The sequence below is a fragment of the Simochromis diagramma genome, unplaced genomic scaffold, assembly GCF_900408965.1.
Source record: "Simochromis diagramma unplaced genomic scaffold, fSimDia1.1 OVJJ01000463.1, whole genome shotgun sequence".
Classification (NCBI taxonomy): Eukaryota; Metazoa; Chordata; class Actinopteri; order Cichliformes; family Cichlidae; genus Simochromis; species Simochromis diagramma.
In genome coordinates this window covers 1,110,169-1,171,895 of record NW_024386941.1, presented here as the reverse complement: position 1 = coordinate 1,171,895, position 61,727 = coordinate 1,110,169, and the positions used below count along the sequence as shown (strand labels likewise).

At 40.5% G+C, this 61,727-nt stretch overlaps 3 protein-coding genes across 4 annotated transcripts; 2 read left to right on the top strand and 1 right to left on the bottom strand.

Moving 5' to 3' along the window:
• Positions 1 to 12,690: 12,690 nt before the first annotated feature.
• Positions 12,691 to 15,981, bottom strand: polr1g (RNA polymerase I subunit G). The gene is made up of 3 exons (XM_040037554.1): positions 15,825 to 15,981; positions 15,424 to 15,565; positions 12,691 to 14,300 (listed from the first exon to the last, which is right to left on the bottom strand). The coding sequence occupies exons 1-3, from the start codon at positions 15,904 to 15,906 to the stop codon at positions 13,487 to 13,489; spliced, it is 1,038 nt and encodes a 345-aa protein (XP_039893488.1). The 5' UTR covers positions 15,907 to 15,981; the 3' UTR covers positions 12,691 to 13,486.
• Positions 15,982 to 16,390: 409 nt separating this feature from the next.
• Positions 16,391 to 21,524, top strand: irf2bp1 (interferon regulatory factor 2 binding protein 1). 2 transcript variants are annotated; one of them, XR_005696670.1, is made up of 3 exons: positions 16,391 to 17,451; positions 17,655 to 18,046; positions 18,282 to 21,524. XR_005696670.1 is itself a non-coding variant. In XM_040037553.1 (3 exons), exons 1-2 carry the CDS (start codon positions 16,415 to 16,417, stop codon positions 17,992 to 17,994), a joined length of 1,377 nt encoding a protein of 458 aa, XP_039893487.1. In that variant the 5' UTR covers positions 16,391 to 16,414; the 3' UTR covers positions 17,995 to 18,034; positions 18,282 to 21,524. The 2 variants fall into 2 exon arrangements, 1 of the variants encoding a protein (XP_039893487.1); XM_040037553.1 differs by having other exon boundaries at positions 17,655 to 18,034.
• Positions 21,525 to 24,568: 3,044 nt separating this feature from the next.
• Positions 24,569 to 29,163, top strand: foxa3 (forkhead box A3). Its single transcript, XM_040037552.1, has 2 exons — positions 24,569 to 24,995; positions 26,350 to 29,163. Exons 1-2 carry the CDS (start codon positions 24,933 to 24,935, stop codon positions 27,685 to 27,687), a joined length of 1,401 nt encoding a protein of 466 aa, XP_039893486.1. The 5' UTR covers positions 24,569 to 24,932; the 3' UTR covers positions 27,688 to 29,163.
• Positions 29,164 to 61,727: the final 32,564 nt, after the last annotated feature.

The following is a 61,727-nucleotide window of genomic DNA, read 5'->3' as shown; positions in this document are numbered from 1 at the left end:
GAAAGACTTTATTTTGAGCTATAATAAATTCTACAACTACATGTGAAATGAAATCACTGAAAAAATAATTTAAAATATGTTTTAGGAAAAGCATATACTTTTTATTTTTATTTTTCCCACTAAAGCTAATTCTGAATACAAACGGAAAAATGTTTAAAAACGTAGATCCCAAACTTTTATAACTCTGGTATTGTGAAAAATAAACTCAATCCTGTCATGGGAGTTTTATTTTGAAATGTGGCAAACGTCCTGTATGTAGTTTTGTAGTGAAAAGGAAAAAGGGGGATCTTAAAATGTCACGAGCATGTGCCTCATGAATGAAGTCCTTGTTACAAGTATTGGATTTCAAATTCTGTGAAATTTTCTTTCTGATATTTATATATATATATATATATATATATATATATATATATATATATATATATATATATATATATATATATATATATATATCCAGTTATTTGAGATACACTTTGTTGAAAGCTGTTGCTACATCTCTGTTGTTTTTCTGGATTCACTGTTGTGTGTTGATGATTGTTTGCAAGATAAGTTTGCAAGTTTGAAAGATAAGCAGTAGGAAAATGGTAGGAGACTGGAGAGAATTTCTCTTTAAAAAGAGTTAATGTGTTTTGTCTTGTTAATTAGTCAGAGCAAGAAAGATCTGCAGTCATATTATTGCAGCGTCAGCGATAGTGAGGCTGCTGTATTGGATTCCTGACCAAAGCCTGAAGGCAAATCCATTCATTTAGCGGTCGATCTGTATCTAAACCTCACCTGTAGTCCTGGTCTTTGGGAAAAAGCAGAAAGAATGAGGTCACAAAACCTTTGGTCTCTGTCTGGTTGATGAGGAGCTACCCATGACGCAATACTGACAATAATCGTTTACTTCAAGAAGTTAGACACGGTAATTGATTTGCACTGTTGATATAAATTACTTTCCAGCAGTTTTTCTTTAAGGTAATTCTATTTTTAATATATTTGATTCTATATTAAATCTTCTTTTGGGAGCTGCCTGTTTGGAAAAGCGACGTCTGTGAAGAAGAGCGTCACCGATTCACGACAGAAATAATTGAATTTGCTTTGCACAAACCGCCCAAAGCAACATTTTTTATCGTTAACAAGCTGTTCACATGGAAACATCAAATGGGAGTATTTATTATAGTTTTATTAATAGAAAGTTCAGTAATTATTCAAGCTCAGCGCCACGATGACATTAACCACACTCAAATGTAAAGGCAGAGCAGCTTATAATGCATAAAGCATCAGCAGAGTTTTATGCATCTCTAATCTAATCTGAATCATAAGGGAAACATTTTCATGGTAGAGTTTAATATGATTAAATTTTGAGATTAAAAGCGCTCCTCTGACAATAACTTTTTAAAATATTTCATATCTGTGATTCTCAACCTGAGCACACCTCGGCTTTGTTAACAGAGAGCAGTCCATGTCTGCGTGTCCCGTGAAGGTCAAGCAGAGGACGTCTTCTTTTATCGGTGCTTCTGACTGAAGATGACCCTGCTCACAGTCTCACACACACACTTACAGGCAGCCACAACCACAAATACTTCCGCATTTACACAAAACTACACACATAATTTTTTTACAAATATTCACACATGCATACTAACAAAACCAACCCTTACTGTTGGGCTTCCAGGTTTTATTATACCAGGACTCTGAAAAAGCTTTCAGGATATCGAGCGGTCCAAACAATGGGGGGAAATGGCATTGGGGTTTCCATGGCAACTGCTGCAAGCTGCTAAGAGGGCTGCTTTGAAAACATATGTCAGACTTGACTGGTTTGTTCACAGTGAGCCTAGCAACAGATTCTGTGTGCAGCCTATCACGCTGTCTTGCAGAGCGTTCACTGTTCTAACATTTGACTTTGCTGTCAGAGGTCTGAGATGATTAAGTCAGAAGAAAACTACCCCCATTAGAAGAGGCAGAGATTGTTTGTGCAAAAACATCATGTTGTCTTTTTTTTTAATCTCAGTTTGTTCTTTTAAAGGTTTTCACAGCAGCGAAAGAGAAAGAAAGAAAAGGCAATGGAGCTTCAAATCCTAAAATCCATAACAGCTAATCTCTCCCTCAGAAAAGCAAACGTTCAACATTCACTGAGCACCAAAATATGATCGCCAATGTCCTCATACTGAGGAACAAGCTTCTTAGTTCTCACAAGGCTTAACAACCCTTCCCTTTGCTGTCTTCGCTCTTTCTTTAACTACAGAAGATTAAACGGCTCAGAGCGAGCGATGCTTTCACCATCAGCATCACTTTTAATTGTTCAGTCAATTTTCCTGACTGCCAAACACTGACCTGATGTGAAGATTTGCAGCCTCTCTCTCTGTTTTACACTGCGTCACTGTAAATATCTGCAACATTAACGTGTTAGATTGCTGAAACCTGAAACTGTTAGAGAAGACACCCTGGGTTGTGGGAGCACAGCATAGGGACTCTTTACTGTTTTATGGCTGAAAGACTCAACTGAAATGTAAACTAATGATGAATTATGAAAATAATTGTTAGCTCCAGCCCTGGTAAAGGTTCTGCCTGTAAAATGCATACTGCTGCTGTGTTCAGCGCCTTTATATCTTTATGTCCCATCTGGTTGAATTCCTATATTTCATTGCAGAGGTGGTGGGTGGGTTGTACCAGCAGCAGCTCAGTGCCATATCACTGCCACACAATGTGAAGAGCAGGAGGGTTGGAAGAAAGAAGGAAGGGAAGAAAGAAAGAGGGAGACGTATGAAAATAATTGAGATGAGGAGGGGGAGAGCTGCCTGGAAGTGGAAAACAGGGAGAGAAGTTGATTAGGAGGGAGGAAGAGAAAGAGAGATGCGTCATACCAAAACATTAGTATGCAATCAAGTTGTTGGTGCGGTGAGGACTGTCGTCTGTCGACGGCTGCCGCAGCCTTTTCAAAGCTGCACCGCAGTGTCACACAAACGCGCAGTACACACTACACAATCAACCGGCACAACAACTCCCACCATTGTCTGTGAGAAAATAGAGGTACAAGAAAAGGATTGCCATTTCCATGTCAGTTTGTGCAGAAGAGCTTCATATATCCAGTTATTGATCCATGTCACCCTTTCAGTTTCAGCAGAGGGGCTTATTAGAGGGTTGGAGCTGGAAATGAGCCAGAGCTGCACGCACACATGCACGTAAGCGCACACACAAACGGCAGAAAACAGAAATAGTAGAAAAGTGGATAGTTAAAAAAAAAAAAACAACTCAGTATTCTCTTACTGTAGATTGTATTCTTTATTTTTTAATTAAAAAAATATGGGAAGAAAATGAAACCAGTGAAGTCATGTAAAGGAATGAAAGATAGATAGATAGATAGATAGATAGATAGATAGATAGATAGATAGATAGATAGATAGATAGATAGATGAAAATTGAAAACCGTGTTTCAGTTTCCCTGCCACAGATTTCCTTTGTGATATTTGTGCTTTCAGCAGCATGCCTGAAGAGTGTGTGTGTGCCTCTCTTTGTGTGTGAGTGTGTGTTTGTGTGCGCATGTTTGGGTGGGGGAGGGACGGGGGACTCTAAGACATTGACGAGCTGCACCCCTCCTTTCTCGCTCTCCCTCTCTCTCTCTCCATCGCCATGGTCCTTGGCAGGTCCTCGTTACCATGGCAACGCTCACATTGCCGCAGGCTGGCTCAAGCGAGGCGCGCTGGTTGAAAAAGAAAGCATGAGAGGAGCGGGAGCGAGAGGGAGAGAGAGATCACTGCAGAGGGAGGGGAGAGCAGGCGAGAATTGGTCCTCCAATTCATTACCTCCCCCCCCCCAAAAGAAAAAAAAAAAACCTCAACCCAACCCCCCCAACAATCTTATCATTGGCATCGCCACGGCTGGGCAGTAGAAAGGCCTCTACTCTGCTCAGTAGTCTGAACACGTTGGATCCAAACTTCAGACTGCATTTATTATTCATCCTCCTCCTCCTCCATCGCAGACAGCACCGCAGCCTAACACCCAGCTACACACTCACACACACACACACACACACACACACCTCAGGACCTGTACTGAGCTCAGACAGCGGGAACACACAATTAGTATTGCACACAGCGATATATTGCATCATTCTATTACCTTTAGATGGTATAATGCAATACAGTAGAGGCACAGGCAGGTGTAAGATTACTGTCTGCAGATGGAGGTTACAGTGACTCACTGGAACTGAAGACGCCTCACTGCATCAGCTCACGTTTAACCCCTGTAACCTTCCACTTCCACTGACACAGAAGTGAGGTGAGGTTTTTTTCAAATGTTCTTCCTGACTGTCAGGATCAGAAGGTGTCAGAGTTTGTCGTCTTCAAAGCAGAGACATGAGTGCTTATTTTTTTCTAGAAGAACTTTCCAAAGTTATATTCCTCCTCATCTTTACCAATACTGTATATTCCCATGCGCTCAGAGTCTTGTGCTGGTAAGGCCATTGATCGGTCCAGTTCACAGAAAAGGAATCCCTATGGCCCGTAACCGTTTGTATTACATGATTAGTATTCGTTTATGTTGTCTTCACAAGCAAGACTTTCAGTTTTCAGGGATAATTAGGCCGTCATCTGCCCTCTAGTGGATATAGGATACAAAGTTAACAAGCAGGTATGTGGAACAATAATGCAGATGTCACAGATGTGCTCATCACGCACATAGCTAAATGGCACCATATAACCAGATGTTCACACATAGTACTACATGTATTTTTCTTTTGGGTTTTTAAAAAAAAGTTTTTTTTGTTTGTTTGTTTTGGTGGTGAAATGTCAGTCTGTGCTACTCCAGCACAAGTCGAACCTGCCTCACTGCCTGAGCTCTGACCTCTTGACCCCTCAGCTGCTAAGCTGAGCAGGGACAGTGGTGCATTCAAGCAGGTGAACACATTGAGGCAGGGTTGCTAAGATACAGGCTGAATCCCACCATGGACATCGCAACAAGAACATCAAGAACCCCGCCCCTCTTTTAGTTTCTCTTTGTACGTTCCTAACATCTCAAAAAATAATAAAATAAAACATAAAAAATGCAAAGACTGTTGAAGCTGCACATCTAACTGTCCTCACAGTTATTAAATAATGAGAACCATTGTTTAATCATATCCCACTTAGTGAAAAAGTTTGTTGAAAAGCCATGTCAGCAAAGTTGAGACATGGTGAAAGAGTAAAGGGTGAAAAGTTGTCGTTACGTCTGAATTTTGAAGAAAAGAGAAAGGCCAACTGTTCTTCACCTCTGCAAACACCTCAGATGGCCAGATCATCAAACCACAGATAAATAAAGAAGAGACATAGCAAAGAATCTAAAATTTAAAAAAAATAAATGAAATAATGTAAAAGTCTGAAACACTAAGATGGCAGGATAGCTGTCCCAGCTCTGCGCCCAAAGAACCAGTCGGCAGCAGAAACATGTGTCCAGCCATGTTGTTGTGCTGATGTGTAGCCAGCGGCAGTGCTGTCTCTCTACTTGTTATCATAGTAAGGATGTAGGTGAGTGTACTTTTTTTTTTACTGTTGTTTGGCTTACTGTCGTCATAGTATGAATCAGCATGGTTTTTATTGGCTGCAGAGGTGCTGTTAATACCTCAGAGCCTATAATAATGTTGCAATTACAAAACAGTGAATCTCTGGCCATGCATAGTAGAAGTACAAGCATTTTAGGGGGGCAAAATTTTGGATTTGACTGGTTTTTATGTCCCACTGACCCCATAAAATACTGTTATAGCCATTTATTGAGATAGATGGCTGCCAAGGTGACAGAACTGCTACTAGAAGGCCCTTCTTGCTGTGAGGCGACACTACTTACCACTGTAGGCAGTCAAAGCAGATTATAGCAATGGTTATGATTCAGGGTGTCAAACATAAGGTCCAGGCGCTAGAATCGTCCTGGCAAAGACTCCAATCCGGCCAAGTGGACAGCTTTGGAAAACTGTATTTTTTAACTGTATTTTCACGAGTTTTATAGATTTTCCTGCTATAACCTAACATTACAATGACATTACACCAAAGTAGTTAAGCAGTGGATAAACAATCAAATGACAGAAAAGTTCCTGTTTTTCACTCTCCACTAAAGAAATTTTGGTTAAAAAACAGAAAAAAGTTTCATCAATCAACAAAAATGTTATGTTTTATAAATGTGGGATAGACTGGGCAGCGAGCTACCAGATGTTTTCTGTAATTCTACACATTTATCATGTAGAAAAACTAAGATGTGCTGTTGAAATTGTAGTTCTTTATCTTATATTAAGACATTGTTACACTGAAAGAAAGTGGGGTTTCACTCATTCGGCCCACTTAAGATCAGGGTGGGCTGCACGTGACCCTCCATATAGAATGGTTTGGACATGCCTGGTTCAGACTGTCAAGTTACCGGAGTAAAACAAGCCATCCATTAATACCAATTTATGACTTGCAGTGGAGGTTGTGTGGCTTACTAATCACAACTGCAACAATTTCATAATTAAAAAATGCTGGAAAAAAACAAACAAACATGCATAAATGTTTGCATTTGTGTACTTATTTTACACATGCTAAACATTTACATTTGAACCAGATTTAAACCAGTTTTAGCCTTAATGGCTGCGTACCATTTAGATGTGCTTCAGACCTCTAATCAACAGTTAACTACTCAGTCGAAAGCTTCCCCTGAGAGAAGTAACATCACTTCACCTGCAGTTCTGTGTTGTTGTTCTACTCTTTATCTCCGAAGGATGCATCCAGTATAATGATTACAGGCCATAAAGGGTCAGGAATAAAGCCTTTAGTAGTTTCCTTAATGAGTCATGAAGGCATACAAGAGGATAGAAATATAAACCTTGCTCATATGTTAACGCTGCCCAAGATTATTCCCAGAATGCATAACCACAGTTTTATGTTTCACCTCAGAAGCAACAGAGCCCAGGATGTTTATCAGATGTGTAGCTGTACATGATAACTATTTGACACAAGTATAAAGAAGCACTTAGATACATTAAATATCAGAGATGGGCAGTAACGCGTTACTTGTAATGTTACTTGTAACACGTTACTGTAATCCGATTACTTTTTTCAAGTAACGAGTAAAGTAAGGGATTACTATTGCAAAAACGGTAATTAGATTACCGTTACTTTCCCGTAGGAACGCTGCGTTACTGCGTTACTAAAACCGTGATTTTTTTTGCGAGAATGTCTCACTGACAGTGACGTAAGCGAGTGCACTGTTAGTGGCAACAGCTGTGTGCAGATCAACAATGGATCATATATCAAGTGTGGGAGAGAGTATGAGCGTGCAGCGTTTAAAGCGTGGAAGTACTGACCTTACTTTGAGTTTGATTCCATAAAAAGTGACAAAAACATTAGTGTCCGTTGTGCGTGGGAAGAAAACTTCTTTTTACAGCGAAAAAAACCCCTAAACTTCCGAGCAAGCACCGAGTGCGCTATGACGTAATGTGAAATTCACAGAGAAACTCGCGGATTCTTCAACTGACCGCGGCACACCTGCACCAGGGTAAACCTCCGCCTACCCCGCTCCTGCTTTACAGGTGAAAATAGAGCAACAGGACCGCTAGTCTTTGTTTTTATTTATTTTCTGCTGTGTTTTACTTGCATCTATTTGAAAGACTGAGTGTAAACACAAAAAAATATTTTATTTTATGTGCTGGAATGTGCAGAAAATAGGTTTAAATGTTAAACAAATTTCTTCCAGTCAGAGAATGTTGCATATAATTAAATCATTGCTTGATGCATAAAGTTAAAAGATTAAAACTAATAAAACAAGTTTTAAAAAGAGACTTTTCCATTTGATTACATTTTGTATGATGGATTATGCAGAAAAAGTAGAATTGGGCTGAAAGATCTATCGCTTTATCACCTATTCAGGTTGTAAATCGTGTTTTTAAAAAGTCAGAAAAGAACAAAGTATGCATAAACAAGCTTATTAATTCCAGATTTTGTCACAATTATTTACTGTCAGCAGAATGCAACTCTCACAGCTGACAACAAGCCGGCTAAACAACAGCAACAGCTGCTTGTAAGCTAACATAATGCTGATTAACAGCTTGATTATATCATCACATTGGATGAGTTTATTCACTAAATAAAGTTTCACTACTGCTGGCTAACAGGATATACTCAACATCAGCATCACTGTTATTGGACAGAAGTTGTCTCATCGCCAAGTTTCGCAGGCTCCTCCAGAGCAAACAGACGTGGACAAACAGTGTGGTAAACAGCGGACTGGCAGCCTAAAAACACTGCAGGTGAACTGTGGCCAGAGTTGTTTGTCCTGCAACAGCCACCACAGATAGGATTGCGCACTTGAACTGGTAGAGAGAAGAAAACTGGATTCAGTTGACCGCAATCTGTGATCTACTGACACCTAGTGGTGAGATTTTATACAGTGTGCCTTTAAGATAAGATAAAGTAAGATATCGCTGATCCACATAGTAGGTTCATCTACCTCTAACTTCTATGTGACTGAAAATGTATGCACATAAATACATTTAAAGTGTAAAAAAAACCCAACTTTTTTCATCTATCTGCATGAAAGCTGGGTAAAAACAAACAAACAAACAAAAACAACAACATGTCTTGGTGTGTTTGCTTCCAGTTTACAAAGAGGAGTTTCCCTGTTGGTTTACACACTTAAAGAACAAGCAGGTGTGACTTCATGTGAAGCGACACTGCTGGGGCAGGTCTGGTGCAGGGCCACAATGATTCACCTTACATAACCTGGCTGAAATGTCTCCCACCACCTCTCCTGCTACACGCGTCATCTAATTCAGGGCACGTTTTAAAAGGATGACTCAGGTCCAGAGGAACTACACCCGTAGTCAAAATCTCCTTTCTAATCCTTCATTTGTGTGAGCAATTAGCAAATATGTTGTGCTGCTTTTCACTGCTTAAAACTGGCGAAAGCATTCAGACGTGCAGGACACAGAATATAACTGTATTCTTTCAGAGAAGTGAGGTTGTCAAGGAAGCAGAAACCATTACTCGCATCCCAGCAGGTGTATCAATATGAATCTACGAACCCGTTTCTCTGAAAGGAACCCAATTATTTTTTCCTTCCTTGGAAACAAATGTAGTGTAGATGGTGTAAATGATGCCCAGTGACAGTTCCTGTGTGCAGCATAACACTCGGGGAAGGCCAGTAATGACTGTAAGAGTGAATAACATGGAGATTTCAACTCTTAGACTTCATCTGCCTGTGTATTTCAGATAAAATTTCACAGATAGTGAACTCTACATATAATGGAAATGAGATGAGACTATAACGCTTTGTCTTGACCACACTGGTACGTGCACAGACACACACACAGATTTCTTATGACGCAACCAGGATGAAAGATTCAGAAAAAAACATTATAAAAAGCATAACAAGATACATAAATGGTATTCTACCTTGAAACCAGATTCCTTGAATCAGGCTGTGTAGTGCTTCACATGCACCATAAAAGCTATTACATAGTTCCTGGGAGATGACTGTTTATAAAAACCTGTTCCTCAGCAGTATTAAAAAGATGCACGTCAGAAAGGGTCAGAGATCACGCCTTTACCTATTTCCTTAATGATTCATGAAAGCATACAGGGGGGTAGAAATATAAAGCTTGCTAATGCGTTAATGCTCCCCGATGTCATCACCAACCACTGTTTTATGTTTCAATTCAAAAGCAGCTGAAGCCAGGATATTTTTCTTTGCCTCACATATGTATAACTGAACACTTAAATAAGGCATAAACAAAACCTACTAAGTGACCACATATATGCTTGTGCAATCAAGCTAGTAGTTACAATTTAACTACGGGGCTAAATAGGTGGAAGGTTTGGGAAGAATGTGAATAATAACTTGTGGGCTTGTTGCTACTAAATAAGTTGGAGGTTGGCTGAAAAGACTGAGCATAGATACAGAATAGGAGGATTTTTTTTATTTGTTTTATTTTTGTGTGTGTGTGTGTGTGTGTGCAAATCTGGCCTCAAATGACAAACTATAGCTGAGGTATTTTATTTTGAAATTCAAGAGAGTGAAATCACATTCTCTGACGAATCTAAATTTCAAATCTTTGGCAACAACCTGTAAAGTCTACAGAGGAGAGAGATGATCAAACTTTTTATCAGCACACGATGAGTGTGGATTCGTACACATGCACAGCTACATCGCTGCTGAATAGTGATGGGATTTCCGGCTCTTTTTAGAGATCCGGCTCTTTCGGTTCGGCTCACTAAAAAGAACCGGCTCTTTCGGCTCCGAACCGGCTCTTCAGGTATTTTTGTTGCTTTAATTAATTTATTATTAACAATAATATAAAATTATGCACAAAAGGAATTACTAATGTAAAAAAAAAAAGTGGTTTTATTTATATACGTTTATATATAAATATATGCGGTGGCCCCTAGAGACAAAACACGTACAAACTCCAAAACACATTTCTAGGATGAACTGAACTTCCAAAGCAGAGCTACCTAGATCACTTAAATTACACAATTGAAAGCATGAAAGCATATGTGTATTGTTTGTGTATTTATACATAAGCATTCATATGTAGTCAAATAATTTAAAAAAAAAGTTCATTTACCTGTTACTACCACACACCAAATCCGGTCGTTGGTACTTGCTGGCTTGTGTAGCCACTAGATAACAAAAGCTCAACACTGCGCCCAGCATCCTGGAGCACTTCTGTTGTCTTTTGTATGTGTTTTGAGTTTTTATGTGCTTCTGAGTTTTTACGTGTTTTGGAGTTTGTACGTGTTTTGGAGTTTGTATGTGATTTGAAGTTTGTATGTGCTTTGTCTGTAGGGGCCACCGTAAATATACTTTTATTTATTCACTCTACATAAAATGTTCTAGCTCTAAGAGCCATTTCGTTCGCGACTGACCCATCACTACTGCTGAACACCATAAACAGGTTTTGGTGTAACATGCGTTCCCACCCAGATAATGTTTTCTTCTTGTTTCTTTCAGCAAAATATTACCAAACCAGATTCTGAGCAGATTACAAGACCACATCTCTGTAATAAAAGAGTGGTCTGCCCACTATTTAAAATATTTTGAGTAATAGGGAAAAAATATGCCAAAATCAGTCGAAAACTATTGAGAATTTGAAATGGTATCTCAAGACAGGATAGGAAAACATTTAGTCTCAAAACTACAGCAAATGATCTCAGTTCCCGTAGTTGACTAGATGTAAGTAGAAGAATTGAGGCAAATTGAAATGCGTAGCTGGAATTAAATAACGGCTAACAAACGTCAGACAAAACACCCGTTTGGTGCATTATGCTGGCTGCCTTGAACAAACACAGAAATGTTAAAACTGTTAAACTGCAACAGATCATGCAAATATCACAAGTCTAAAATAGCCTTTACCACAAGTCTGAGCACACCTTAAGGCCAAGGTTCCTTTAATAGTCACTTGAAGCAGGGCTCCAAATCAAGTGTGTAAAAATAACAACAGACATCTTACAATCCCGAGGCAAAATTTCTTAAAGACAAGCATTTTGGGAAATATCGACTTGGCTTGGATTTTAGCCGGCTACTGGACTCAGGGATAGCAATCGACACTTGCCATTGGTTTGTATAAATTTGGATTTTCTGAAAGACAGTGCTTTTTCTTTTTTTAATTTATCGCGTCTGGTCTTTACACATTTTTATTTTATACTATAAACAATAGGAGATCATATATGGAAACAAATGTTTTTTTTTCTCTTAGTTTAAAAGTTAAGTGCTCAAGATACAAGAAAGCATGAATGAATTTTGTATATTTTAGCCAACACAGTAAAAATTATTTTTCGTTTCATCGACCTTAAGCTCAGACAGCTGCACACACCCTCTCTCAGCAACACAGCCATATGCACTCAGGCACTCAAGCCTGAAAGGTCTGAGGCGCAGGAGCTCGCACACACATTCGACATACCTGTGAGGATACACAGAAATCTGGCATTATCTGCGACTCTCAGAAAAACATTTTAGCCAGCATCTGACATCTGTGGCTCTCGGCTTTAATGACTGCCTGCTACACCAAAAAAAAAAAAAAAAAAAAATAGATGACTTGATGCCAAGTCATGTCAAATACACTCAGTAGAAAGAACGCAAAAAATGTTCCTTGTTGTGTTAAGGCTACATTTTACACCTCTAGCATGGTGTTTAGCATTTCGAGTTTGACAGGCCTTTTGAAAAGGCTAAAAAATGTTAATGCACTCATGAGGTTGGATCAATAAGGCTTGCAGCATGTGCAGGGGGTTACTACAGATGGTGAGTGTGATAGCACCAGAGGTGCCTGAGCTCATTAAGAAACAGGACCATACTCCGGTGCAGAGCAGGCAGAGGAGAAGGGAGGAGGAGGGGAGGATGCAGAGCATGGACTGAGGTTTTTCACCTGAGTGTCACAGAGCTCTGATGAGTCGCTGCCATCAGAAAATGTCAAAAATTATGAATCGCCTCTTTGTGCATTCAGACGGCTACAGCAGATCTGTGTTAAATTAGTTAAAAGAAATAGTAGCATGTAGGTTAGAAGCTCAGAGGTTGTTCAAAGGCTGCAGGCAGCCGTTCCACGCAGACAACTAGCTGGACTGTGGCGCCCTCTCCCTGTCGCAACTTCTTATGAGCACGAAAATTTACCTGAATAACCGCAGTTCATGTGTCGAGAAATCACATTTTCTATAACCATATTATTACATGAGAATAAAAAATCTGCCAATTTGAAGAAAAAAAAGAACACAAGGCTTATTAAACTAAACCATTTTATTTCATGTTAGTCTTTGGGCCATATGAAAAAACTGGAAGATCATTTATAAAAATCATATTTCACAGAACAGATGGTTTGGATTTTTTTGCCTGCACGAACATCATTACAAAACTACACCTCTGTAAACTGGGTACAGTCAAACTGTTGCACAATTTCAAATCCACAGTGTGGAGTTCACACACAAATTCAACTTTCATTCCTTGTAGATGAAGTCACTGCTCTGAAAAGGCACAAGAGGAAAATGTTGCTGGTAACTTGCGTTTGCCAACAGCAGGACAAAAAAAAAAAACCCCAAGTTTTTCTCATTTTTAATTTCCTTTAATCGCTTTTGGACTTCATTACATTTGTTTTCATGAAACAAAAAAGGTCTCCAGTACTGGACTCACACCGTTTACAAAAACACTAAAACAAATGCTAAATCTAATGAGATGCTGTGGCATTGCTCAAATCTGTTGTGGTTCCTGACACCATTATCATGTGCACTCTTATCAGTTTTGTAGTCGCTGATGCCTCCAGCTGCACACATTGTGTGTGAATCTGTCTCCATCTGGCCAAACTGAAATGAACATTTGTCTTAAAGATGCTAGAGTGAATCGTCTTTATAATTCACCTCACTACTCATTGTATTCACAACGTGCCCTTTTGTTGAGCAACACCATGCCAACGTCTTGGCAACAACAATAGCGAAGTAATTAAGCAGTAAACTGTCTCTGACGTGCTCACATGGTCAAAAGGAAACAAACAAAACTAAAAAAACTCCAAAATGACACCAGACTAGTCACCATCAGTTCTGAGTTTCTTTTTCTTTTTCTTCTTCTTTCCTGAGACCTCCACTTCTTCACCAAAGAATATGTCCATGGGTTCACATTTCACAGGCACCTCTTCCACCTTGACTTTGACACTGGGCTCCAGTCCCTCCTCCACCTCCTCTCGCTCTCTGTCCTTCTTTTTCTTCTTCTTCTTCCTCTTCTCCACAGAATAATCACCCTCCTGGAAGGGGAGCTCCAGCATTACTTCTTCCCGGAATTCATCTACAGGTTCCTTTTTCACATTCACCACTTCCTCTAGTCGCTCTTTTTTTATCCGTTTTTCCTTCTTTTTCTTCTTCTTTTTCCTCCCTTCCTCTTCCTCCTCCTCATCTTCTTCTTCTTGACCTGCTTCTTCTATGAATCGCTTGACTACCAGAGGTCGGAGAGTTGTGGAAGAGGGCCCAAAGGCAACTCCATCCAACTCATTCTCTGCCACGCAGGTAAGAGTGGGGGTCTTGCTGCCAAAAGGCTGGAATCGCTGTTTGAGTCCAGGCGGTATGGAGGGGGCTGGAGCAGCAGGGATGACCTGAGGGGCCTGATTGTTGCTGCTGTCTCCGTAGGTCTCGCACACATTAAGCAAGCCTGAAAAAACAGGACCAACAACCATGCCATTTGACGGCTTCTTGTCACTGGTGAGCAGGCGGAGTTCTGAGGTACTGTGGTTGGATGCCAGGATGCTATAGATCTGCTGCCCGCTCCCAGTCTTGGCTCCAGCTTGAGCAGCAGTAGGAACCTTCAGGGTCTGGAGACCAGAGAGGGGCACCTTGATGCCACTGAAGCTGGATGGAATGAGAAAAGGTGAGTATGCATCACTTAAAAGTACTCTGAAAAAAAGTTTAAACATACTGTTTCTGCTTACACCCTCATGCTGTTACTTTGTTACTTGATATTTAATGTAATTTTAGTACAAAAGCAACATAATTCTCACAATGGGACGTTGAATTCATTACCAGCAACCAACACCTTTACTCACCTTAGCGATACTTGTCATAATGAGTCAGTTACCATTTGTAGATTTTAAAAAGATACTAACAGATTTTACAGTCATTTCAATGACCTGACGACTGCATGACTAGTTTTTAACAAATGCCACGGAGAGGTTGTTGCTGTTAAATGCAGTTAACTCAAAGTTCCACTGTGGAAACTGTGCAACACGGCAACAAAAATGAGACTAGAGGTGTACTCCTTTTGGAAATTACCTAAGTAGATTTAATCTCAGCGTTCACTGACCAAAGTGTTGCACACAGTATCTACAACTACACAAACACACAGGCAAATTATTACGGTAAAAAAACAAACAAAACAAAAAGTGAACACATATGATACAGAATTAAGAGGCGTTCAACAATAAGCAGACACACTAATCGCTCTTTTTATGTCAAGTGGTAACTGATTCTACAACCGTAGAGGAGCATCTTTAAAGGTTCTGACACTTTTTGTTTAAGACATGATATTCAGACATATAAGAGAAGTTTGCCAATGGATCAGAGAGACCTGGGAGCTGTAAACAAATAAGATTTGTAATCTTAAACTGAATTCCAGAATGAGATGGGGTGAGCAGTGACTCCATCGTTTCAATTTAACCAAAACCTCAGAGGATATCTGGGAGATTTCGCTTCAGTAACCGGAGATATGCGAGGGATGATGTCTGTGTGAATGTTTACTGATGATATCAGAGAGATATTCAGCTATTGGCTTCTTTGTGAAAGTATTATTACTGTGGCATTTGCATCTGAAACTTGTTTGTGGTTTAAACTGTTTATATGATTGCGTGGAGAGGAAGGACAAAAAAAACAAAAACAAATCACCATTGCAAAAAAGAAAAAAGGCTAAAAAAATTTTATTATGTTAGAAAACAAATGTTTGCTGTGTGGGATAAAGGTAAAGGCAGACTGTACCCACCATTTGGGATCAAAGCTGGCAGGAGCTTTAATGAGCCATAACTCATTCTTGTTCTTCTTGAGGTTTTGTGCGAGAGTGCTGCTGCAAGGCTCATGGCAGAAAGAGACAAAGTCAGGAGGACACTGGTACCCTGTAGTCTTATCTGTGGATTAAAAAACAACACCATCGAGTCAGAAGCACAGAAACTGGAACACGTTTTAGTGTGGATATTAACTTTCTTCTGTTGCTTTATCTAAACCACATATTTAATGTAAACACAATCGTTACCGCTAGCCTGCTATACCGTTTGCCGTCCTCAGGCTACTTCTAAGCCTTAATGAATCTGCTCTAACGTAAGTAACTACTAGCATATCACCTCCATTATTACACCAACTTCGTGCAACGTCTGCGTGTTAACTTACCGGATTCTGTCGGTTTGGGCGCCGATTCCACACCAGTGGTGTCCGCTTCATCTTCGCTCGATGAGGATATGTCTTTCGGCATTTTTTTTATTTTAAAATACGATCAAAATTCTGAAATTAAAAGTTTCTGTCTCCAATCGCATGGCTTGTGTGGGAGGCACACGTGTTGACAAAAACTGAACCGTGACCTTTAAGTATTTCACTTCCGTGCCAGTTCTCACTGTAGTTCCACGACGAGGCCCTCTATTGACTTCGGCGAGTAAGCAAACTCAAATACCCACAATTCACCTCACGTGGTTACGTAACGTTCCAGAGCCAGTCTGGGAAGCCGTTGACAGCGGGGAAGAGTAGGCCGAAGTCGGTAAACACAACAAATATATCAAAATTAGTTGCAAACAACCAAAGTATTTGAGCTAATTTCATATATGTAGAATGCGTAACATTATTTTAAAGCTGTGTGAGGTCCGTTAGGGGACGAAGTCAGTAGCAAAGAGGGCGTGCACCTGTCCACGCTAAGTAGGTTAACGCAGCTAACCTGTGCTAGCACGTTAGGAGGTTCGCTGAACACGCTCAGGTTAGCTCGGCCAGCCATGTCGTCCCCTTCCTCCTCCAGGCGTCAGTGGTGCTACCTGTGCGACCTGCCAAAGATGCCATGGACCGTGGTGTGGGACTTCAGCGAGGTGGTCTGCCGTGGATGCGTGAACTACGAGGGAGCCAACCAGATTGAATTCCTGATCGCAAGCGCCCGCCAGTTGAAGCGAACTCACGGCATGCAGGACGGTAACGTGAGGTCACCTGGTCCCTCTCCCAATAAACACGGCACATCAGCCCGGGGAGAGGTGGCGGCAGACGGAGGCAGGCCGCACGGGGACCGTTTCGAGAGGGGAGGAAGAGGAGAAATTACCGCTTCAACTATTCGTGTACCGCCAAACGGGCTGCATCGTGACGGGCAGCTGCCTCAAGAAGTTAACCGTCAGAGCCCCAGTGGCAGCCGGAGATCCATGATTAGCGCAGCCATCCCTCCTAATCTAGTGACTCAGACTATTGCAGGTATTTCCCCTGGGATACTTGCAGGGATGCCCGCAGGGATGCCCGCGGGTCTGACGGCCCGGACAGCCCCTATGAGCAGCCCTATGAGCAGCCCTATGATTTTCCCTGCCCCTGTGCTGGCAGAGATGAGCCGCAGACAGCTGGGAATAAGCATGGGGATCACCCCTTTTATCGCGCCAGAGCTGGAGCGAGAGCTGAGTTCCTCCCAGAACCAGCCCAAGACGCAGACCCACACAGTTGTGGCTGGCAGCAGTACCAGCAAGAGTACAAGCTTGGCTTCTTCATCGTTCTCCATGGCTGGAGGTGTAAGCCAGACTAGTCCTAAACCTGCATCATCTCCAGCCAGACAGCCACGCCCCCTAACTGCAAGGTCAGGAGGAGAGCCCCTAGGATCCAGCACCTCAGCGGAGGCAGCTACCACCGCTGCCGCAGCGTTACCCCACAGCGGTGCCTCTGAGCTGGCATCTGCATCTGCCAATAACAGCCATTCGGCTGGAAACAGTCTGTCCTGCACCTTGTGTCATGAGAGACTGGAAGACACCCACTTTGTTCAATGTCCATCAGTGCCAGGCCACAGGTTTGTATGTTTGTCATTTATTTATTGTTATATAAATATCCTATAACATTGTTTGTTTTTAGCTTTTAGCCAGGTTAGCTATTTAAATATGTCTTGCATACAAAAGCACGTAATTGTTAAACTGGTTATAAATATATATCCTGCAGTTGTTAGCGTCCATAATAATTATGTCCATTGTAATACTCTTCCTCCGCCAAATATAGGTTTTGCTTCCCGTGCACAAGAGGGTATATCCAGAGTAGGCATGGTGATGGGGAAGTGTACTGCCCCAGCGGAGAGCGCTGTCCATTGGATACCTCTCCCAACAGTCCCCCATGGGCCTTCATGCAGGGGGAGATAACCACCATTTTGGGAAATGGTGCTGCCAGTTCAGGATCGAGCGGAGCAGGGTCTGCTTCAGCTCCTGCATCAGCTCCTACATCTGGAGCCAGTACTGGTCCTGGAGCTGCAGCTTCATCAGGGCCTGGAAGTGGAACAGCAGCTGGAGCCGGAGCAGGGAGTGGGAGTGGAGATGTCACTGTCAAGAAAGAGAGAGAGACGTGATGGTGGTTTCAGTGGCAGCATGGACCCAACACAGCAACAGGCAGGTCTACAGGCATCTGACCTTTGTGAAGAAAATTTATAAAAAGCGCTGATGTTTGGTGTTTTTGTTATTGATATGAAGTGGGATAAAGTGGGACACAAAATGGGGTTAAAATACAACAAGAGATGCTCTCCTGTTGTATTCTACAAGTGTTTTAACAGTAATATCTATAATCCCAACCATGGTATGATCGATATGCTTGCAGCTGATATTAACTATATTTTCATGTGTTTGTTTTCTGTCCCAGAATCGTATCCCAGATCAGAACAGACGTCTCCCCCGAACAGCTAAGAGTCCCAGAAGAGAAGCAACGCAACAACCTACAAATCTCAAAACATCCACTAAGCAAGTTAAACTGCTTGTCACATTGCAATGAATTCAAAACTATTAGGCCTAATCAGAGATCTGATGATGGCAGCAAAGACTGCCTGCACACATCACTTGTTTTTTCTCTGAGCAACTGCTGATTTTTGCCACTGTATAGTGAGCTTGTGAAATTAAATTTCCCAATGCATTTTGTGCATTGCGCGCTCACTTGCAGCAATGCTGTAAAACAGTTTAATGCCATTTTAAATTTTCAGTCCAGAAAACAGCAGAGATACTAATGGAATATCACCACCACAACCAGACATACAGCGTATACATATCCCTAATCATGCGATGGTGGAATCACATATTCAGGAAGACTCACAAGCTGGACAGCGGCTACTGCTTAAGAGTTGGTAATTAGTTCTGTTACTTGAAACAAGCATCGCTTTCACGTTAGCAGATGGATGTAGATTATAGCATTCCTATCTGAACACATACAATGCAGCTTTGTCAGGTGCTTCCTGGATCTTCCCATTAAGCACAAGATATCCTTTAGTGTTGGTGCTTTGGCACTATAGCTGCGCTACATTGGCTGCTGAGGCGTAACAGCAACTTTTAACAGGAGTGCAAAGGCCTAGTGAGGATGTAGAGGTGATGATGGCACATTTTACTGGCTTGACTGCCAAGAGACCCTGATTTGTACCCCATTCATAGCTGTGTGTTTTATCCTTTGTTTTTGTTTTTTGTTTTTTACCTCGGTTTATGCTCTCAGATCCACTCACTGGTTAGGTTTAGGCACTAAAGACTACTTGGTTAAGGTTAGTGAACCCTGCTCCTTGACAAATGATGCGTTGCAAGCGATTGATGGCTCATTTATACCATAACCCAGTGTGTCACAGCAAACATGCCAAAGGACGCTTTGAGCATAAATTAGTTACGGTTTAGCTACAATACGTGGTACTGATCGGCACCTTGGAGATAAAGACAGAAATACTTTAGTCAAAGCAATTGACATCAGTTTAATTTGTGTCAGTGATGGCTTGTTAGGAGACCTGATAGATGAGTGATTAGAGTTCTCAAACTCTTAGACAATAGCCGCTTCCCAGTGTTGTCAGCATACACTCAGCTTTGTGCAGAAAAAAGCACAAATATATATACTACATATACACATATATATATTTACATGTATGTCAAAGTATATCTAAACAGCAGCCACAGCTGTTCTTTTTATTGTTGAAAAGTTGAGTTAATTGTCTTGGGAAAAAATGCCATATTATTTACCAATGCTTCATCAAATGAAATATTTTCTGCTTCTACAAGTTAAATTTACAGCTTATAACTGACATGACACTGACAGTGATGATGTAATGTACCTTCAGCAGATTTTTTTTTTTAATTGCTTCATGACTGAGTCTGTGTCCTGATGCACAGATTTTTCTTTCTTTCTTTTTTCTTTTAAATCTCCAGTAAAACATCTAAACAAACCTGCGTTAGATGTGGACAGAATGCCAGTAGAGACATTTCTGTGCGCTTGTGCATTTGTTGTTTTTGTTTTGGGTTTTTTTGTCAGCTTAAATTGAAGCTGACTTTAACTCAGAGAAAGGAGAATGTTTTGCTGTGTAGACACAACCAGTTAACCTGTCAGCGCGTCAACCAGCAGCAGAAACTCAGTGTTTGACTGTATTTAAATGTTGCTTTCATACAAGATCCAGCCCAGCCTACATTTTACCCCGAATGTATATAAAAAAAAAATCTATTGACAGGCCTATGATTATATTTTATACTAGAATGTTAAATGTTATATACTGTAAAGAACTGTAATAGTACACACGTGCAATCCTTAGACATAGTACATGCAAGAGTTTGACATATGGTATTAAAAAAAATTGCGCATCATTTCTTAAACTTTTTTTTTTTTAAAGTGAGAATCCACTGAAAAGCAGAAATCTTTGTTTCTGATCAAGAGATGTTTAATAAATCTGTGTGGTCTGGTTTCCAGTCATACTATTGAACATTGTATATTATTTCCCATTTGCTATATTTCAAAATGATTTCATAAATACATTAAAGTGCGCAGGGATTTCATGTTCCTAAATTGAACAACCAGACATTGTAATGATAATATATCAAAATGAGTTTGTTTTTTGGTGGATTCTCTTTATGTGCAGCGAGTACTTGACAGTACAGAAGCACAGACAAACCAAAGGTAATTTTATGCCCAAAATGATGTTTATAAATGTAAATGTTTTATGGAAGACATATATTTCATTATTTTTCGACCAGCTGGTTCTCTTCATTAGGCCGTTACAGTTAACAGGCCAATGTGTTCTACTGTACTTATAGGATATGTACAATCTATAGTCTGCAGCAGATCCTTACATAGCACTTATATATTTTAAAGGGGACCTATTATGCTAATTTCTAGTTCAGTATTTTTATGTTTTACTTTGCTAGAGTAGCTTTGCATGATTCATAGTTCAAAATAATTCACATTTTTTCTCAGACTGGGCCTTGATGCAGCCCTCCAATTCTTTCTGTCTGAAATGAGCCATTTTATGGCCGTTCTCCCTTTAAGTCATCTTTCTTCTGATTGGCTGCCTATCGCAAACAGAAGAAGTGTCAGAAACTGAGTGTTTAGAGCCTGAATTATAAAGTGACCAGGATTACATGTACATACACTAACCTCGTGTTTTGAAATTTTAGCCATGTTTCTTATATGCATCCACCTCAGTATATATTTGACAGAAATTCAGGAGGGAAAAAAGCATAATAGGTCCGCTTTACAAAAAGATCCCACAGATCAGGCCTGTTGTAGAGAAACATCTTTGAAGAAATGTAATAGTATAATATGCACTGATACGTCATGCAATCCCTTGTTAAGTGCCTTTTAAAAATGTTTACCATCTGTTTTTGTGTCTGGGAACCTCAGGGGAAGTTAGGAGTGCAATGGCTTCTTTTATTGTCTTGTCAATGATTAACCTGAATCTGCTTCCCTTCGATCACCATCTGACCGCTTTTGCTTTTATCTGAAGCCTTCGTAAAGTTGACAGGCCCTTCGTGTTTTATTTGAATCCTCCCACTACGTTGTTTTTCATTTATGTGACTTTTTTTTGTAGATCTGTCAGTTTTATTGCAGCTTCCTGTACAACATAAAACCAGGAATAAATGGGATGGAAACTTGTCCTTCTCTTTGTTGTTTATTTACAAGTTTTACTGAGTATCTTTACCTGTTTGTTGAATTATTTCTGGGTAAAACTTCATATAATGGAACTGCTCACCATCCTTCTGTTAGAATCGAAAGACTTAAATGCTAGCTGTCTGAAATTGCTACAAGTCAAGGAATTTTCATATATTTATTGCTTGTGCAACCATGCATCCTTATTCTAATTATCTGGGCCCAGCACGCTGGAGTAGATCTCTGAGCAGTGATGCCCAGATCTTCTGCTTTCCAACCACTGCTTATAGCTTTTCCAGAGTGGACATTGGGGCATTCCCAAGCCAGCTTAGTTTGGGACTGCCAAAACTGGTTTCACTAGTGTCTAATGTCCATCATATGGTGTGTTTTGCCTTTTATCTGTTGGTATTTATCAGCTCTAATGCTGAAAATGTGTCATTTAACCTGCAAGACTTGCCTATAGACTTGGTTACAGCTAAACTTCAAGTCTAATTCACCTTTAAAATCAAAGAGTGAGAATAAAGCGCCTCTGTGTTTTAATGTCACAGCAGGTCGAGTCTGTGAAATTTCTTATTATATCTGTGCTCCTTTATAATCCTAACAGAAGAAACTGCACAAAGCATAGCTGCGACTCGGTTTTAAGGGCCACATGATGGCGCTCCTGGTCTTAGCGTGCCTTACGGAGAAGACGCTGTGTGGCAGCATGATCTTTTGTCAGGTCCATTAGGCCTACAGCCTGTGGAGTCGGTAATCCTTTAAAATCGAGAACTGTCGCACTTTGACCTGTTACTGCCTAAAAACCTTCTGTTTTCACCAAAGATGCCACAGCTTCAGGTGTCTGCCCTTTGTCAGTAGCTGTAGTAGTAAATAAACTTGTCAGCCTGAATAAAGTTACGCACTCCTGATTAATTTTCACTATTTTGATTGTGATGAAGAAAAGGGCGGGCAGTGGCCGTATAAATGTCCCTCCCCATCGTCCTCCAGTTGCGCGGATCTGCTGTTTTCTCCATTAGTGTCAGCTCATTACAGCTATTGTTAAACCAATTATGGAGGTGTTAATGGCCGGTGGAAGATCCATTGGATTGAAAAGCAGCCCGCAGAGTGAGAGAGGTGGCTTTGAAAAGTTCGATTAAAGGTGTTTATTAGACGCAGCAAAAAAAAGTCTTGGAAAAAAAAAACATACTGAACCCTTTTACGCAGCAGGTGTGTCGATATATATATTAAGTATCAACTATGATCAGTTAAACAGGTTGTGCTTGCAGGATTGTCTGTTTTTGGAGAATATTTGTTAATCTTAAGTTTAACAGGACAGAGAAGTTGTAAACACCACAAACCTCTCCAGAAAAAAAAAACATACAAACTTGATTAATATTTATGAACTCGAATTTCCATTTGAGACATTTGCGGGGCAGTAGGCAAATGATTAGCAGATGCGCTTTAGTCTGTCCCGTTTTATTGACTCATACTCGGGTAACTGAAACCTTGTAGGGGAGAGGTTTGAGGCCTTAGGGTAAAGCAGTTTGGATCGTTTCCGCCCCTGAAGAAAACAGAAGACGTTGAAATTGTAAACTTGAGTAAAAAATGGGATAAAATCAAGGCTCCATTATAATAAAGAGTCGTTTCGTCCACTTCTCATTTAAATTCACCAGTACGTCAAATTAAAGTACATTTTAACCCGGAAGCTTTTTTTTTTTCATGTGACCTCAGAGTTGATTTACAAATATTTTATCCACGGAGAAAAATAAATCATCCAGGCTTGGTTACATCGTTACGACATTCAGGCGTTAGTTTATTCCACGTTTAATGGATGTGACAGCACTTTGCAAGCAGGTGATAATCTGTGAGTCTTTGACAGGTCATATCATGGAAAGCGTCTGATTAACTATAAGCTGACCCGAGTCCCTCCCTCTCGTCTCTGTTTTCGTGAGGGCAGCGGGGCCTTTATGTGGACGCCACGGAGAAATTTAATGGCTGTAAACGTCATGTTTCCAAGAAATCTTCACGCCGCTGAATCGTTTACACTCTGCATAATATTGTTGCATCTGAGCACTAACAGGCCAGTTCCTTCCTGTGATTTCCACGGGATCTTATCGCCCAGTTTTAATCCCGTCGACCTCCCGCCTGCGCATCAATTACATCTCCATTGACTTGCCATTAAGCATAAGCATTGACATTCACAGGCCTCCGTCTGCAGCGAGGCCTGATGTGTATTCCACAATACAGGAGTCCTGGCCCATGCATTAGGCCAGGACTAGGCTACATTATTTATTTCTTTGTAGCGACGGGCCTCCTCTGAGAAAAAAGAAGCTCTCCAACAAAGTTGGAGGCGAGGAGGTCTCTCACATTCAAACGACCCCAATATGCGTAAAATGCGCACATGAGCCATCGTTACACAACAGTTGGATAAAGATCTGTCTGTTTATGCACGGGGATAAGCTTCTTAGTCAGCTGTGTTTACTTTTTTACTCCTTATGTTTTACTTGGTTTTCGTGACGAAGATTCAGAAGAAAACAGAGGCTGATGGTGGAAAATTGAGAAATTTGATGTTCTCTAATCTTCTGATAAGTCTCAGGTGATTCGTGCTATTATCAAAATATGTGAAGGTCAAAGTTGTCACGATTAAATATTTTGTTATTCAAGCCAGAATTCTATTTTTCGAATTATTTTAGAAAAATTGCGTTGCTACCAAAACTGCAGAAACCAGACGCTGATTGTTAAAAGAACTGAAAAAATAATTTTGGATTTTAATGAAGCGCTTTTATGTAGATTTTTTTATTGCTCCAGTTTCGAAACGTGTTTGATATTTAACTTTTCGTCATGATCAACAAAACTTAACTCTTCTGAAATACTGAGAAACATCCCAAAAATGGGCACAGCTTTTGAACAGCAGTACACTTGCTCGGCTGGTTTTCGCCAGCACAGCCGCGGGGCCAATATCCAGCACGCCAGGGGGCTACATCTGCCTTTTTTGCCGGGCCCTTCCTGCCCAATTCAAAAGTCAGGGCTGGGCGGGGCCGAGCAGAGCCTTATAAGAGGAGGGCGCCCAGGTTCCTCTACTGTATTTCCAAGTTATATCTCCGTCTGTCGCGCGCTGCGTCCCGAGGGCCCGGTGACCAAAAGAAAAAACGGGCCACGAGAAAGAAGCAGAAGTCTGTTGAGCATTAACAAATTTAAAGCTGCAAAACAATGGATTACTGACAACTAAGAAACGCTGACCTACCTGTTCTCCGGAGCGGAATCGCATCACTTTTTCATTTTTACGCATTTTAGACTCCGTGCGACAAGGAGAACCCTTTCTGCTTGGATTTTCTTCCCGATACGTGCCAACTTTTAGGAGGACTTTATATTTATTTTTGTTATTCTGAAAACTTCGGTCACAGATAAAATATTCTCTTCTGAAGACTTTTGTTTGGGATGTTGAGTTCTGTGAAGATGGAAGAGTGGAATACTTACTACACAGCCAGCGAGGCCAGCGAGGTAATGACAAGCGAAAACATGAAAATATCAACAGTAACTACAAATAAATCCAGTTTTTTATTTACTCTTGTTATAAATATTGCCAAAGTTTCCGCCTTTGTTTTGGGGGATTTAAAAAAGGGAGAAAGAGAGACACAGACCGTGAGGGAAGACAAAATGTTCGCTTATGGAGCGGGACTCCGAATCAAAAGTAGTTGCTTTGATACATTCGAAAATAATCTTATAAAAGTAGGCGAAAACCTCGAATTAACATGGAAATATTATGACACTGTCGTAAAAATAAAAACATCCACGTATGGCATTAGTAATGGAAAATCAAATCTCGGGAATCTGGACAAAAAACAAACAAACAAACAAAAAAAATCCCCGAAAAAACTAAAAGTAAGAAAATAATAATATCGTAATATGTGAGTAACTAATATTTTTAGCAGTTATGGTAAACAAAGATCATAAATAAATCAAGAAATAAAAAGCAAGTCAGGAAGGGGCTCGCTTCTTCTGCAAAATAAATACTTTGATTTTAAATCAACAATGAGACAATTATAATTTAACGGATTTCGTAATAAATAGTCAGTGAGAATTATATGATGTTTTTAATAAAGGACATAGTCTCACTGTTAGGCCTTAATGCTTTGTGTCTCTACTCCGCTTAAGTGTTGCAACGATTCAAGTGTAAATGAAACAAGACTTTTTCCTCCCTAATTCAATTAGGAGTTAATTCCAGCAGCAGCAATTCTCACCTCAACCCAGCCTGATTAAATTACCGAGAAGAAAGCGTTTGATAATAATTAACCAAAACTAAGCGGGCTAAGATAGTCTGTTTTTTATCACCCGCAGATTTAGTATTTTCGCATCCATAAAAATTAAATATCAGTAAGACTCGGGATTCAGAGAAGCACAATTCTTGACATTTAGCTCTGAATTATTCAACTTTATTCCACACAAAAAGGACTTGGAAGTATTATCACTCCTCCACTGTAGGTTAAATACTGAAGAACTTGTTTTTTCCATGGCAGCAGTGGAGGAGGCCGTCTGACCGAGAGGCACCATGACGCGCTTTTTACGCATTTTCAGGTTAACATCGCTGTGTGAAATCCATGTCCCCTCTCAGCACACTGAGAGCTTCATTGTGCATTGATAAGAAGTGACTTTTAACACTGGGGGTCTGGGAGTGTTTCCTTTCACATTTCACGTTTTGCCCGAGAAATTTAGATCAGTTATTTCCAACAGAAGTGTTAAAAATCGAAATCAAAATTAGATAGTTACAGAATTTATATAATTATTTGTCTTATTTTATTTCTTTTCTGTGTTCACATTGCAACTAACTAGATTTTGTCCCTCCTGTTTACTCCAGATGTACTCATCTCCTACAACCATGAACTCTGGTCTGGGCTCCATGAGCTCTATGAGCACCATCAATAACTACATCAACTTGAACCCAGCCACTGTCTCGCCTGCTGGTATGAACATGTCATATCACCCACCCACCACCAGCATCAGCAGTTCACCACTGGCCTCAATGGGCTCAGTTCCCGGCCACATGTCCCTCTCCCCAGTGGCCCCGTCCCTCACCTCAGGCTCACTAACTCAGCTGGGCCCTGCTGCTCCAGGCTCCCTGAGTTCTTTGTCCCACTACCAGGACATTAGCCCATCCATGAGTCAGCTGGGATACACCTCTCCTGCAACTCTGAACCGAGCAGGGGCAAAGGAGATTAACCCAAAGCCCTTCCGACGGCCAATGACCCATGCCAAGCCACCATACTCCTACATCTCCCTCATCACCATGGCCATCCAGCAGAGTGGCAGCAAGATGTTAACCCTGAACGAGATTTACCAATGGATCATGAACTTGTTCCCCTACTACCGTGAGAACCAGCAGCGCTGGCAGAACTCCATCCGCCATTCCCTCTCCTTCAACGACTGCTTTGTGAAGGTGGCTCGCTCACCCGACAAGCCGGGCAAAGGCTCTTATTGGACTCTCCACCCACAGTCCGGCAACATGTTTGAGAACGGCTGCTACCTGAGGCGCCAGAAACGCTTCAAGATTGAGGACAAGTCAGCAAAAAAGGCAGCCAAGAACCAGGACATGGGCTCAGGAAAAGTAGTTCACAGTGTCGATCTCTTGGTGGAGGATCGCAGCCCTGGAGGTGGATCAGAGGGAGCAGACTCCACCCACTCGGATAACTCCCACCCGGGATCTTCAGATGACCAGCCCCATTCCCGAAACTCGATGGTTTCATTGGAATGTCCACCATTGTCCTCCTCACACCTCCACAACCCACCTGTCTCCCTGCCACCCTCCTCCACCCCCTCATCTTCCATCTCTCCATCCTCCATGCCCCTCACTGGCACCTCTTCCTCCAACCCACTCCTCCACTCCCAGACTCTACCTAGTAGCTCCCACCTCCTGCCGAGTGTCATGCAGCAACACATGGACATACAGAGCGACCCCCTCAAGTCTTTAGACCCCCACTACAACTTCAACCATCCATTCTCCATCACCAACCTCATGTCCAACGAGCAAAAGATGGACCTCAAATCCTACCAGGACCAGCTGATGACCTACAACACCTACACTGGGACCTCTCCTGTAGCAGCGAAGCAGATCTACGACAGCCCGGGGCCGACCACAATGGACTCGGGCGCTTACTACCAAACTCTGTACAGCCGCTCAGTACTCAATGCCTCCTAATATGGACTTTTAGCGACTCCCACACACACACACAAACCTGCTCATGGAGGAAAGCCAAGATGGAGACTTCTGTGTCTCCCTGCATCTGTTAAAATGGACTCCAATGCTTTTGCCATCTTCCTCTTTCATTCTCTCTGCGTCTCTGGACTTCAAAACTCACATCCAAAATAAAATGGCTGCCATGTTTAGAGGGACAAAAGAACACACTTTTTCTTTTTACCATCTCTGTCAAACAAGGAGACAAACTGGTTACACGGAGGACAGAAAAGTGAAGCTGGACAATAGGAGGTCTTAAATGATAGTGAAGTCATTTAATTTGTCTGTGTGGAAGTTAAAGTCCAATCCTGAGAATTGTGTGTGGCAAAAATAGCCTTGTATAAAATGTAAATAGAGGTAATGAGGAGGGGAAAGGATATTTGCATTTATTTATGAAGGGAGAAATTTTAATATAACTTGTATTGTGCTCTGTCGACCAGTTACAACCGCAATGTGAGGTTTTGTTTTTTTATCCAGAGGAAAGTTTCAGGTTACTGCTTCAGGCAGGTGTTACTGCAACTGGAGACATTTAAATTCATTTCTTTGTGAGTGTGTTACAACATTGGTCATTTTTTTTGTTTTCACGCCCTGATCTGTCGCGTTTTTGTCAGATCGGGCGTCTGTCAATTTAAACGTGTAGCTCATGAACTCTGTGCTTTCAAAAAAACGTGTCGTCTTTTTGGTTAATATGAAGAAAAAAAACATTGTGTTCCTGCTGAGGTTTAGAGTAAAACAAAGTAACAAAAAAAAAAAAGAGAAAAATCTGTAGTGAGAAGGAAAGATGCAAAGCAACTGTGGTAAAAAAAAAAAAAATATGTGATGTGTTTCAGATGACCAGAAAATAGTTCCTTTTATTACTGCGTGAAGCATTTTAACTGCATGCCTTTCCAGAGACTGTAACATTTCGAATAACAGTTAACTGGTGAGGTGCATGGAGGAGTTCTGTCAGTTACTAACAGTGGGGGGGAGGAGAGATGCACTACTGGAGGATTTACATACAGTACTTTGCACTATAGAGCTCTCAATGGCCAGGTGGGCTGATAGTGTGTGTGTGTGTTACAACAATACGTAGGAATGTCCTCCTTAAACTGTCAACGGATCAGCTAAGTAGTAACCGTGTAAAAGTGGGTCAAAAGACCGCCCCCATGTCTGAAAAGTGCCTTTTCTTCAAATGACTGCTGATGTGAAGAGATCAATGTATGGATGATCTTTTGAAGGATGATAAGCAGCAGAGGATGCAGAAGTTTCAGGTCACGCGATGTCCTCTGTGGAACATGTTTTAGTTTCAATGCCAAATGTCCTTTATTTAAAATATGTTGCTTTTCCAACTTTGAAAGTGTGCCGATATAATATATTGTTTGTGTTTTCTTTTCTTTCGGTTTAAGTGTGATCACACTGATTCATGTTTCTTTTTTCTTATTAAAGAGGGGACAAATGGTGTCTTTGCTTTTCTTCTTTCCATCATTTTTAATAAAGGAAGAGTTTGTTGGTCAGCACATCCTGGATCAAACATAAACAAAACAGCAAATCCTTAGCGTGGATTTGCTGTTTTGGATTAGAAGAAAACGCATCAGCTCTTTAAGGATTTCACACAGATAAAGCATTCAAGAATAGCCTTTTATTACAGATTTTATTATTTTAATACGTGAGACAGAATAAAAGTTGAGTCTTTTTAAAGATCATTTTTGCAAATGCACAAACATTTCTAAAAGTTAGCCACTGAAACAAATGTTACAGCAAACAAATCAATTATAAAATTATATTTTTCTACATCCTGCACTATTGTTGGCAGCACATCTCTTACTTGTCCTGGCCAATCAGTCACGGCTCTTTGGTAGGGTAGTGCTGCAGGAATAGCACTGCCTTGTTGAAACAGCTCCTGACCAAATGACTGTGGTGTGCGACATGTAGGACATGTAGGACTGGTAGACTAAACATGGCTGGATCACACTGAGATCCTCAAAGCCGACCTCTGCGCAGACCCTCTGCCTGGGCGGCATCGCACACACACAGAGTGAGGCCCTGACCACTCCAAAAACTACTGACCTGCCTCTGACCCTGCACTAGAAAAACCGTCAGCAAGTCAACGAAACAAAAACAGGGGAAAGTAGGAGCAGGACATTTATCTTTTTTGCCTTTAAGGACCAATTCCAGAGAGCTCCACCTAAACAGTAAACACACAACTTTCTGCATGTTTAAGGAGATTTTTCAAGCAAGGGAGCAACAAAATATATAGACTAAGCATGGACACTGGCTGAATCTCTTGCAAAATATGGAGAGGATGAGATAGTATAATCATACATATGAAAATGTTGACTTCAGAGAAAATTCTGTTCAACACTAACGGTTCTTGCTTGGAGCCTGTATAGAAATGCAGGTAAATTCATGCTAAAACCACCAATTCATGTCTAGAAACATGAACAAATACAATGCTATTTTGTCACCAAATTATTTAATAGGAGTTAATGCACTGACACACACACACCCACACACCGCACGCTGGCAGGCCGCCTGTATACCTGCCCTACTCTCTACCTGTCTGCATGTTTGACAGTTGCTCAACCCAACCCTATGCTGTAGCTGTCGTCACAGATTTGTCCCTGACTGCTCTTTTATCTTAAGCACAGTAACAAATAACGCCAGTGCATATGATCAGCAGCAGCACACACTCTGAAAATATTGGCCTCATTTTTAACCTCAGTCTGAATCAGTGTTTCTGACTTTCATTTTTCTGTCTGTTTCTTGCAGCAAGATGTTTTCGCCAAAAGTATGGTGTTGTAAGTCATTTAACTCATGTAGGTTTCGTTAGCAAACTGTATTCATAGAGTACATGAGTGCAATGCACAGACAAACATGTCTGCAAATTAGTGCTAAGGAACAGCCGCCAAAACTGGAACGCTCGTGCGGCCGTCAGAGGAACTGAGGTGCTCGCACATCAGCTTAATCCTTCAGACCAAGAGGTTACCACCAACTTACCAACCTATTTCTATTAACTATTGGAGACAGTGCCCACTTGATTCTTATGAAGAATTACGAATGAATCAAGTAGGCAAGACATGTTTAAAAAAAGAAAAATTAACTATTAGAGAGAGGAGGAAAAAAATATAACTAATCTTTCTTTCCTTTCCATATGGTTGTCCTCAACACACACACAGGCAAGACACACTCATACATATGCCTTAAAGAAATAAAGAAATGCTAATTGGTCAACGGTCTGAGTGTGAAACTTGGGCAGCTCTTGCATACACAATAGTCCCTTTGGAGCATTTAGCTTGATAAGATAGGCAAGCACCCACCTGATATGGTCTCCACAGCTACAAAGACAGACAGACACACACACACACACACACACACACACACACACACACACACACACACACACACACACACACACACACACACACACACACACACACACACACACACACGCATACAAGAAGGTGTTCCAGGTATGACTAACCTGACTCTATAATGTCACTCATAGTAATCAGGAGACCTCGCTGATAGTGGTCACATTCATTCCAGACTTTTGGTGAAGGAAAACTGATTAGAGTCTATCCACAGATAACACACTGTGACTTAAAGGTTTGAAGGGGCAACAGTGCAGCAGCTCGAGCAATTTCAGCACCAAAGAGAGAAAAAATTCAGATGTGACCCTTACATTTGTAACCTTTCAACTGTAATCTGTAACCCTGGGCTGACCGAGTTTCCAGGCATGGGACTCTTTGAAAACAGATACTGACTGCTGATAACAGTCTGGATGTCACAATAAAATATTCTCCTCTACAAATGACCATAACAGCCCCAGATTTTGGTTACAGATTCTGGGATTTTCCCGCACACTTCTGTGTATCATTTTCTTTTAAAGATTTAATCTCATAAAATTGATAAAGTTTATCAGATAAAACCAACTCTTTGTCAACATAATTATGCACATCAGACTTGTAAAAAGTAATTGAAATATCTGTGTTGAATAGTATGAAATAAGTATGAATAGCCACTGATTTTTGTGGCTTTTTTCTATGGTGAGTATGGTGATCAATTAAGTTCATAAGACTTTTCCAAAGTTACAAAAGTAAAAGAGGAAAACATGGAAACAAACGCTGGAATATACCGATGTATTCATGTCATTCAGACCATGACTGCAACATGGATGCACCTTGTTTGTGGAATACAGTGTTGGGTTACAAATGGCTGGTTACACTACAGAATTATTGGGATTAAATAGTAATGTATATCTACCTGTGAATGCATTGCTCTTACATCAGTGCACAGTGAGTTGATACTTGTAGTATTTACCACACCAAAAGTAACAGTAACAAGTAACAAGCTCTTGCAAACAAGCTCGTTGGGGACACAAGAAGACCACATCATCCGAGAAAGAGGCCTAAACATGTCTGGAGATGTACGCGAGCATATCACATAGGACATGAATGCACTGCTTAGAGGAGGTCTTTGCAGTAGTAACGTCTGTGCAAAACATTCTCAGAGTTAAGCAACAAAATATGTTCATGAATTGGGAGGAGTACATCGTGAATGTGTGACTGCAAGCTTGAATCTTGCAGATGTCATCTCTGCATAAAAGGCATGCTACGTCGTGTACTGGCACTAACAATGGATGGAAGGTCGCACCTGTTGGATCTTTTAAATTATATTTTTAACTGATTTAATTCCTCTGAATACTGTGCTGTTCTGTAAGCACTGGGTCTGCAAGTGGTACTGAATGATCAAATTAACAAACATATTTTCCCACTTCATAACATCTGTTCAGTTAAGCCACGAATGTTGAACTCCAGGCCTCGAGGGCCGGTGTCCTGCAGGTTTTAGATCTCACCCTGGGTCAGCACACATTAACAGGCTTCTGGAGAACCCCAAGACATGTTGAGGAGGTAATTTAGCCATTTAAATCAGCTGTGATGGATAAAGGACACATCTAAAACCTGCAGGACACCGGCCCTCGAGGCCTGGAGTTCGACACCTGTGAGTTAGGCAGAAGATTTTGCTTATTTAAAAAAACATCCCTAATTTGGGGCAAAGCACTTCGTTTGGTGGTGCTTCCAGAAGATTTATAAGATGACAGTTAAGATATGTTTCAGTGACAAATGGTTCCTAAAGACATTATCGTGACACAACTGTCATTTTAGTATAATGAGTATTTGTCTCCTGAGGTGCAGCAGTTTCTCTGTTGAGCATGTGGTGACAGATGTCCTCAGGGCTCTCTTGCTGGAGACAGACAATCCAATGAGGAGCCTGCCAGCATGCACACCTGCACAAAGAGTATCTGTGCTAAAATGAATATTTTTTCATTTGCATAAGAGACAGAAAGAAGAAAGAAAGAAAGAAAGAAAGAAAGAAAGAAAGAAAGAAAGAAAGAAAGAACGGAAGGAGGAAAAAAGGGTGGTGTCTGTTTCTAAGATGTCTAATGCAAATGAGGCAGTGCATCCTGGATCCTGTTCTGTGGATGAACTGTTTACACTTGTTATGCCCGAGAAAAGGGAGGGAAAAGAGAGCGAGCGAGATAGAGAGATAGCGAGAGAAGGAACAAAGCACTTACAGTTCAGTCCTCAGGCTACTTGAAAAGTGGACGATTATTTGATGACATATAAGTTCATGTGTTAGTTAGTCAGTGAGAGGGGTACGACAGTTAGTCAACAAATTTACACTTACTTGTACAACAAAATCAAAAACCTGCTACTCCCAAAAAACTCAAACTGGTAATTATGAGACTCTTATAACAACAATAATTTAATCGAGGAGGTCTTAGAGATAAAAGTCAATAACATACAAATGCTGAAATTTAAAATATCAAGTCTGGTGGAAGTGTGACTAATAAAGTCACACATCCACCAGACTGACAACTGCAGGCAGTGAATGGAAACTATAAATAGTCCTGCCAAAGAGTCACAGGTTTTATAAGACAGACAGACAAAGGTCCAGCTCTACAAACATCAATAAATACAGTTCAGTAAAAGGGCCCAACCCCAGTTGTTATTTGCATCTGTGAAATTTTCTATTTGGTAGTATAGCTGTGTTCTGAGATATCCTCATCTTGCGGTATGTATAAGTGGGGAGAGCAGTACAGAGCAGGTGTCAGTGACAGAGGTGGGCTCCAAAGCGGCTTGCAGATGCACTGCATTTCTGCTTTGTGAGACAGAAGCTTGACATTTTAGTGTTTGAACTGTTGATCTAACAAAATAAGAACTATGAAGTCGTCAGAGAAATTTAGATTAGGTTGTAGATCCGTCAGTAGAAAAAAATTACTATGATAATAAATCTGCACCCTAAGAGCAAGAAGGTCATGAGGCTCCTGGAGTGGGGTTTGCACATTCCCTCTGTGCCTGCCTGGGCTCTCTCCGTGTTCTCCAGCTTCCACCCACAGCCCAAAGACATGCATAATAAACTAAATATATTCATGGCTACAATTTAAATTAACTGTAGGTAGAAATGTGAGAGTGGATGGCTGCCTGCCTTTAACTGCTAGCCCTGCAATAGACTGGTGTCTAGGATATACCCTGCAACTTACCCTATGACAGCTGCAACAGGCTCTAACCGCCCACAACCCTGAATAGGATAAGTGGGTAAGAAAATAGTGTGTTGGATAAACAGTAACATAAGAAAATGTGCTTTGTATAAGGCCACAGCGGACAAGGCTGAGAGTGAAACTAACATTAATAAACATAATTTTTTGAAGGAAAAAATAAAATAAACAAGAGTTTGCTGATGCTATCATGCCGACCTTTATTTCACTGAAACCCAGCTCAGGTCCTTTTTTACTGTTAATGATTAATCGAAATAGTGGGGTGTGGTGAATGAACTTTTTTTAGGTTTTGAAGGAGATGGTCGACAAAAACAACAACTATTGCCTTGAACAGCAATAATCATGGTGGTACATCTCTGTTATATAAATATTACAATATAAAACATCGCTTTAAACTGAAGAGTAAAGTAAAGAAAAGAATCTCAAAAATCTTGAAAAAAAAGCCGTTTATCAGTGGCCAAATCATCAGGATGAAGAGACATTAAAAACTGAGCTGCAGGTAAAAGAGAAAAAAAAAGCAGACAGAGAGACTGTCAGTGCATAACACAGTCAGTATGTCATCCAGACAGACGGACAGACAGAGCGCCACTGGCCCAGCAGAGGCAAAGATAAGCAGTTGGACTTTGCACCGTCGGCCGTGGGTGTTGCAAAGAGCCCGAGATAAAGTGCTGGCCTGAGAGACGAACACAGAGGAGGAGAATGATTACATTTAAACCTAATGGTGTGTGTGTGTGAGTGTGTGTGTGTGTGTGGAGTATTGATCAAACCAGCACCACTGACTCTCATGGATGCAAAAAAGAGCAGCAGGTTAAAGGTCAAGGGAGCTTGGTTTGTAGACTGGTTGCTGGTTCTAAACCCTGAGTTTGGGCTGAGATGGCTCTGTTTTCTTGTTGCTTTGATAGTGTGCTCGGAGCAAACTGTGTAAAACAAACTGTAAATAAATGTTGAAACGTCCCCAAAAAGGTCGCTGTTTTTTCATGTGCCATTCATTCAGCTTTTAAAACTGTGTGTTGTTTTTCAAAAGATCATTTTTTTTAAATCCTTAAATTTCCCGCTTGAATACTTCTTCCTGTTATAATTTTCATGTAATTTTTTTGCGTCCGGTGACTGTTTACCCTGACCCAGTTTCCCAGAGGGATCATTAAAGTTTCAGTTTATCTTATCTTATAGTAATATTGTCTCTGTTATGATTGCACATAGCACCTGCCGGGTTTGTCCACTCCTCCCTGTAACATTAGACAAAGCAGATTTGAAAATAAAATCCATGGATTGTTTGCTGTGGTATTTCGATTAAGTCGAAAGCTATGCATCATACCACAGGTTAATATGCTGACACCTAGTTCGGCTCTGTATTTTCAGGATGTGCTGTGGATGTGAAGACCAATTTCCTCAGGACTTTGTTTTCTCATGTGTCAGAAGAAACCACCAGGCTGGATTTATGAAGCCGGGCGCTGAACCCGGAGATCAACAATGATGGGAAAGCCCCACGCAGTTGTTTGTATCACTCTGATAAACCTTCATTCACAAAATCACCTTTGCTTCCCAGACATGAGGGATAGCCACATATAGCCTATCTAAATGACAGATCTATCATGCAAACTAGCTCAAACCACTGTGATACATTTCACCTGAGGCTAATGCTGGTGGAGTGTCTTCAGCATAAACGTCCTCAAACAATAAAACCATCGTTTCCTCAAACAGCTTAAACAACAGATCATCTCATTGCAATGGCGTTCTCTGCCAAGAAATTTAGGATCCGGGAAAGTTGATGGTACATTAACCTAACTGAAACTTCCAATGGTCACAGCCAATGATGCCAATTACTTCAGAACAGCTTAAAAACCTTACAAAAGAACAACTGTCATGCAGTTTAGATCATAATAAATGTACAAAACCACATTTCTATTAATGTGCCGTTTCGAGCTGGCCACAAACATGAAGGCTAGAATGGTATTTACTTGTCAACAGCGCTATCAGACACTTTAAAACCAAAGGAACTTAGATCTAATACCTTATTTATACATTGGGGATACATTCAATTCAATTCATCTGTTTGAACTAAAAGTTTTTACACTGGAATAGTTTACATTGGCAAACAGCATTTGCCATTTTCTAGTACTGTTGGTTCTGGGTTTGAATCCACCATCTGGCCAGGGCCTTTCTATGTGGAGTTTGCACGTTCTCCCCATATCTGCGTGGGTTCTCCGTGGGTACTCCGGCTTCCTCCCACAATCCAGACACATGCATGTAGTGGGGTTAGGTTAGGTGTGAGTTTGAATGGTTGTCTGTCTCTCAGTCTGGTGGCTTGTTCAGGACGTGTTGCTGAAACTCCACATCCACAAGCAATTTTTGGAGTGGAGTGAATAATCACACTGTAACAGCTTCTAGTACGCCCATTACATGTAATTCAGTACACTATAAATGCTACAAATGTAGCACTATAAATGTTACAAATGTAGCACTATAAATGTTACAAATGTAGCACTATAAATGTTACAAATGTAGCATTTATAGTGCTACATTCTGATTCAGTCAACTTCTGAATCAGAATGTTTCCATAACATCGTGATTTGGAGCTTCTCTTTAGCGGGAGTTGAAAAAAAAAAGATATTTGTTGCTAACACACCCTCCAATTTTCAGCCACAGTTTTCATGCTTTCAGATGAGAAAAGGAAGAGTTACAGGTCAGCGTGTTTCGTTCCCAAAGCCGAGCAGTTGTTTCTTCATAGCTACTTTCAGGTTCAACAAACCGACAAGTGGACTGTGACAGTGTCAGGATGGTGTGAGGAGACATAAATTGTCCACAAGTGTGATGAGACCTTCAGGAATGTCTACCAACATCTGGAGAGCATGTGTCGGGTCAAACACACAGTGAAAGTGTGCAAGAGTGTGTGTGCGACTGGCTAGACTTTAAGACAACAACTACTTGAATTGACATGACAGCCACCAATGTATGCTGCTGTAAATCACACACACTGAGCCAAAGGCACATATTCTGCACACACACACATATAAAGACACACAGAGCATGTCGGAGGTTGTCTCTGGCTCTCAAGCCGATGAAGACAGGGTGCCCATCCTTTGCCAAATAACAGAAGCTGATGGAGCAATGTGTCAAACTGTTGTGTTGAACCTGGCTCTGACCGGGTAACAGGCACGACTTTGCTTCTCAGCTTGTAACCACTTTGGCCGAGTTGGGTTCCCTTGAGAAAGATTTTAGTGTATTTGCTCAGTTTTCATCTTTGTGTTTTTTAACTGATATCAGACAAAGCAGTAGTCTTTGCTCTGTCCAAAATCCTCTGAGGTAGATCTGTAACATTTAGAAATCAGGCAGAAGACAATATCAGCTTTTGGACAGCAAGTCGAGTTGGAGAGGAAAAACAAAAAAAAAAGCACAACTTTCACTGCCTTTTCTAAAATGTTTGTTTAACCCAATTCAAATAATGATTTCAGCAAGGACAGATAAACTGAAGATGAAAAGAGACACTGTTTCAACTGCTAATTATTTCCATCACATCTTCATATTTCATTAAAGAACAATCACCAATAAGTGGGTGCCCTGAAATTGCTTCCACAAATTACATTACAAAATGTGATAAATTGATTTTTTGTTTAGCCAACAGAAAATAAAATCAAGAAAAATACGTCTTCTGATTGGGTGGACAGCCTGGCGTCTGATACTAGAGATTCCCGCTCCTTCGACTCTTCATATTCATAAAGGTGCGTGACTTCACCTCTGCTAAATCAGTCACTAAACTGGACCTTTTTACCATGTTTGGACTGTTTTAATAGAATTATCTGACAAATAATATAGTTTTCAGTTAGGTACTCCTTAAGGGGTTGACTCAATTTGTTTTAACATGTTTTATTTTATTTTATTTATTTTATTTTACGTTGCTTATGCTATTTGTATATGTACAGCACTTTGTGAACCCTGGTTTTATGTTAAAGTGCTTTATAAATAAAGCTGGTATGGTATGGTATAGATCATCCAAGAAGTCTCTTCTTCAGTTTTGGTGCCTGATATTGTAGTATTTTATGACTCTGTCATTTAGCAATAATTAGAAGATTTTCTACACAAGCAACATCCAAGTTAAAGCTGATAACGTAGCGCACCACCCTCTCTGGTTTGACTCTGCTGCAGTAGGGTGGGGTTGTAGAAGGAATAAGTGGTCAGCCTGGGAGTCAGGTGTAACAGTAGACCTGAAGGCAGGAAGGTGAAATTGTGGTCTAAAGTTTTCTTCATCCAGGCAAGATTCTTGCCTCTTCTTTGCTCTGTAACATATAAATGTGGATTTTTTTTTTTGTAATTGATTCAAGCTAACATTAGGAAAAACAGATTTTCTCTATTTCAGGCATGACTTAGAGCAGGTTGTGTGCTATAAGAGTGTGCAGTTTTGTTTTTAAGGGCAGTGGGTCAGTGTGTGCAATCTGAGCCATGAGAGTTCATTCTGTGCAGAGGAGAGGTCAGCCTGCTACAACCTGTTCTCATTCCCAGGGCATCATATAATGCAGTTTTGTAACAAACAAAAAAAAGACAGCAGACTAAAACCAGCCCTGTCAATATGTCAAACCCTACAATGCAAAAATCCCCACCCCAAGCCCCGAATCCACCCATGGACTCTAAAGTTAGCACTACAGGCTCCTTCAGACTAACAGTGTGTGCATTGCTGCTTATGATAAATGCCAGTGAAATAGTGACTAAATCCTAATAACTATCTTTGCTAACTCTAAAAGTCTAAAAGAAAAGTACATGCTCACACTTCCCCACAGTTTTAACTGAATTAAAACTGATCAATAAAAAGTCTGAATTCTTTTAAAACAGATAAGGAAATAAAAGTTATTATGATATGATAAATTCCATCTCTTGTGAGAACCTTTAATGATTCCTAAACGAGACACACACCTTTACATAAATAAACACACCATTTTGTCTAATCAAATATAGATTAACCTTGGCTTTGACTGATCTGTTTGTGAGGAAGCAGCAGAAGAGTAAGGAAAACAGCCATGACTTAGCAAATAACCTCATGACACTGATTATTTGCCACAAATATTTACAGCAAATCAAAGAATTAATCTTTGGTTACAACTCAGCCGCTGATTGTTTAATATTCTGCCAGCGGAAAACCAAATTTGCTTTGAGTGACTTTTTTATCTGTCTATAATTCAGAGAGACAACTGTGAATGTGATGGCCCAGAGGCCAACAGCTCGGTTTTCAGAGAGAGAAAAAAACAAAGCAAAGCATGACACACACACACACACACACACACACACACACACACACACACACACACACACACAGGTAAAAGCTACAGTCCTGCAGTTTACAGTGCATATGTGCTTGAGAGTTTTCATACCTATATAACCGCCACAAATGCAATTATATATGTGCAGCACGCACTCAGCCTGCTGTTATCTTATCAGTCATCACATTAGTTCATATTGAAGGTACCGTACCAATTGCCGGTTTCCTGCTAGGAACAACATTTTATGTGCATCCATGAGTTTGTTGGCGTGTATGTTCATTCGTGTGTTATACAGAATCTTTCTGAGGATTTTTTTTATATTTCTGCATAAATATAATCAAGAAATATGAAAATCTGATTTCTGGATAATGTCTGTGAGCAGATGCACTTGGGTAACAGGGTGGCAATCTGACAGGTATACTACAAAGGAAGTTCAACACAAATAGGATTTCTTTGAATTAGCAGTGGTTTTCAACAACGCTGCATATGACTCTTATTCTGCGAAAAATGATCCCTATGAGCGCCACCCACTCTGATAAGATAAGAAATTATCAAATAATAATAATATAATAAGATAAAAACATAAAAAAATTCTACCGAACACAGAAAATAGAACTCAAATTTATTTTGCAGAAAACTGTTAATCTTGGGATTTATTACACATAGTGATAAAAAAGAAACACGTTGACTCAAGTCAAATTTATTTCAATGCTGAGTTCACTCTTGGTGCTGTTAATTTATAATATGACAGTTTCACGTTTGAGCTTCGAAAATTTACAATGGATACATTTACATATTAAAAGTTACTATCCAATAAAGCAGATGCAGAAATCACTTTAGACTCTTAGCAGAACAAAGTGAAATTACTTTTCCGTCCTCCTGCGACCCTGAATTGGATAAGCGATGGATGGATGGATGGATGGATGGGTGGGTGGATGTCGAAATGGATGGATGGATGGATGCTGAAATGGATGGATGCTGAAATCCAGCATGTGCAAAACAGACTAAGCAGCACATTAGAAGCAAGTTTAAAATAATTTATACACTTTTGCACCAACAGCTAAAAATATGCATACATGCAAATTACAGTGAAAATGAAACATAGTTTGTAACTTTTGCATCTGGGCTTTATAACATAGCAGAGAATCTAAACAGTAAGAGTCTATCACACTTAACGCATGCTGCAAATAAAAGAATAAATGCAAACATGCCACTTCCAATTTTATCCAATTTTAAACCAAAATTTGGAACCTGGCTAAATCTGATTAAATCAACAGCAGAGCTAATTTTGATCCTCAAGCATTCAGGCTGTGGAGCTTGTGCACTCACCAACGCTTTGCATTATGGGACTATTGTCCACAGTCTGAGTTAATGGTAGAATATATGAAGATAGATGTTTCATTTTGGTTTGAAAATTAAATTACGGACATTAGAAACTTATCAGAATTATAAGCTGCTGTGTAGTAAAATAAGAAAAATGAATGAAATGGAAACTTTTCATGGACAGGAGTGAGATTTTTGCACTTTCCAGTTTGAAGTAGCAACAAGGAAGTACAGTTATGAAACCAACAAAACATTGCCTGGGAAGTCGTTGGAAAGAAGAGAAAAATCACCTAAAAAAGCCTTTTGAAAAATATGTGTTTGTGATCACAATATTGTCACACTTTGAAGTTATAATTATAACACATTGAACTGTTGACATGTTATAGGGCTGTTATTATTTTATTTATGATGACATCTTTTGATTGTACACTTTGACAAGGATGCCCACCGCATTGAGAGCAGAGATTCAGTATAATTTGGTGATCATGTACTGTAATTGTCTTCTGGGGTCTTCCAGGCCTTTTGGTGTGCCTAGCTGGTCAGTGCAATCCTCTGTTTTAAGATTCTTCCTAGATCTCTCTGATGAGATTATTTTGGTTTTTCAGCCTAACGATGGCCTCCCTCATTTGCATTCGCATCTCTTTGGGCCGTATTTAAAATGAAAAGCTATAGAATTAACATTTTGAACCGACTTCAGGTATTTAATTTGCTTCATTTTAATGAAATAAGACAGGAGCGAGCCTCACCTGTCCATGAAACTGCTTGTCAATCAGACGATGAATTTTGAGCTTCTGGCTGTGGGGAATGGCTGTAATTCCTGAACACTTCATGCTCTTACAATTGATTTTGTAAAAGACCTTTGGATTAAAGGTGAAAGAGCACACTTCAACCACACACTGATTATTTCACTTAAAATCTTTTGCAGTGTTGTGCAGCGGCAAAACTAAAACTGCATTTTGTGTCCAACAAATAATTAGACCTAACTATGTAACCAAAGAACCAAAGAATTTAAGCCATCTAATTGGAAATTCAAGTCTTCTCAATCCCCTTCATAATTAGAACTGCAAAATTACAATAAAACCAATGCCTATAATGCTATAAAACATATGTGTTTCTAGGGTTATAGATGACTCCACAAACATTTGGGGTTTTAGGAGAAGCGGACTGGTACATTCATTACAGGAAGCATCTCTTTGAATATCAAAATGTCACATTTAAATATTCACCTAGGTTCCCCACACAAATCAGGAATCATTAATTTTTTTTAACCACATCCTAAAATACATCAAAAACTAAAGTGGAAACCATTTAATTTCTAGTTTTTAAGAGAGTCTCCGAATTTGCCCTCTCACACTGCTTCATATTTAACTCAAATGAAGCCACTCTGCCCTTTGACCCAAGGTACTGTGATAGTCACACCACAGTGACAACTGCAACCAGGAACTTAGTTCATTAGCTGTGTGTGTGTACAGCTGGACACACAAACACACACATACATGTAAGTAGGGACCGTATAACAGCTGGGGCTGTGGCCTGTAGTGCTGCAGACACAAAAGTGACAGAAAACCTAGAGGAGCGAGTTTAAATCCTTAGACCACCTGGGAAAGTGAGGGTCGGGAACCCCGAAGATTCTTTCTTCTCTCAGCAGCTGCTGCTGATGTGTCTTTGATCACATTGCTTCAGCCACAAAGTAATCAACAACGGAAGATTGGAGCTGTCATACAAAAAGGTGTAAAACGGTGCCGTACGCCTACAATGCATCAAAACTAAAACAAACATTTTCACTTAAATGTAACTGTCAATCTCCACAGGTGTTCTGGGTCTTTGCACCTGTCTAGAGGCAGGAACAGGTGTACAGGTAATCCTGGCTGTCTCACGATTGCCGGGCCTGTACAGACAATGCTTGATTGGCAGCACTTTCGCTCTCTGCCGTAGGGTTGTGACAAGTTGTACCTTGATCATTTTTTGCACAAATTTTGCTGATAACAAAGCAGATGTTTGGGAAATTTTAGAGTTTTGAAAAGTCCTTCTGAAGAATAACAAAAATGCTTTCATATGTTTCCACATTATCAAATAAAATATAAACAAGTGATAAATTAAAGGAAAAACCAAAAAAGGTATTGAAGTAAGTTTTGGGGCTGTCATGTGCCACCAGAACAGCTCTTGCAAGTGTAATGGAAGAACTGAACACCAGACTAACAAAGATGTTTCCTCACCTGTGAAACATCTTTTGGACGTGTACTCCAAAATTTCCCAGAGATGTTCATGGGAGCTGAAATTTTATGACTGGCATATGATTTGATACATAGTTACAATATTTTTTCCATTTTTTAACGAGTACTGAACACAGACTCTAGTGGAACAACTGCATGACACGTTAAAGGAGTGATAGGCCAAATGCACATATCTAAAACAAAACGGTGTACTTTTTTGAGCGACAGCAGAGTTTGTCACGGAGAAGAAGTGCAAAAAAATTGAAGATAAAAAGCATCATGTGATGCGTAAGCTGTCGCTGCAGAGGAAAGTTAACTTCCAGTTTTTGATACTCGGTTTCACATATTATGACTTCTGTTTTTTTCAGTTGCAGAGATTAAGCAAAAGAATCAACACCAGAACAAATATAAATGAGATTCCCCACATTACCAGTTGTTTCATGTATTTTTGACACTGCCCCCTGGTGACAGTACAAAGCTGCAAAACTCTGCCAGAACCCGTGTGGCGTCTACGTAACTAGCATACCTTAGCTTCCCTGACTCCCACTCCCCTTCAATGACTTGTTACAGAAAAACCTGAAGGTCTCGGTCACTTTCACTAACCTGTTACTGATTTGTCTGTCCAGTGCTTTCATTCACAGAGCCCCCTGGCTAGCACCAATTAACAGCGACATGCACAGACACACACATTCCCTTAGAGGCTTCTGCACCCAGCACCCAGCTGGGGCAGATTAGTCACCCTCAGCACCCTCCCTACTGTGTAGCCACCCTTATCAGGGAGCTCAAATTAACACCCACACATGAGAGACTCCCCCATTACTGGTTCTGATCTGACTGCATACCATCTTTGTTTTCCCAGCTACATGCAAATCAAGGCCAACCCTCCTCCAGTCCAGATGGTGGTGGTAATGAACCCAAAGCTCCGCGGTAAATGTCAAACGTGCAAGGAAGAACGACATCTGCATTTAGGCCATCTAGAAAAAATGAGTTTAGTTTAGCTAGCATCAGCTAACTGCTAGCTATTTATCACATAGACCCAATAAATTTATGGACTATGAGCAAGATGCGTATTTAACTGCTCTGTCAAAGAGGGTCGGCCCGTTCACTACAGCTCAGAAGAAATTTCTACATCTGTTGGTTACGCTACAGCAATTCTTCTTCCTGTTCCAAAAAACAGAGCTAATCCTCGACCAATTCTTGGAAGCACTTACATTCCTTTTGATACCCAATCCAGTCTGCCATAGACACAAGCAGTGACTGAGCTAAAGTAGGATCAAAGGTCAATAGCTAAAGGTGTAAAAGAAGGTAAGAGATCCATCAGGTGAAGAGCAGCTAAAAAAAAAAAAAGGAGGACACAGGGAAATAGTTAGAACTCAATTTATAAACCAAACTCGGGGTATTCAAAAAAACAAAAATCACACAAAGTAAATTGCAAAATGTCCACAACACCACAATCTTAAAATAAATGTTCTAGAAAGTGTCGCAGCAATCAGTCATTATGCTGCTGGTTCCTTCTCCATGTCTGACTCCATGGCTACTCCCAGGTTTTCCTGATATCAATCCTGCTGCACCAACAACTGTGCTGGCCACCAGTTGACTTAGCCGGTATAGATCATTAGCTTAATTGTGGGTAGGAAGTAATATTATCTCTACTACAACAATAAGAGGAGTGATATGGCTGCCACCCGCCAGCTGAACCTGCTGTGAACCACTTCCCTCATTAATCAGAGCAACACAGCTGGCTAATATGTGTTCTAGTTCCATGTTGCATGTCTCCAACCTAACCGACACAGCAACGAAGTTCAATAAAAAACCTTCTCACATGCAGGTATTGTGTGTTTGCTCTTTCATTTGACTGCCATTTTTAACAATAATATCAGTAAACATAGCAAACAGATATGTTGTATGTTGTGTCCTAAGCTTCCGAGATCAAAGGTCAGACACCCAGCACCACATTTCAATCAGTACCTCTTCAGCATCTCTTGGTAGACACAGATAAAGCTATAAATTGCCATTTTGAACACATCGTGCCTTCTTGTGTGTAGTGCAGCAGCATGTGCTTTCCATCAAAAACAGTGAAAAACAAGGCCGGTCTGTGGCGACAGATTGGACACAGTGTAATATGGTTTGGCGCGTGCTGGTGTCTCTAATGGGCCAAGTTGTGTTATGGATGTATCCATCCTGTCTGTTCATCCGTCAGACTGTTTTTCCTACCTAAAATGGACGTGGTCTGAGGAGGGGGATGATGATGAGGAGGTGGGTGGAAGGACGAAAAAAGCAGGGGGAAGGATTGAAGGCCAGTGGTAGGAGATGGAGGGGGGGCGACTGCTGCCAGGGGATGAATGAGGGCTACTATGTCTGCTGGCTCCAGACTCTGTGCATGTGTGCTCGTGTGTGTGTGTGTGTGTGTGTGTGTGTGTGTGTGTGTGTGTGTGTGTGTGTGTGTGTATGTATGTGTGTGTGTGTGTGTGTTTGAGCATGCGGCTGAACAGGGCTCCTTGAGGAGAGGTCGACAACCTCTCACGCTCAGGTACACAAGCTCCACTTATTTTCACAGAACAGCCTAAAAACACACAGTCGCACAGTTTGGGCCATGGCAGACGCCGTAGAAAAGGAAAGGAGCCGTGATTATTTATAATAACTGTTGACGCATGTCCATCAGTCATTTTTAAGTTCACAGTTAAGACAATTAAGAGACTCAGTGTGTATGTGCCTGTGTTTTCTGCACTGTTTGAACTTGTGCAGGTTTAAAGGTAAACTTGCTGTTTTTTATGTAAAAGTGGGTGTACTCCCTCAACCAGTACAATAAAAAGAAAACAACAACAACAACATTTGTGAAATAATGTCATTTCTCTCGCTTTGTATTTCTTTATATATCAGTGCAATGAGAACCAAACTTTTTCACATTTTTTGCACATTTTTCATCACTTTATATAATTGCTGTGAGGTGTAGCATGCTGGTCTAATGTCTGAAAAAACAAAAACTACGTTTGCAAAGTTGTGACCCTAAAGATTTACTCCTTCGTGGTTGCAGTATTTTCTGCAAAAGTGAGACTTATTTGTGTTTTTGCTTGTATCTGTTCAGTGAAGTTTCAGGACTAGTGGTGGCCTCTGAACACAACCTGAACCTGCTAAAATGAGATGGAGACCCCAGACATGCAAAGCTATGTTTTTGCCTATATCCTGCATTGTTTTTTTGTTTTGTTTTTTTATGAATACATGTTATTAAATCTCTTATTAGCCGCTAGTTAACAAGCTCAATAAACAGTGTCAAACTTAGCTTTTATTGCATGGTCTCCAGAAGAATACACCAGACTGTTTCAAACAAGTGACAATTAGTGCTTCTTTTGGCGTCACTACGTGTCGCTTGTTGGAAAAACAAGGAAGGTAATGAAAGAACTGAAAACTTTTTTTTGCATATTAAGGTCAAAGATTAGCTGAAGAAACTGAAGGCTGGTGCCTTCAAATACTCAAAATGGTACAAGCCACAGTGGCAGCAGCAGAAGAGTGAGGCTGCAGGTGAGAAAGCTGTAGATGTTCCCCAGAGTAACAGCAGAAGTCAAGTTTAGCATGGTGCTACTTTTGGCTCTTTTGCTAGTCACCACAGATATTACATCACAAAATTTACGAACAAAAATGTTTCACTTTTAAAATATAATGTTGGATATTTAGCTGTAAACATGTAATAACAGAAGTTTACACAAGCTCGTTGCACTTTTTAAAAACTTTTTTCTCCCTAAGCGCCAGTAATGTTGCACGCATTTTGAGACTCTTGGCTTCAAACACTTGTCAGGTGTGATAACTTTTTAAAAAATGTATTTTCTAGTTAATACAAAAATCTGGAAATATATTTCAGCAAGTAAACAGTAGTTTTTGATTTGAGGCACAACTCTGTTTCCTTTTCACTAATGCTGAAAGATCTGTGCTTTTAATAAATCAACACCAGTGAGCAAAGGACAAAATTAACTATTGTTATCTGACACTTCATTGTTATTAAAAGCAGGAAGCATAAAGGTATAAAGGCTGCAGATAAACATCTCTAATTAGACACTGTTCAATTACAATAGTCATACGTAATCAAAACTAAAATCAACCACAGCACGGCACCTCTCGTAGAAGAAAACCTGTAAATATACAAATAGCAGGCAGGTTGCTTAAAAATGACTCACATGATTGTCTTCTTCTCAGTTTTCCTTCCTGCCATTGTCAGGTGTTGCTTACCTTACGATATAAATGCCTCGAGGTGACTGAACTGAATAAAACCAGTGTAAACAGCACTCCAATAGCTAACACACAACCTGTCCACATAAGGCTGTCTCAGAGGGATCTTGCATCATTTACACAAGCATCCATAGCCGGTACATTCAAAGCAACATCAGTTAGCCCCTAAGCTTTAGGTCTATTTCATTGTTCACAAGCCCCTGTAATTATTAAGCAGTGAATGGTGAACTAACTGCAAAGTCCCGCAGCTTTAAATCTTTCCTAAAAAAGAAAACATGTCTGTCAAAAATGCCGGGCTTTCCTTACAAACGGTCTCTCTTGCCTTCTTAAACGTGCTGAAGGTTAGGAATGTCCAAGCCTAAAATACTTTCCCCTCTCTACCCCTCTCTTTCTTTCTCATCTCTTAATTTCGGGCTCATTTCCCCGCCATCAGAATAAACACCTGGAGAGCTGCCCTTTTTCATTCAGATGCTCCGAGTCGATGGCCTCATTTAGGGCCCGGCTTTCTTCCCGTAAGTGTGTGTCTAGTGTCTCTTCAGTCTATGTGTGTGTTTCTCTAAAGTATTTACAACACACATTAAAAAGCTGATTTTTTACCCCCAACCCTCCTGCTTTGCCCCTCCGGCCCAGGCGTGGTATCTGACATAACCGGTACTGTGGCCCTGCGTTCCTGGCAGATAGAGGGGCCATCGACCGCCACTGGGGGAACTTTCCTGGCTCGGGGAAGCCACTAGACAATCACACCTTTCATGGGCCGAAGAAAGCACCGCCCGTCCATTGGCTCGTAGGCCATGGCCAGGGAATTTCTCCCTCTCTCTGGACCCTCTCTCACTGTTTTTCTGTTTCTATCTCTAAATTGTGTTTTGGTTGGGGGGGGGGGGGGGGTTTGCCACTTGTTGATTTCTGTCATTTCATGTGCATTTTAACAGTGAACTGCAAACACAGAGGGGGCTATTAAAGTTGAGATATTTTAATTTTAGGCCACAGATAAAGCAGTTGTCTAATCATTTTTCATTTTACGTTTTTGTAAAAAGAAAAGAAAAGAAAACAAAATATTGACTTCTAAAATGAATGTTACACATAAAGTTAATTTTACACGGATGCAACATCCTAGCACGAAAACTGGGCATGATCTGGCTCAGGTTAAGATGCTAAAATGTGAAAAACTGGTTTTGCAACAAAACACTTGCATGTATTTGCATCAGCAGAGGCACTGCTGCTGCTCAGAGACCTCAGCATGAACACGCTCACAGCAGTTATATAAGTCAGAGCGAAATAAACTGAAAGTCTTTAAAAAAAAATCAGCTTTAGATTGCGTTGATGTGTGTTTCTCTTATATTGCTCCCTTTGTGTTTAGGATGTAAAAATAAACAGGGTTTTTTTTTTTTATATTACCTCAGAAGAAGAGATTCTTGTCGAGATTACTAACAAGTTTTGAGCAAACAAGATTCGCAGCCCTTCTTCATCTTGGTCTCTGAAACTTTCCTCCCCCATCTTCTCCTTCTAGATCCCCACTGAAGCCACATCTGGGTTTACAAAGCTACCTTTTTGCAGGTTTAAATTTAGAATCACCTTCTCTGGGACCACGACTCTTACTGAAAGTCATCCTGAAGTGAGAGAAGGAGAGAGAGAAATTTTCTAAACTCGTCCCTGTAAATTAGCAGGTTTTGTGAAAACCAATTTGGAAAAGCTTGGTTTGGAAGCATGAGGGGACCAGTTGTGATGTTGTGCTGTGTGCTTCCCGTAAAGGTGCTGAGTAGCTTTATTCAAAGAGCTGTGGTAAAAGGGCCAAATAAAGATCAAATCAACACGGAGGAAACTTGAAGGGAGGGCCAGGCATCTGCGCAGCGGTAGGGGCAACCTGGGACATGGAAAATGTAATATAAACCTGGAGCTGAAGCATTCACGGTATTAATCAATGTGCTGTGTCACAATCACAAGGACATCGCGGAGTTGCAAAATCCCACTTTTAGCATGACTTTGATGCTCCTGGACTCATCAGCGGTGATGTTTGAGCATTACAAAACCTCAGTCAAGAGACTCAGTGGGGTTGATAAAGCTTCTGCTTGTATGTCAATCCTGTCCTGACATCGACGCAACACTTGGTGCCAAATTAATCGCCCTAAAACTTCTGACCCTGACGTTGCCCTGCGTGTGTTTGGCTGCTCAGAAGGGCTGAACTGCAAACCCTTTCCATCCCACCTGAGTGGGCACGCACCTCATTTGCCAACCACTATTTCAGCCTGCCCTTTCACAGCCTCCACATATTCTGCTCTCTTCTTCTTCTTAGACTCCTAAATGTGGTGCTTCAATGGAACATTGAGTTCTAACAGAGTGATCTGCTTGAGAGCGCTCGATCAGCATCATATCTCGCCTTAGCTTGTTTTGTGCCGGCTGTTTCTTTATTTGCCTTCCCGGAACAACTTTCAGCTTACAATCTTGTGACGTTGCTAGAAGACAAGCAATCTCTATGACAAATATCTGATGCTAACATGCAGAATCTGCAGGCGAGGGACATGGTTCCTGCTAGCAGAAGCTTTCTGGTTTGTGTTTTTAAAATGCTTGAAAGAGGAACTGCGTTTGCCAAAATCTAATCTCAACACAATCAGCTACAGTTTGACAACAAAATGGTGATTTGTTTGCTACTTATATCATTAGCAGAGCAGTCAAAAGTGAAACTGTACACAGACCTGTGTGTCCAGCACATGTTCTCATAGGGTATCAAATACTACCCTTCTGTCAAGTGCTGCTGGCAACCCAGAGATGTGCACAGTGCGTCATTTGGCACCAGTGCTTTGATGCAGCAGCACGTGCATTATTAGATGCCAGAAGAAGAGAGTTTTAATCTTTTAAAGAGCAGTAAAGTCTGTATTAGGAGGCTTGTTATGAGTGATTTAAAGCTGTCCCCGTTTGAGAGCTCCCACTTTTGCTTTCTTTTCACTAGTTTCATTTTTGCTGATGTTTTATCTTTGCTTCCACCATTTATTCTCGGTTGCAGCACTAAAACATGCTTGATTGGATTTAGAAAAAGTTTATGGTTTCACTTCAAAGACGGCTCTTTACAGCATTAGCTCTGTAAAAAAAAATAACACCTATCCATACTTTTAAGTGCAACATGATTGTGATCTTTGCAGCAGTCCATATGTGGCAAGATGGGAGAGTTGTGTGTTACAGGTGCAAAGGACACTGTGGGTGCAACCGTGAGACACCACTGCATTTGACCAAAAAGCTGCGTTTTCATAGGAAATCCCGTCTTTGAGAGAGTAGTACAATAATAGTATTTCTGCACTTCTAAAAACTTTTTTGACTATAGGGAATACTACGCTGGCATCACTGCTACTTGAAGTTGTTTTCTTTCCCACCGAAATACTGTTTCAGATGGAAGCAGCTTTGAAAAGTGCTGCTAAGCAGTTGGATGAATACGCAGACGTTCACACATGTGCATACACACACATGCACACACACCCTGACATGGATCAGGAGAGGGGTGGGACCAGCCATGCAGAGCACGCTTGCATCCTGGTGTCACGTCAGCCATTTTAATTCCTTCCAGGAACTTGTGAGGATTTTCACCGTGCTAACAATGTGTACTCACGCATGAGTCACACACACACTTGCAGCACATCCCTTTTTCTCCCTATTCCCCTCTCCTTCCCTGTCTCTTCTGTCTGTTGCTGCCCCTTTTTTTCTCTCTTTCTTTCCTAATTAAAAAAAACAAACTACATCAGCGGCGGTGAGTTTGCTTTTGTGAGAATTAGCACGCTTGAATGTTTATGTACCTGAGCAGGTGTCCATGGACGGATGCAAACCTTGTCTCGTCTAACACGGCCCGCTGCTTTTTAGCTGCCTCTCCTGTCGTCTCCTGCCGTCCACACTGAGCCGCTCTCTGCTTTCTGCCCAAACTCCATCATCTCAGGCAATCAAGCTCACTCAATGTTTCTTTCATAAAGGTTGCATTTCACCCCATCGTAATTTCTCCTGAACCTTCGTCGGGCCAGAAGCGTCTGTATCTATAGACTCATTCAGGCCTGGCTGAGCAGTAGCTGAGCGTATCTCTATAACCGTGTTAAAACCAGGGATCTGCAAAAATTTGACCTCAATATATATGAACTCACATATGAATGAATGAGCAGCCATTTTACCCCAGTGAAAACTCTGCCTTCTAACTGATTCAGTCCCATACACATCCATACAGTCTATATACTGCATAGTTATCCTCATAATGATGTTTATACATGACATCAGCATGGGTACTTCCATCATTTCCTTGTACACTTCAAAATGAGTTAAACACACTGATGATTTGACAACGTATGACATCTTCTGAGGTTGGCGATCACGGAAATGATTTGCAAATCTCATAAACCCATAATTTATTTACAATAGAAACACAATAGAAAACATATCAAATGTTTAATCTCAGAAAAATCTAAATTTTAACAAAAACATTATCTCTTTTTGGCAGCAACATATCTATGTTTACCACCATGTAGCGTCCCCTGTAAATGAAGAGGAGCTGAGGACAAGAAGACAAGAATCTCCTGGACGTCTTGTTTGACAGAGAATTCTGGCTGATTAACAGTCCTGGCTCATACTTGCCTTATTTTTCATTTCACGAAGTGTCAAATGTTTTCAGCTGGTGAAAGGTGGAGACTTCAGCCAGGCCAGTTCAGCGCCCAGACTCTTCTGCTGAAGCCACGCTGCTGAACTGAGCCCTGATAGGAAGCTGGGTGGTTCCTTTCCTTTTTAGGATGAGGATGCAGGGGATGAAGAAACCAATTTATCAAATATTACCAAATACCTGTCTGTCAGGTTTAAATGGGTGTTTGTGTTTTGTGAAGGGATGCCAAATGCTATCAGTTTTCTGTTAAGCAAATTTACCTACGGGTATAAATAAAGTAACCTTGAACCACATTTTTCACATTTGTCTGGCTTAAGAACCGTTTTCCACTTAGCTCCAGTCCATTTTAAATGAGCTTCACTCCAAAGGGATTCTTCTTTGCATGGTAGAGGTTTAACCTGCATTTATGGATGGAACAGCAAACTTTGTTTGCAGGCAATGATTTTTGGAAGTGTTCTCAAGCCCACACAGTCATTTTAATGACAGAATCAAGTTAAACCCTGTTTTTGATGCAGCACCATCCCAGGGTCTGAAGATCACAAGCATCCAGAATGCAATAAATTATATCTAATATACAGATTTTTTCCCTTTGCATGCAGAGATTTCTCCAGATACTGGTAAAACCGACCAATTACAGCACAGACTGTGTCACCAGTTGAATTTTTTCTACTTTTTAGTTCTTTGAAACTGTAAAAATGACAAAAGCCAAAGAGAAATGACGTTGCAAGTGTAGCTATGTTGGAACCGTGAACACTGGTGGGCAGCTATTGTCACACATACCACTTTGGTCACATACCTCCTCCTGAAGGCAAACAAGCATGACGGATTGGGGAGCAACATTCAGTCTGAGTCTCAGTCACTAACATCACAGAGGGACCAAAATAACAGACAATACCACTGTGTAGTCTGAGCCCAGTATAAAGCAGCACTTAAGGAAGAAGGACGGGTTTAGTTAGAAACTTAAGACAACAGAGAAGAGCTAAACTGAGTCACGTTAGAAGTGTCACAAATAGAAATCCAATAGTGGATTTGTTAATTCTGAAAATAAAAATGTAATTCACCTTTCAAAAAGGCTGCACATTTGTGACTGAGTAAGATACAAGTGTGTTTATTTATTTTTTTTACAGCTAAACAATGTCTGCAGTAATTGACTCAGATTTTTGTGACTTTCGTGTTTTTCCATTCAGCCTCTGATGAGGACGTTTCCAATTTCAGCTTAAAAACACAAGCATCCCGAAGCATATCCTGTCTTCATAGTTGCTAAGAAGATAAACTGATCATGAGACAACATTAACGTTTCAGCGGTTTCAATAAAAGTTCACCTAACAGTGTAGGTGCAGCAAGCGAGATGCTGGCTGAAAGCAAACAGAACAGGACTGGGAAATAACTGGTCTGACTGGTTTCCTCTAGATGCTAATAATGGTGAAGGGAAGGTGAAGGTACGTCTGAAAATTTTCCATCCCAGAGTTTATTTTTTGTCTTCTAGCGACGTTCATAAATTAAGAAGTTGGGAGGAGCTATGACATATTTACAAAAAGAAAATCAAGAATAAAGAGGAAGAAGACCTTCCATAACTGTGTATGACATCATAAGCCTGATTTTAAATGAAATATTTTAATATGAAGTTGGTCTCAATGCACGATTTCGCCTTAATACTTTGCATTTTTTTCTTGTTTAAATAAATCAGTGTTTGTTGGTTCATGTAACGCATCATGCAAATAAGTGTATCACCCAAAAACCCTGTTATGAAAGTACTTTTTAAATATAACTTTTTGTATGCCAGCAGATCAGTGTTGAAAACTGAACTCTATAGTAAGCATGATTCATCTTCCTCTGCTCTTTACATGAAAACCCAGCAGATAAGATAAACAGCAGTTTGTAAATTGCCTTTTGAAATGAAGCATTTATCACCTGACGAGCACCTGCCTTCCTTTTTCTCCATCTGGGTTTTGTTTGAAGTTGAATGAGCCTAACAGGTCAAACAAAACCCCTTATGGCTTGTTTGCTCGTAAAGACAGTTAATTAAAACTCGTCGCCCATTTAAAAGAATTACATGACTTATGAGAGTGGCAAATTGATTGAACTCTCGGGCATTGTAAGGCTGAAATTAAATGGCAGAGAGATGGGGGGGGGGGGGGGGGGGTTGTTTTTATCACAAGGCATTTCACCCATTTATATAGTCAAATATAAAAGAATATATTTTGCCTTTATATTCACACAATTTCCAATATTGGTGCTTTTTTGGATGTTGGTCATTCTTATTGATCCAGCAACGGCACGCTTCATTTCTTTCCATTTCACATGACTGTATATAGACCTGCATAGACTCTGAGAAGCAGCCATCTCACATGAATGTCAAGTTAACTTAAGTCATACAGATAATGGTGCTGAGAGTAGAGCTAGCAGGGCATCTACATGTATCCTGATACTATAAAAGCCCATGTCACACTGGTATAGAGACCTATAGAGACCTGTCACTATAGGTCTCTCTACAATAATACATACAGAGAAAACCCAACAATTATATGACCCCCTATGAGCAAGCACTTTGGCGACAGTGGGAAGGACAAACTCCCTTTTAACAGGAAGAAACCTCCATCAGAACCAGGCTCAGGGAGGGGCGGGGCCATCTGCTGCGACCAGTTGGGGTGAGAGAAGGAAGACAGGTAAGAAGACATGCTGTGGAAGTCTTTCTTTCTTCTCTGTAGCGTCTTGGCCTTAAAATAAAAAACACTTAAAGGTGACAGCTGTTGCTAGTCTGCACTATATAAATAAAACTGAATTGAATTGTAAGCTCATTCATTATTTTTTATATGCCAAATCCCTGCAAAACCATCAAATATACTATATTTAGTTGTTGCATTAAAAAAACATGTAAAATTGAGCAGGCTTGTTTTGGTCAGTTTCAACATAACCTTTTGTTTTCTCTCTCTAAAGCTCCCTGCAGAGTACTTCATAGGATTTCCTCAATCCTTCTATAATGCATCTACTTATTTTGCAAGCAGATCATATGTATATTGTAGCTGTGAATATGTTAATATAAAATAACAGGACTATTTACATACATGGTCAAAGGCCCTGGACTCTCAGCTATCTCAGTGAAGCAATGTTGACCTTTGAGCCAATCAAAATGTTGGGAAGGTTTAAGCTAATGTAAGAAGTGAGTGTGATGCATCTGACTTGAGCAGGTATGGTCTGAGAAGACTGCTGAAATCTGCTTCACACTCCTGTCTCTCTTTGGCTCTCACATACATGCCATAAATAGATCATATACATATATCACAGTCACATCTACTTTCCCTCTTTTGCGCTAAAGCACACTGCTGCCTACACATTTTACACTCACACATGCATGGAGACAATCATGAAGTCTACAAAATACCACAGACATCATTTTGGGACTCTGTGAAAAGTTAATGTCCTTTATCACGTTTATCACATAGCACGAGATCTCACACCTGGAAAACCACGCAGGGGGCACGAGGTGGGACAAAGGATGATCGCTTCATTGCGACAAATTCACCAGACTATTACCTGCACTGTCCTCGCATAATCGCAACCCTGTCATCAAGCACACTTCGTACGGAGCTGGCTGAAACGTTTTATGTCCATCAGGTAATCTCTAGAGAAGCTCAGGGCTGCGATGCACGTGTGAAAAAAGCTACACGGACTACAGACTCTGCCACACGCACAAACACACACACAAACACAGGCTTCCTTTCTGTCCCTTCTCGGGTCCATTAGTCCCACAGGCAGCAGCCGACAGGACGGAATTAGTGATACGGCGGGTGATTTTTCACTGCTAAAGTTGCTCTCGGCCAAACCAAATAAATAACACCGCCATTCATTCACTTTTCCCTCCACAACCAGTTTCCCTTCCCTTTTAATGGTTTATGCTGAGAAAACACACATGCACACAGACAAACAAGTGAAGATGAAGACCCACTCAAACCTCAGCAGCACACTGACAACACAGATACAACACAGAAAAAGACATATATGTGCATATGTAGACACACACGGTCACGTGCTCACTAAACACACAAACACACACAGAGAGAGTGAAAACACACACTCCTTCACCACGTTTGGACATAAATAGCTGGATAAATAGAAAGCCGAGAGTCCGTTTTAAAAGGGTCTGGTTGAAGTGAAAAAAGGTCAGAGCAGTTCTCAGAGGCCTTAAAAAGAAATACATACCTTAACTGACCCAAAGCAGACCGAACGCATCAACACGGCTTCTTGTTTTTAAATACAGTTTCACTGCTTCAGTGGGGCTGATATATTTAATGTAGGAGGACACGCTGTCCTGTTTTTTCGCTTGTTTCTTTTAGCAAATCTTGCAGGGACTCGTCCAAGTTGCACTGCAAGTTTTAATTTTTATAGCTCAAAATTAGTCTGAAAATACCTGCTTTCCAAAACAACACTTGATATTATCTTGTTAAATAGAATTATTATACATTAACGATTAGGATAAGTGTAATAGCTGTAAATCGTTTAAAGCTTCTCTTTGTAAAGTTTTACAAAAAAGCAGTTTATACCAAATAAAAACAACTGCATGATATTATCAACAACTGTATCTCTTTTGTGATACTTCCTTATACTTTTTTAAAAAGAACGTTACTGCAGCTACTGAGAAAAGGTGTACTGAAAAAGGAGAAGCGATGAGAGCAAAGATGATGATGATGTGGGTGAATGGATGCGATTCAGTGAGGAGACAGGCGGCTGGCAGCGAATCTGGTCCGGGTGGAAAGGAAAGCTCGTTTCACCACTGGGGAGACAGAGGAGTCAAGTTTTTCCTTGTTTTCCCTATTAATAGTTTAAATAAATACTCAGGTAAACAGAAAAACTGAAACTGGAATAAATAACCATTATGTGAATGTGCAGCTTCTTTATTTGTGGTATGGATTGTTTTCAAGTCTGGGTTTGCCCATATTACTGGCTCCTTTTAGACATCGTGATATTAAAAACTTAGTTTAGTAAGAAGATTACATTAAGTGTACTTATTTGTTCTACACTGTAAAGTGCTGTCTGCTATTATTTATTAGTTATAAGTCAGGAATGAACAGACGTTTTGATTTTAGATGCATGTCCAAGTTTTATAATAATCAGACTGTTCCACATTCCCCTTGGAGTTCTAAGAGTTTCATTAAATAACGTTGGTTTTTTTGTGACTCTGAAAGATTTACATATCAGAGAGTCTTCACAACTTGAAAAATCTTTAAATAAGTGTTTTCTGTTGTTGGATGATTACAGACTTTTCTGTTTTCTTTCAGTTTGGCTCACAAATTGAAAAAAAACCCGCCTCATACGTCTTTAGATGTAATTAGCTCACTTCTCATTTCTGGTCCTTCACGACAGCTTAACAAACTGTTAAAATGCAAACACATCCGAGGTGGTGACTGATATTTAAAATCTCACTTTTTAATAATATTCCTGTTTTACTGAGACCAGCACTGGCTGCAGTTCTGAGTCTGGAGGCTGTAAAGCGAGAGTAATGAGAGGGATCTTTTTGGACGTGGACTCACTGTTACTCTGCCAGTGAGGTTTGTATGGAGACAGAAGGAAATTAACTGTATCAATGGAGAAAGTGTCCTGCTGCAGGTACAGGTGAGGTTTCAGTGAAAGGCACACAGAACAGGTCCAGTTCAGTTCATTTCCTTAGTAAAAACAGAGCGCGAGAGACCCAGAGGGTACAGTTAGTGCAGCTACATCCTCAGTCTGTTTCCTTGAAAACATCCGCTCCATGAATTAGACATCTTATTTACCAAGTGCTCCCTCCAACTCAGTCCACTCCCTCTACTCCGCCCCTCCTCTTCTGGCCATACACCGCTACCCCGCCCGTCTCACCCCTCTCCTCCACACCTACCCTCTTGTCGTACACCCAGAAAGGGGAAGGTTCTTTAAAGAGCTTTGGTTACCATGGTGGTTCTCTATAAAACCACTATGAGTCAAAGAGCCCTCTGATTTCTTAACGGAGGAAAAAAAATTTACAGATCAGAATAAATAAGCAACTGTGGTTCTGAACGTTATTTTTAGTCCACCAACTCTGAACACTTCAGTGGCTTTTGAAGTAGTTACATGTACCACTTGAAGATAAATAAACAGTTACAATTCTCATCATCAGACACATTTGATTATACTCAAATGAAGTTTTTTATACTTTTTACATTAGTTTTTGGGAAGCTAAGTAAGAGGTAAGGATGCATTTGCTTGTACCTCCATGTCTATGCACATTCCTGCCTCCTGTGTGTGTTCTGTATGGTGGCTGCTTAGATCAGCACTCAGCAGGTTAGTAGTGGGTACAGTTCTCTGACCGTAATTTGTCTGGTATCATAAATTGACAGTGAACACAATTTCTTTTAATCACTTTGATCCCCAACTCCCTGGGCAAGTTTTTTAACCAGTTATTGCCCATATGCATCCATCATACAGTGAAAGTGTTTGCATAACAGATCAAATGAACTTAAAAATGCACAGAACAAAGTGCTGAGTGAATGTGCACTTGAATGGGTGAATGCATGTTGTAATATAAAAAGTGTTTACGGTGCTCAGTGGGAGTAGAAAAGTAAATACTAGTTCAATTACCGTTTCACACACTTTACTGTCAAGTAATGACACCCTTACTGTAACCCTCACCATTTTACATCATTAAATAACAGCTGAAATAGCTGAAAGCATGACATCCAGAACATACCTGAAGCCCTGTGCTGTTTAAGCTCAGCCCTGTATGTTTGCATACATACACTTCAGCCTTGAATTTTCTGGTGTGCAAGTAAACGTAATGAACTCGTCGGGCACAACAGCATAACTTCCAGTAAAGATCAATTATTATACGATGCTGGGACACTGAACATACAGCGAATTGAGCTAAACTCTTAATACTGGTGTGCATGATTCAGTTTAACATTTAGGTACTGCATTTCTACTTTTTATTAAATCATTAAAAGTAAGGAATTTAAACAATATTGGTGCTATGGAGGAGTGTTTTTTATGAGTGGTCTCGTACATTTTTATATAAATGGATGTACTGTAGTATGGTATCACCTGTTGGTTTTCACTGGAGGTGATTTGTTTATGACCAACACCATCTTTCTTTGTGGAGACAAGGTTGCTCATTGTGCAGTATGTTTAACACAATAGCCCTTAGATTAGATAAAAGATGATTCAAATGCATTTTATAATAAAACAAACAGATTAGGACAGGAAAGGAACAAGTTTTTCCCTCTCTTGAGTCACTGTCCCAGATTCAGGGTAACCATCGCTACTAAAACTGCAATACATATAAGATTGAGCTATTTCTGTATGTCTGTGATTTAAGCACTTATTCATAATTTTAAATATTTTATGGATTTTTTCAAATCAGCAATCAAAAGGAAACATTTTGTATTTTAAAACTCTACACATACCCATGTTCAGTTTGACCTTACATTTCTAACTATCCATTAATTTTCTGTTGTTTATCCAGATCTGGGTCACAGTGGCAGCATCAAGCAGGAGACGCCAAGACCTCCCAGTCACCACCTATAGCACTTCCTGGTTTCTGACACACACACACACACCTACACACACAAATACACACACACGCACCAAGGTGTTCCCAAGCCAAGAGATATAATCTCTCCAGCATGTCCTGGGTCTGCCCTAGGGCCTACTGGTATGCCTCACAAAGAAGGCATCAAAGAAGAGTGAGATGCCTGAACCACCTCAACTGACTAACTGACTATTTTAAATGTGGATTTGTGGCCAGGACCAAGTTCCTCACCCTACCAGTAATAGCACTCTTCCACTTCCAGTTTGACTCGACTCAGTTTCGAACATTTTGCATTAATATCGGGTACCACCTAATGTGCACGGGGTCGCTACAGCAATGTATGTGACACAAACACCACAACGATAGAGGATGTCAGGGCGAGGTATACCCGCTGCTTGGTGTATAGCTTTTTATCAGATTCAGAGACCACCTTTTTTGTTTTGTTTTTTCAAAAATGGCAGATTCTATTTGCATGAATGAGATGCTCTCATCGAGTAAGGTCACTTACCAGTCGACTATAGTCTGTTGACGTCACATTATCAGTTTGCCTCAGATTGCCTGGAATTTTAACCGAGCAGATACTATAAGGCAGTACCTGGTACCAGGTACTACCACCTAATGGAAAACCCTAAGAATCGTGTCGAATCGAGTTGAACCGAGGAGATCGAGCGGAAAAGAGGCCTTTGATTCTGGGTTGATGCTCAATTTCTTCTCCTTATACAATATCTTTGCACAAAATTAAAGATACTTCTACAGCAGGGGTTTCGAGCTCATTTCACTTCATGGACCACCAGGAAAATATCTGCATAATAATCATAGCAATGCTTTATTTATTAGGTGCACAAGAGAGGGATGAGAATTGATGAGAATTTAGCGATTCATATGTAATTATCAATATCACTTATAGATTTTCATTGGGTTTTCACTGGCTCAGATTTGAGAGTCACCACCATTACTAAGCAGCATATCAAAGACATTACATTCATGCAAATTACCTGCATGCTGCGTGATCAAATGTTTGTGCATGTTGGAGGTATTGCCCCTTTGTTGTTATTACACATATTACACAGAAATGTACTTTCTTTGCACTACTAGGGATTACAGATTTTGCTGTAAGATGACATGAAATGTATTCTTTAATAATTAACATTCATGGACTACAGTCCCACACATCAACACAAATCCCTGAGGGCACACATATGATCTTTCTCTTGGTATTTCCATATGAACACAAACCTGACAAAACAAAGCAAAGATGGAAACCAGCACAAAGAAGTGATCACCACAGCAATTCTACTTTTGGAACATGAATAGGTAGAAGCTGCAGCTTGTTACCTGTTGAACTTCACAGTCTGGCTGTTTGGCTGGGGTCGGCGTTCACTCAGCTTTAACATCACTCTGGGTTCCTGACTAGCTTAGTGTTAGCATGCTGTCTGTGCAGCTAGCAAAGAGTTCAAGCTGATGCAGTTTCCTCTTCACCATTGCGTTGTCATCCTTTTGCGCAGTAAAAATAAAATGTCACATCCACGCTGCAGACTGCCCCACTATTTACCTCCTCACCCACACACGATGATTATAGTGCAAGTGCAAGTAAGCAGGATCAATATGCAAAGATTCCAAGGAATTGAAATACCGGTACTGGGAACTGGTTTCTACAAGAACCAGTTCTCTATTCCCAACCCTAGGTAAAGCTCTACAAATTTTCCACATTCAGTACATCTGTTGCCATTATATGTGCAGTACAGTTGTACTTTGTGCACAGTGAATCCAAAAGAGCATTAACCCTGACGTGTAGAGTTCCTGAAAGAAAATCACAGTAGCTTTGCATGTCTTTAGGACTCCAACTATTTACCTAAAAATACTCCTGTGAGGTAAGCATCACCACACCAGGAATAGCAGTGCATTTTATTGTAAAATACTGACTTATTAGTACATTGACTAAATACTAAGTTGTGTGAATTGGACACTCTTGCAAGTTAGCTGTGGGCCCTGAACCGCATGTTTGGCACCCTTGTTCTGGAAGCAAATATTGCCACTCCGCAGCTTATTTTGGTCTATTATTTTGAAGCATTATCTCAATTAAATTTTACCCTGATCTTGACACATAAGGCACATAAGCCATACTTAAGAACCACCGGTTCGAAAGCGAGGTTTTAAAAAGCTTCTTCAAGCAGGATTCTTGGAGTGACACGTCCCACCGAATGTCTCTCTCAATATCTCTGTTACGACAAACCCAGTGAGTTTTCACATTCCACTGGTTGATGTTTACATCCCTCCTTCCACTAACCTGGCAACCACGTGTGAC

What these genes read in the sequence shown, in the direction of transcription:
- foxa3 (XM_040037552.1), top strand. Translation starts at nt 24,933, where the DNA reads ATGTTGAGTTCTGTGAAGATGGAAGAGTGGAATACTTACTACACAGCC. An exon ending in CAGCCAGCGAGGCCAGCGAG is followed by an intron (nt 24,996 to 26,349) that starts GTAATGACAAGC and finishes TGTTTACTCCAG; the next exon opens with ATGTACTCATCTCCTACAAC.
- polr1g (XM_040037554.1), bottom strand. Translation starts at nt 15,906, where the DNA reads ATGCCGAAAGACATATCCTCATCGAGCGAAGATGAAGCGGACACCACT. An exon ending in GCCCAAACCGACAGAATCCG is followed by an intron (nt 15,566 to 15,824) that starts GTAAGTTAACAC and finishes TTTAATCCACAG; the next exon opens with ATAAGACTACAGGGTACCAG. An exon ending in GCCAGCTTTGATCCCAAATG is followed by an intron (nt 14,301 to 15,423) that starts GTGGGTACAGTC and finishes CATTCCATCCAG; the next exon opens with CTTCAGTGGCATCAAGGTGC.
- irf2bp1 (XM_040037553.1), top strand. Translation starts at nt 16,415, where the DNA reads ATGTCGTCCCCTTCCTCCTCCAGGCGTCAGTGGTGCTACCTGTGCGAC. An exon ending in CCATCAGTGCCAGGCCACAG is followed by an intron (nt 17,452 to 17,654) that starts GTTTGTATGTTT and finishes CGCCAAATATAG; the next exon opens with GTTTTGCTTCCCGTGCACAA.